We start from the raw sequence: 72089 nt of genomic DNA on the forward strand, positions 1-72089 counted from the left end.
AGACAGCACTCCAGTTGTGCAGAGGGCCCAGGTCACTCCTTTGTGTAGAGTTAGCGGCAAGCTAACTCCATTTCGTGGCTCCTGTACTTGTTAAACTGGCCAGCAGACTTGTGTGTTAGCTGCTGGCATAAGGAAACTTAGTTTCTGAGTCTTAGGCAGGCTCTCGCGTCTTCTGCCGTAAAGAAGACTGTGTGTGTCTGCTGTGAGCAGGCCACACAAGAGAGCAGAGAGCTGCTCCAGCAGCTGCTGGAGGTGTGAAAGAGCAAGCAGCTGCTCCTGCAGCTGAAGGAGAAAGAGAGCAAGGAGCTGCTCCTGCTGCAGCTTGTGGAGAAAAGAGCGAGATAAGAGGGGAATATCTAGTTTTGAAACCCTGGATCTGTGGGTGGAGCTTCACACTTTGGGTGTGAACCCCCAGGGCTCAGGTTTCTTAGAGTCTTGAAACATGTGGTAAACTGTGGTCCACATGTAGTCCCAACACTGTGGCCTACTAGCTACCTTGCTAGTTCAAGTATTGCACTTTGCTACATTTCAAGTCACATCAATTACAGTGTAAGAAAAAAAGTCACATGAAAAATTAATTTGAACAAAAGAAAGGTACCAAAACAGCAGCTGCACTAAACAGGAAGCTGCTGGTGAGACTGAGACCACAGGAGGGCCGAGCTCCATTGGGTGCCATTCTGCACTCATATTCTGAAAAAGATACATATTCTAAATTCACTGATGGAGTGTCAGAAGATGTGACAGGTGCGATTGCACCTCAGATGGACCTAGCAGGGTACAATAAATGAATAACAGTATAATAAAATTAAGGATAAATTCATTATGGGTTATGCTTAAGGTTAGCATTATTGTACCTTGATAAAAAGGTAGCATGACCAACAGGTGCATGCTGGTGCTGGCAAAAATGCTCATGGTGGACCCTCGAGCAGCAACTTCTACATTCACCCAGGAACTTCTACCTTCAGTGGGGTGTGCATGGCCCCTGTGCTGATTTTGACTATCCCTCCCACAGTTGTGACTTCTGAGCCCTGAAACAGCTAAAGTCAGACTAAAATCATACAAGCACCTTTATTCATGATTTGCTTGTCTTTCTACTTTTATTCTATGTGTTTTAACTAGCTGATAAGTGATCACACAGGAAAAAAGTTTTATTCTGATTAATGTTATTAATGTCAGAGAGACAGGATAAACTAAACTAAACCAAATAATTTTTACCAGCTTTGTAATCCACAATCACTAGTATAATTTACTGATCATCTGTTCACCAATCCTTTTTTTTTTAGAAATGTGTTATGGCATTTTTGCCTTTATTGAAAAGTAGATAGTTAAGAGGCAGACAGGAAACAAAGTGAGAGAGAGATGGGTATGACATGCAACATAGGTCCCTGGCTGAAATCAAACTAGAGACAGTGTAGTTATCTGGCATGTGAAGTAACAATTCGGCTACCAGGGCGCTCCATCTGACTTCATTTTAAGAGTCTGGCCAAAATGCACCTGGAGCTCCAAATCTTTAATTACTATAGAGGTAGACATGAGTTCAGGGTAAATTTCATAGTACTGTTCCCACAAGCCAAAGTGTGTTATTTTAAAAATCCTAATTTCTTTGCAGATTTCATTACCAGGATCATGTTTATATTGGGGTGTACCCAAATACAAATATGTTCAGTAAAACACAAATAGTGTTTTTTTTTAAACAAATATTTGTTTCATACAAATATTTTAAAAATTATTTGTTTTCAGGAAGAAAAAAACCCATATCAAATACCAGCATGCACGTTAGGCTGAAAGAAATAGGCAACAAATGAAAAGTGCAAAGCAATAATCTTTGAATTTCCTCCCTACACATTACACGCTGTGCTGTCTCTGTGTTATGGGTGTATAAATAGGTAGAGGTCTGTCCGCAATGAGACGATGAGTTAAGTTTTAGCTCAGTAGTCAGTGCAGTCGTAACAAAAACAGGATTTTTAAGCCTCTTTCCACTTTATTTGAACACAAATACAAACACAAATACAGATACAATTACAAATACTAGGCTCTCTGCACATCCCTAGTTTATATTGCAGTATGAAGATTCAACAGGGAACTATTTTGTTTCTAGTTTGTAAAACAGTCAAATCTAACAGATTTGAAATTAATAAATGATTTCAAAACTAAAAATATGACATGAAAAATACTAGACCACATTTAAAATTCTACTTTCATTTTATATATGCACCTGATGGTATTTCACTGCAGATTGTTTATCTTGCAAAACAGCTGATCCACGAGATCACAAGATCACGCGAGAATCCATCTCGTCAAGCTTCAAGTTATGCGCTTGTGTCCGAACCACTGGTGGTTTGGACCAATCAGCATTGTGACTCCAGCTGCCTGACGAGGTAAGACGGTTCATCCAATCACCAGCCAAGTATTTTTTGAAAGTGCCTGTCCTTTTCCAAACAGTTTCCATTGACAACCCTCAGATTATTCTATGTAACAAACCATCTGGCGCATCAGGTTAGACTATTGTATGGATCATTGTGATACCAAATAATATCAAGCATATATTGGAAAACATGGTGACTGATGCATCATCAATGTGTCCAGAAAACTGGATTTAACTTAAAAAGAGTCACCATCTGCTCTTGAAAGTAAATTTGAGTTGATTTATTTGTATTTGAAACTGTTTGTATCCTAGACAATAAATTTCCTCTGAACTCTCAGTGTGCCATGGTGGGGAAAGCCCTGTGTTTAGAGGTGATGAAAGTAGTGAACGTGATTGGCCATGATTGTGACAGACTCTGACCTGGCCACCTATAATGTATAATAATTTGTTCTTTCTGATCACACCCTGTATCCAAGTGCACAAAAATAGAGCCCAAGATGTTCAAATCAGAGCAAACAAAGGAGCTGCAAACAAAAATATCTTGAAAACTGGAGGAAAACTGTTTGGTCTTCTGTCGACTGCTGAACTTTTCTGACATCATGCCATTGCATTTCATCAGAGCTCTGACCCTGTGTCCTCATCGTGACCCCACCACTGAAGAATGGCCTGCATCACAGCTCCCTTCCAAACAATTAGGCACAGTTGTTGTTACCTTAGCCTTAAAGGGCACTGCAGGATTTGGGATAGACAGACAAGCAGAGGCTTTCTCACTGACGGTCCCAGTAGGTGGATAAAGTGGGCAGAGATGCCTGGAAAACATCTGACCTACATGAAGGTCTCCTCCTGTCATATGCATTACAGAGCTCTCAGTAGACCTGTGGAAACCTCCAGAGACCCACAGGACCCACAGCTTCTCTTTCTTAGAAAAATGGACATCTTCCTGAAAAAATATTGAGTTGCTCATAGAAAAGATAGTCAAATATTTATGGAAGGTTTAATGTCAAATTAATAGATATTGATTACAAAATATTACCTTACAATTAAATTAATTACATAATGTAGTATAATTTAAGGGAACTTCACATTACATATTATATAAATAAATATATACAGTTAGCCCTGACATTCTTCTCTTCAGCCACATCATCCCAGTCTTACTGTAAAGTATTCCTGGAACAGATGGGATATGTAATCCCTCCAGCATGTTCTTAGTCTGTCCCTGGGTCTGCTACCGGTTGGATGTGCCTGAAAAGTGCAGGACTGATTAAGAGCCTGCACCACCTCAACTGGCTCCTTTTAATTTGAAGATACTGTTCTCCTCTGGATGTCTGAGTTTATTACCATCCCCTGAAGGATGACGAGATTGGACCACCTATGAGGGAAACTCATTACACTCAGTGCTCATGGCCATCGGGGAGACCTGGGACTTCAAACCAAGATGTGTGCAGGTCACAGTCTGATGAAGCCAACAGAACCACATTATCAATAAGAAGCAGACATGCAATCCTGAAGTCACCAAACTGTGCCCCCTGCACTCTTCAGCTGATCTCAGAGATTCCCTCCATTAAAACCACAAACAGAAGCATGACATGACACAACCTTGTCAGCAGTGTAGCATGCAAACAGGGTGCAAACAGTAATTCCACATAAGCTTTATTGTTAGTGCTGTTGCTGTTGTGTGGAAACTAAACAGTTCCACAGTGTATAATGTATTTATCAAAGCAAATTATTTGTAAATAAATATATTTTGCAGGAGACCGGGTTCAAAATGGAGAAGTCAGACTGCAAACTCAATGAGATGAAACTTGACTGAGTGTGAGACATCTAGGTGTGCACAGGTTACAGCAGACATGCTGTATTGTTTGGTGGTCTTAGTTGATGCATTCACTTAGAAAAAATCTGCTGACTGGCAGTGTGACAACAACAGAGAAGGCTGCCAGCCCAGAGAGCTGCAGTATTGGATACCAAAATTAATGCCAAGAATTTTTCACTGCACACCAACAAGCCCCCTTGGTGTGTGTCTGGCTTCTATAATTGGACACTAGCTTGTTTCAGAGAGAGAAGTTGCAAAGGGAAGCAGACACAGATCTGGCACAGGATAAAGCCAGTAAAGCAGATAAATAGGACTGTTCTTTCTTGGGTACAAACATTAAATCACATACTCTGTAGGCTGCATGTCATTTCATGCAAGGCTTCTGAAACAAGCAAACACCTGGAGGTTCTTTATAACAACGTATTTAATTATTTGTATTTAAATTTAATTCCAGTCATCACCACTGTATTAGGATTGAGACACAAATCTCAGAGACAGATATCTTAAAACCTGGACAATAGAGACTTCTCAGAGCAGACATTTTGACTTGACAAAGCAGGAAAAGCACAGGTGTAACTGATAACATTGATAAGATCATGATTATTGATCTTGAAGAAGGCTTGAGGGCCGAAACGTCATCCAAGTAAAAGAGAAATACATATGGAGCCAGAGTGTACAACACTTTTCCTGCTTTTGTAACTGACAACATTAAGAAACAACGCCATCGCATTAGTTGTTCTAGTAAGCCATGTCAGTGAATGAGCATGGACAATATCAGAGCCTGGAACTGGCTCACCTGAATGGAATGCAGCCAACATTTATGCTAGTAATTCCACATGTGCTTTTCCAGCTTTGATAACTCAAAATGTCCGCTCTGAAAAGGGTCTATTAAAACCAAACAATCTGCAGGGTTGGATACCATTAGCGGTGCAGTACATGAGAAAGTATGATTTTTAAAATCTGGGGAAACTGTCCCCATTAAGGACAGGAAGTGTGTAATTTTGTTTCCTTCTTGGGATACCTGTTTATTAGGTACGCCTGTGCAATGCAATCTAATCTAATGCAATCTAAAACAGCGCTGCAATAAATTTGACACTGTACGCAAGAGGTGTTGATTCAGCGCTAGAGGCTGTTGTTAGAGGTACTGTTGGATTTAACTGTATTACATTAAAACATATTTCTATTATTTGCCCTAATGACAAATAGGTGAACAGTATTTACCAGTTATTTATCACAGCAAATATTTTTCCTAAATATTTTGACTCATCTCTTGTGTAGACAACAAAATATAAGTAGTCAGCATAATGCTGTTTTGGAAGTAATTTAATCTCAATTTTTTTTTCTTTCAGGGGTTGTCAGATAAAAGAGACAGACTGTGAAGTTGGCTGAAAAGACAGGAAGTGAAGCCTCCAACTCCGCCCAGTCTAATTCTGTTTGCTGTCAGACCAAGCTGCACTGCAATTATCAGAATGAATGGTGCCTGTAGAACATAATTGCTTTGTTTTTCAATTATTTCATGAGGCTCTGGTAATTTACTTCATTCTATTAAAATATGCCAATTAGACATTATAATTACAGTTTTCACTGTATCACTTTCCGTTGTCACTGAAAAGATGTAATACTGCTATTAGAGGAGAGCACAGGGACAGTTTAATATTGCCCATGCAGATTCATTGCTGTCTTGTTTGGAATTAATATAGATGTGGAAAAAACCCACATGGTTTCTTTTATCTGCTTGAATTTTACTTGTAACCAAGCACAGAAAAAGATGAAGATTGTAATAATGTTTGAAATCTTGATTTGCTAGCTTAATAGATAAGATACATTGGGCCCTGGCACTGAAAGTGCAAAGAAACTATTGTTTTTGTAAAGATTATTATTATTATTATTAGAGCTTGAGCATGAAAGTGCAAGGAACCTATTGTTTTTGTAAAGATTATTAGGGCCTGAGTAGGAAATTGCCAGGGCACAACAGTCCCAGGCACTGAGGGTGCGAGGAACCTATTGTTTTTGTAAGGATTATTAGGGCCCGAGCACCGAGTGGTGTGAAGGTCCTATTGTAATTCAAAGAATTATTATTATTGATTGAGAGCTGCAAAGCAGCTCGCACACTAGTTATCTTTGCTCTTTATTGTGTGATTGCTGAAAGTAATCACACATTTTTCCTCTCACTCTTTCTCTCTTTGAGACTCAACTACTCGGACATCCCTTGTCCTACAGACCTCATTCCAACTTTAACACGTTCACAAAACTTTGAATTTTAAAAGTTTTCAGATTGTTTTATGATATCTTTTGTACTTATGGAACAGTGTATGGCCAAAGTGAGGACTTTCACAGGTTTTACAGATCTCACTAGTGTGTCATGTGATCAGGCACAGATATTTTAAGACCAGAAAAAAAAATCTAAACAGTTCTAACTTGCACAGTTGTAACTCTTCAAGCTCATATCTGACCTAAATATGTTGCTACAAGCCTCATCTCTCTCACAATGAAAATGCATTTTCCATAAGACTTATAGTTGTTTGAGATATGAACCTTAATTGATAGGGAGTCCCTGTCATGCTCTCATTGACTGCAATGCAGTCTGCAGGCTGTGTATCTCTTCTCACTCTAGTTTCTTAAACTTAAAGGTACTCTCCTCCCTCAAACACTTTGTACACATCTCATACATTCTCATGGTAAGCCAGTCCTGCTTTCACTAATGATATACAAATTTCTGTGCTACAAAATCTAGTTTTAGGCAAATACATTTCTCAACAAAATAGGAACTTTTTTCTCCCAATAGGGAATGTCTGTTGGCTTAATGGTTTGGAACACTGTTCTCATGGTCAGCTTTCCCTGTTAGATGAGAAGCTTCTGAGTTTGATACCCACTCTTTGCATTGTTCCTCATAATACTGCTTTTATGAACAAAGTTATCTTAGACATTTATCGTGTGCTATCATTCAATGTGACATGAGTGCTCCTAAATATTATATTTTTTAAAATGTAGATTTAAATGGATGTTACAGACATCCTTTGGTGTCATGAAGTGTGTGTCTGAGTAGTCTAGTGGTTTAACATCATGCCAATTCTGATACTACTTTAGATCCAAAAGTTATGAGTTCAAACCCCACTTAGGGCAGAACTCAGTAGAGTTGAAGGTGAAAAAAAATGCAGAAGAACACAGGTGCTGGCAGTCTGCTGATTGAGACTGCAAAACGCAGTCCTTCCTTCCCTCTCACTTTTCTGTTTTTAACTGTTAGAGCCAAACATTCAGCTTTCATTTACAATTCAGTCTTTAACTCACAAACAAAAAAAAAACAATACACACAAAAACAATCAGATACTGGCATGCACAAACACATGCAAATAATAGTCAAGAAAACTTTCTTTCTGGAAAACTGACAACCCATATATTTCACACAAGTAAAAGTCTAAACACAAAAATCTGACCTTGTATTGCTGTGTGGCATGTTAGCTTGGTGCATAGCATGTCTGACTTACTCACATTAGGGTGTAGGTTCAATTCTACCCGTGGCTGACTTTTACTCCTGGTAGAGATTTTTGTATTTTTTTATAGATGCATTTTTTTCTTCTTTTGGCACATTTTTCATCCAATCTTAACCAAACTTGGTGGATAGCATATATAGATGACCCCAAACAAAGCTTTTATGTTCATTTTGTGGTATCACTTATTATTTTTCTGTAATTGGTTACCAAACTTTTGAAGGCGTGGCCTGATGCACTTCATGGGCCATAATTCTTCAATACTGAATTTGATTGCAACAAAGTTTGGGAATGTTGTACATAAAGCCACACTGTATGAGTGTGTAACATTTGATACAATTCTACCCCCAGGGGGCACTATTGTAATGTTATAAATTGATATATCTACAATTCTGGTGTCTTCAATGAAATGAAATATAGTACACAAGTTCTTCATGTCAATGTGCACGACATATTGATACATCACACCTTGTGGCCAATAATGAAACACTGCCATAGAACATAAGTTCCATATCTCTTATATATAATATTCCATGATGACCAAATTCAGCAAATTTGTACAGATGGGAATGCTGAACAAGTCATTAGCTCGTTAGCATTTCATACAATTTCACCTGTAGGTGGTGCTACAAAATTTAAAAAAATTGTTGCCAGAGCAGAAACTTGCAATGGCAGCATCAGCTCCAGCAACTGGTAGCAGCTGTCAGCAGCAGCAGCTGCAGCTTGCAGTTTGCAGCTCTAACACGCAATTTCTTTAGAAATTGCAGAATTTTCTAGTTATATCCCAGATAGCATAGCATACGGAATTGGGCCACTTCAGGCAATGATGCGGCCCTGCTGGCCTTCTTCTGGCCCAGACAAAATGGATGTGAGCCTGAAGTGGCCTACGTGTAAAATAACAAATATGGCCCAAATATTCCATTTTGGGCAAAGATGCAGTTCTCTTGGCGATGTGTAAACTGGATGTGACCCTAAAGTCGCCCATGTGATATATAGTGAATATGGCCCAAATATCCCAAAACAAATGTGGGCCACCTTTGGCAAAGATCTGGCACAGTCGACAATAGTTAATGTGGGTATAAACCAAAAGTGGCCCACATATGGTGCAGCAAATGTGGCCCAGTTTTCTTAAAACATACCTAGGCCAGTTCTGACAAAGATACGGCACAGTATGCACTGGCTTGACTTGATGTGAACCTAAAGTGGCCAACATATGATACGGCAAATATGGCCTAAATACTATACAACAAATTTGGCCCACCTTTGGCAATGGTATGTCACAGTCAGCACTGGCTGTAATAGTGTGAGCCTAATGTGGCCCACATTTGAAATAGTAAATATGGCCTATATGTTGCTGAACATTATTGGGCCAATTGATACTGGCTTATCTGAATGTGAGCCTGAAGTGGCACACATATGATGCAGCAAATGTTGCCCGTTTATCTTAAACATATCTGGGCCAGTTCTGGCAAATATACATCACAGTAAGCACTGGGTAATCAGGGTGTGAGCCTAGAATGGCCCATTTTTGAAATGGTGAATATGGCCCAAATATGGTTGAACAGTATTGGGCCACTATAGGTAAAGATGCGGCACAATTAGTACTGGTTAATCTGGAAATGAGCCTGAGGTAGTCAACATATGATGCAGCAAATGTAGCCCGGTCATCTTAAAACATATTTGAGCCAGTTTTGGCCAAGATACGGCACACTCAGAACTGGCTAATCTGGATGTGACATGATATGATATGATATGAGATATGATTTACTGTGGTTCTAAATTAATCATAGAATTTTAGAGGTGAAGCTCAGTGTAGGTGCATACACACTGATAATGTTTACAACTGGGAAGGTAAGATTCTCTGGAAATGCTCCCAGAAGATTATTTTTCTACAGCAAAGTTTACCTTGGCCTCCTCCTCTTATAAACATAGAATTTACTGTTCTATGTCAGTCCAGGGATCATTGTCCTAACAGTCCAGCCACAGTCCCCACCCCTAGTCTAAGAACTGGTTTCCACTGTCTTGTTTGGTGCATTTAGGGTTGAACCTCACATGTACCCAATTGAACTGATTAACTGATAGCACCTTGTTGGGGGCTGCACAGCTTAAGGCAGCTGTCTTTCCGCAGACAAACAATTGTTTTATCCACAGGTCCTGGAACTGGCAAACCATGTTGACTGTGGTGACTGCAAAAACGATGTTGCTAGGCCTGTTGCTGGCAAACAGGAGTGCATTGCCAAAATGCCACCATTCCATGCAGGATGTGGGCCATATGAACATTAGGAATGCCACTTCTTGTTTATTTGGTTCGTTCTTGGTTGATATGCGGTATTGCTATGGCTTTCTTGTTGCCCGGATCTGGCAAACAGGTGTAGAACGCCCCAGTGCCATCATTCCATGCAGTATTTGGGCCAAATGAGGATATGGAATACGGGCTGGATTAGGGCCAGAATAAAAATGAACCGTGGTCCAGATTTGGGCCAGATATTGTTTATTTGGTTCGTTTTTGGTTGACATGCAGTAATGCTATGGTTTGCTTGTGGCCTGGATCTGGCAAACAGGAGCAGACCGCCCACGTGCCATCATTCCACGCGGTATGTGGGCCACATGAAAGTGTCGGGTATGGGCCGGATATGTGCCACAGCAATTTTGCTATCTGGGATATTTATTATTTTGCCGTTTTTTGGCGTCTAACTACTCCTATACGATTTGTTGTATCAACTTTGTTTCAGTGTCAACTGTAATAGCATACATCTCCATAAGGAGAACTATGCTATTACTTTTTATTTTTGTTACATGTTTCAATGATGTGATATCATTTTTTTAATTATCAAAATTTATAATGGAAAGTGTACGGGAGCAATGTTTGAAAGTTCATATCTCAAAAAGTAAAAGCGCTTAAGTATTCATGCTTCATGCACGGGTGACCCATGAGTAAATGTTTAACATATTAAAACTTGGAATCAACAGCACCACTATGTGGTCAATTATCATGTGTTATACGTTTTGGCTAGTAACTCATGAACCGTGAGGCCAATGTAAACAATATTTGCGCAGTATATTCCTTAGATAATGGCAAGTAGACTGATATAGGTCATGCCCATTTGCGCCTAGAATACATTTTCGCCATTTTGGATTTTTTTTTTTTGTAAACATATTTTTTGCTTCTGTTGGCACATATTTCATCCAATCTAACCACATTTGGTACATGCTATATTTAGATGACCCCAAACAAATCTTATGTGTTCATTTTTTGGTGTCACTTACTGTTTCTCTATAATTGGTTACCAAACTTTTGAAGGAGGGGCCTGATGCACTAGACAGGACATAACTATTTAATACTGAAATGAATTTCAACCAAATTTGGGAATATTGTACAAAACACCTCACTACACAAGTGTATAACATCTCATACAATTCTGTCCACAGGAGCACTAAAGTAGCATTATAACATGATATTTCTGCAATTCTTTTGTCTTTAATGAAATTAAACTTAGGTTCTCTCTGAGAATCTGTATGATATACTGAACCATGGCACAAATAGTATCGCCTTGTGGTCATTAAGAAAAAAAACACCGTACTACTTAATAACATACAATTCCACCTGTAGGTGGCAGTACAAAAAAATCCTACTGGAGCAGCAGCTGGCTGTTACTGCCATTTTATTGGGATCTAACTACCAACTAAAATTTTGTCACCTAAGTTGTAAGACGGTGTTGGTGCTGAATTGTGAATCTTTTGAATTTTCATCAAAAGCTGTTGCCATGGTGACACATTATCCGCCATTAAACAGGAAGACATTTTTCAGGGACTAGGGATGCTTGAAAACTCACAAACTTGGCACACATCAGAAAGAGTGTATTTAGTTGTCTGATATGGGTCTTGGCCTCGGTGGGGCAACATGACTCGAGGGCGCCCCCTACAAAATTTCAGCATCAAAGCCCCCACCTTTAAATTTTTGTCTAGATGAACAAAATTTGGTAGGCACATGTATCATGTCCAATTGCAAAAAAAGCCTCCAGGAGCCATACCCCAGGTCCAACAGGAAGTCAGCCATTTTGAATTTACTTTGTGATTTTTGTGCAGTTTTTTACATTTCCAGGCATTAAATGAACTTCTCCAAGAGATTCAACCTGACCAACTCCAAATTTGTTCAGTGTCATTTAAAGACTTTTGCGATGTAAAATGATCAAAAACTTGAGTTGCCATTGAATGCCCTTGCCATTGCGATGCAGCAAACTGTGATGTTTTGCAATGAAACAAGAAGTTGGTGTACCTTCAAAGTACATTGTCCAACCTGCACCAAATGCCTTGTGCTTGATTAGAGTCCCAGCCTGAACATGTCACCTACTGACAACAGGAAGTCAGCCTTATATGACAAACATCATCTGATTCATGTGAAAGTTGTGGTCTACAACTGATATACAGCAACATCATGTATAGGAGGTGATATTTAACATCCGATAAGAACCTGGTTGTGAACACATCTGCATGCCTGCAATAATAGCCCTTTGACTGCGGCACATCCCGACTTGTGTGAAGGTATGAGGGCCTGATAGTCGCTGCTTGCAGCTTTAATTAGCATCGAATGGTGTGAAGGCCCTCTTGTAACTGACGGAATTATTATTAGGGCCTGAACCCGACAGGCGAAGGCCCTTTTGTATTTGTGTGTTTGTTTGTTTGTTTGTTTGTTTGTTTCTTTCTTTCTTTCTTTCTTTCTTTATTATTACGGGACATCAGACCTAAATTTGACCCCCTAAACATGCTCAAAAAATTACCAAATTTGGCATGCACATCAGGTGTGGTGAAAAATGTGATAAAATGTAAAGATTAACCCCCAAAGTGCCAAAATGTGCTCTCTAGTGCCACCTGTGTAACTAAAATTGCCGCCACAGCCCGTAGGAATGTCATAGAGAGATCAAACCAAAACCAACTTATTTGTCTCATCAAGACCTACAGACACCCCTGATCTAAATCCAACAGGAAGTCCACAATTAGCCTTTCAAAATAAGACTTTGCCCCAATTTTGACCCCTAAACAAATGCTATCTCCTCTGAGGGTGTTAATGGTATTGGCTTCATGAGTTTTCACTGAACGCCCTTGCCGTTGCAATGCGGTGAATTTCAATGTTTCGCCATAAAACTGGAAGTCCTTATAACTCCAACGTTCATTGTCCAATCTGCCCCAAATTTCTCATGCTTCATGAGGGTCCCATCTTAAATACTTCTATGTGTCAATATTGAGACATACTCATAGAGTGTCTTTGTTGATTCCATATTGTGAAAATGGTGAGTTTTCACTTGATACCTTTGCTGTGGTGGTGCGGCGAATTTCGATGTTTCGCCATGAACAAAGTGTTATCTCTGCATGATCAAATCTTTTACAAATTTCCCATGCTTGATATGGGTCCTAGTCTGAAGGCAAGTATAGGCTCATATTGAGTCATAGTCATAGCGCCACCTACTGGCAACAGGAAGTCGTAAGCGCCACTCTTTTGCAAACTACTCCTAACAGGCTGGCCAGAAACACATAAAATTTGGTCAGCCAAGATGTAAGACCTTGATGACAATAACTCCTGAAGATTTTGACTTTTCATCAAAAGCCGTTGCCATGGCAACACCTTGTTCGCCACAAAACAGGAAGCTGTTTTTAAGGGGCTAGACATCACAAACTCACAAAACTCTGTACACACATGACAGGTCTTAAGTTCTGTAATATTGTATAGGTGATGGATATGGGTGTGGCAGAACAGCTCGACAGTGTCCCCTACAATATTTCAACGAAGCAGCCCCCGCACCACGTTAAACCTACATGTACTACGCATGAAAAAGACTCTTAGACTCATAGCTTAAACCCAACAGGATGTCAGCCATTTTGAATTTAGTGGTCAACTTTGGCAATGCCTTGTATTTTAACGAACTCCTCCTACAGAATTCATCATAACAACTTCAAAATCAGTGTGTGTCATGTCATCTACACTAGTTTGTGATCAAAAGGTATTAAAAGATGTAGCTATTGTTGAAGCGCTTGGCTGTGGCGTCGCGTTGAGTTTTGATGTTTCGCCATGACAGAGGAAATTGCGATAACTTTAGTGTAAATGCTCCAATTTGCACCAAACTTTACACATTTGACAACAGTCCTGACCTGAACACGTCTACATGACAGTATTCCATCAGTGATGCAGTTTGGCTTCATAGCGCTCCCTACGAAATTTCAATGAAGCAGCCCCAGCAGCAAGCAAAATAGTGGACAAAGGAAGTGATGTTTATCTCCGTCTTGCACTGTCTGGAAACAGCCCGGGTCTGAAGACATTTACATGCCTATGACAGAAGCCCTTGGATTGCACTACAACCCGACGTGTGCAGAGGTGCGAGGGCCCGATCATCGCTGCTTGCCACTTTAATTTAAAACACCCTTGGCGTGGCATGCCAGTCAGTTTTGCCCAAAGGACGTTTAGGGCATTAAACAAGAATTTGTTGCAACTCCACTTTACATTGTCCAATCTGCCCCACTTTTCTCATGTTTGCTAAGAGTCTAGGCTTGAACATATTTACATGTCAATATTGAGTCATAGTCAGCACCATTTACTGACAACAGGAAATCAGCCTTATGTGGCAAATTTCATCTGATTTACATAGTGTTCTCTAGAAGTGATTGTTATCTCCTACATGCAATGTCCAATATTCACAAAAATGTATATCCATGTTAGTTGCCCTCTGGTATTGCTGCATTATTATTTCACTTATATATTATTGCCTATGTGCAACAGGAAGTGAGGCCTAAATGACACATATTTCATCAAATGTATACACAATTTCTAATGAGTCATCTCCAGTGCCACATACTGCACACAGGAAATAATATTTTACCCATTAATACAGTGTCTGATAATCCTAATAATCCAGAGCCATGTCAACAGACCTCCAATAGCGATACCATGGCTGCCACTCCCTGTGTCACGCATGAGGTGCAAGAGCCCGTTTATTGCTGCTTGCAGCTTTATTTATCAGATGTATTTGTTCATTGGTGCAAAGGTGACATATAAGTCAGGGTACTTAGATACCAGAAAAATAATCAATCCATTTTTTACAAGTTGTGGTTTTTGCTGTTGCCATGACAATGCTAAATGGCAAAGTGAAAACTATCACCTGGTGTGGCAATAGCAGTCACCTTCTCTCTCCTTGCTGCCACCTGCCTCTGTGGAAGAAAAGTAGATATTAACACAACAACTACAGACTGCTGCCCTTACATACTGTACGATTATGTGTGTTTACCCATGCTAATGACTGTTTGCCTGGAATGTGCATTGTCCAATTTAAGAAACAGTTCTAATTCACAAATGATTCACAAATAAAATGAGTGAAAAGAAAGAGAATCGGTCTGTGGATTTTCTATCAATCAGAATCAGGGTTTTTTTCTTTTTCTGAAAACATCCAGAAAACATTAATGAATGAGGACCATTGTGTCTGGTGAGAAATAATCCTTATCGCTGGGGTGAGTTATATGTAATGTGCTCTTAGTTATGTCTATTAATCAGAGCTGACAGGAGTACTTAACTGTTCTGATTTATTTTCTAAAGCAATCTTTTTTTCTTTTTTTACTGAGCTTTCTCATTTTGTATCTTTCCCCAAATGAAGATGTCAGAGTTGTGAAATCATTGGCTTGACCATGGTGTGAGTGTCACATCAGAATGGGGATACCAAACTTTGACACCAAATTTCCAAATAGAAACATTTTCATTTTCATTTATACTGCTGCTCTTCCTGGGAGGTGTGCGCTCTGTTATTGTAAGTAATGCATTAGGGGAAATTCTGGATTAATGAAGCCATAAATATTTGGATCATTTTGGAGTGAGGTGGCAGTTGGAATAAACCATATCCTTGTGTTAAAACCTTTTAGTGGAAGAGAGAGAGAGATCTCACTGCTGGGTATGGGAATGCAAACTTTAATGGATAGCTGACAGACTCTCCATTTCACTCTTTACATATCACTGTGTTGAACTGCATGACTGTGACGTAACTCTGATCTGGCCAGAGGTAGAGGGGGTTGATAATGAAAGCTTTATTTCAGGTGGGAAGTAACAGCACATTTAATCAAATTGAAGTGTTACAGTAAGTTTTGCTTTGTTTTCATGTGCATTGCTGCCAGGGTGCATCCCCCAGAATGTGACTTCACTGAATGTTACTGAATGTGTTTTTTATTTTGCTGTTATTTGCTTCCACAGCTGTTGGATAAACAGACAGACTGGCCAATATTGCCTATGCTTTACCTCATGAAGCATCAAAAATGCAATGCAATGCAATGCAATAAAATAAAATAAAATAAAATTAAAAAAATACCGCAGTGGCATATCAGGTTATAGCACATCATGGATGTCTTTAAAACAGGCTCAGTTATCTCCTTTTTGGAGGGGTTTGGTTGTCAGCTACCCAAAGTGTAGGGATCCCTGCAGGTATCTATACATCACTTAATAATGTGTCCATACATCAACACAGAACATCACCCATTGGTTTGCATTGGAGCTTAGAGATGCTGCTTACGGTCAGCGCTGTCTTTTCCGTTTTGAGCCAGGACCTTCCAAATGAGGAGCACACGGTGCAGGGAGATGCTTTCATGTTCTGGAAACACACCCTGCTACCTCAGACCAAAGCTAACGCTAGCTTACTGGGAATACCAAGCACTGCACTTGGGCTAACATTAGCTATTTTAGCTAAATTGTGCTAACAGGGCAGGTATCATAATCAAGTAACATTAAACTTAGTGAAATATTGTGACAATAGTCCAACCCAGTGTGAGTCCCGGAGCTGTGGAGAGCAGCAGGTGAGCCAACTGTCAATCATAGCTGTTAATCAATGCAAATATTATAAATGGAGCAATAGTTTCAAAAATGACCACCAGCACACTCATTAGAGGACCCAAATGTAGTGATTGAGACCATAATGACTTGTTGAAAAAAATGATTGACTTTGTATTTGTAGAAAGAAGTTGAGGCTTTTTGAATGGGAGTCAATCTAGCCGCCATCAGTGGCATTGCACCTTAAGGTACTTCCATATCACCTTCAGCCTCAGCTTGTTGGCAACATGATGCAGTAACAAGCTCATAGTGTGTTCAGCCTTTGAGAAGCAACAGGACTGTAATGGCCTTCACAGGTTGTCAGCACCTCTGCATGATCCATGGCCTCTTCTCTCCTAAACATAAAATGTAAATAATCTGTGTTAATAACATTTTGTCCAGCTTCCTCTGGACACCACTGAGTCCTCTCCTGCAACATGAGGAATTTATTAGCTTATGTACTGCTGCCGTAGCATTCATGCATTCATGAGTCCACAGTCAGGGAACCACAGAGGCGCCTAGACTGTCAGACTGAACCAAAGGGCCTCTGAGGAGCTATCTTCACTTTTGGGCTCTCTGCCACCGAGGTATCCTCATTTATTATAATACCTCCATGGTAGGCTAGCACCAATCCACTTAGTGAATGGGAAGGCATGGTTTGAATCCCATCTATGCGTGTGTTGTGAAGTGGTACAGGCCAGCTGACGCCAGGAAGGTAAACACAGGTACAGATTGGGTGGGGGTAGGGGGGTGGGGGGTTGTGAAAGGGTGCCTTTTGGAACAGTGCCAAAGAACTCTTCTGTTATTGGGAGTTTTAGACAACATTGTGTCTGCTGACTCACTGGTCTAAAATTTAGTAACATGCCAATGTAAATTAGTTGTTTGGCTCCTGTTTTGGTGCAGTTTGGATATTTGACACTCCCATCAGCATACTGCATGACTACCCAGTTTGCATGTCTAAAGAGATCTTGCTATTCTTAAAGACACTGTAACTGAACAAAACCTGGGGCATTAAACTCCGCGAAACTCATTAACATTTGTATTTGCTCATGACTTTTTAACAATGGAGTTGGCAATGTGCATCTTGTTTCAGGTAAGGGTTCTGGTATAGCTGCAAGGCTTAGGGCCAGGTTATGCTTGGAAACAAATTGTTTTTATGACTATTGTCCAACCTTTTCAGAGGGAAAAAAATTTTGTAGTTGTTCAGAACAGCCGCAGTCGAAGGAGGAATACATCATGCATTTTGAATGTTGGATTGTCAGTTTTGAAAAGTTGCAGAAATTGACGGTCACAGAAACTACTGTATCTTCAGTAAAGGTCTGGTGCCCTAAAATATTCCCATGCAACAATTTCAATCAGGAGAGACAAGTGAATAAAGCAAAAAGAATTGTTTATTATACAGATGATAATGATGTCTCATCAAAAGTTTTGTCAAAAGTCCTTGGCGCTTAGACTAGGCTTGAAGTGACGCACTGATGAATCTGTGAAGACTGGGCAGTGATGGGGAGGTGGTGGGGTGTGCATAACAGCAGCATGAAATCATTATGGCAGGGAGGGAGAAAACATATTTAAAAAGACAGCCACAAGATGATAGGCTGACACTGAAAGTGTGTCACCATGCTATTGGTTAGATGTGACCAGCTGATGTGAATAGCAGACAATGACAGCAAAGAAATTATGAGTGCATATGCGTGAGTGATAGGAATGACAGATGGTTTGAGAAATAAAACTACAAACTTGAGCATGCAAAAGATAGTCTTCCTGACTGAAATTTTGCTAAAGCTCCATTTGATTTTGCTGTGGCATTTAATGTGGACATGTCTGGTGCTTGTTAAAAATTGACTAACATTCTACTGATTTGACCATCAGAAACCTGCAAGCTCATACATGTAATGTAGGAATTGGTTGAATTCATGTTGGGCTTAGTCAAAATCGCACTTTTAGCAGTCTGATCACCTTTTCAGGAGGGACCATCCATGAGGCTCAGACAGACATCTGAACAGAGAAAGGCTTTGAGAGGACAGAGAACAAACACACAGCTCCCCACCCCCAAGAGCATCCAACACACTCTCTGTATCCATCCATCCATTTACTGGCTGAGTAAATCTCCTTTAATTTGATGAAAACAAAACAGATTAGAGGACTAAGAAGTGAGCATCTCAGTAAACAATAGAATTCTTCTTGGCCTCTCCTCCATGGAGAATATCATAGTGTGTTTACTCCTCAGTTTAGCAGCTGTATGTAATTATCAGACCTGCCATGCCTATGACTGTTTGGTGGTTTCAGTGATAAAATATTGATTCACAGAGATCTGTCCAATATAGGCAATGTCTAGACATGTAAACACAACAATGAGCATTGACAGACTGAGGTTAATGTTCCTATTGTGATGCATCAGTTCATGTTGTTTTTGATCCAGGGGAGAAAGACTGTTTGGAAACATTACTTTTACATGAACACACAAAGACAGACACATTAAGACAAATCTGAAAAGTCCTGTTGTAAGATAGTTATTATCGTATTTGTATCTGTTTAACCTCTTTGTTTTGTTTTACATTATTCACTGTTATTTCTGTTCTTTCCCACTGCAGCTGCTTGTTAATTGATCAAATTAATTGATAGTGCATTGTGCTGCTGCTGGTGTTTGTGTTCTCTCTTTGTTAGAATCTCTTTGGGTCAACCACATTTTGGATCGGGTCTATTTGGGTCTTTCTCTTTTGAAAATTAATTTATGCTTGGGTTAGACTAAGTTTTCCATGGGTCTGTTTTGGATTGGTCCACAATTTTTGACCCATGAAGACCTCTACCTCAGAGCACTCCTTTTATCATTGTCAGTGTGCCACCCCCCACACACTACAGATGAATGGACTATTACACCACACAATTGTTTGCTTAGGGCAAAACATTGCGGTAACATGCTATCTCACACAGCATCAAACTGTGAAACCAAGTTATTCCAGTGGGTATTTCAAAGAGAACAACAAAAGGGAACATAAAGCTCCCCCTGAAACTGCTAGCAGTGCCAGAGTTTCAAACTTTTTACCTGCTAAATATCAGTGGTGTAAAGTAGCCAAGTAAATTACTTAAGTATTGTAGCCTATTTCAGTGCAATTTCATTTATCTGTCAGCTTGTAACTGGTTACTTAGCAGATTTAGATTTTACACAAAACATAAGATAGACACACAAACATAAGAATAAAATGCATGGTTAAAATAAATTGTTATATTAAATTATCAAGCAGTATGTAAAGCAGTTTAATACGGGGGTGCCTGAATACAAATATGTTGTTTGGCAAAGCACAAATAGTGGGTTTTTTACGAATATTTGTTTCATACAAATATTTTAAAAATTATTTTTGCAGTGCAGGTTGGTTACATCATGATCTCAGTCTCTATCTACTGTTATGTCTATCAGCAGGTCTCGTCGAGGGGAGTCACATCCACCTGCTGCATGACGCTGGTTTCCTTATCACTCCCGCAGTTGGGGGTGTTCCTCAAAGATAAAGCTGAGCCACTGACATATGCAAAGTGCTCCCAAGGGACTCTCCATAACCTTTTGTTCCCCTTCTCCTTTTCACAAAGTTAGGTTGTAAAAAATAAGCAATAAATGAAAAGTACAAAGCAAGAATTGCCTTTGAAGTTCTTCCCCACACATTACACGGTGTGCTGTCTCTGTGTTATGGATGTATAAATAGGTAGAGGTCTGTTTGCAATGAGACAACAAGTAAAGTTTTAGCTCAGTAGTTAGCACAGTCGTCTATGGGAGACTCCAGTTCGAGACCTGGTGTGGGGACCTCCTTCGTAAGGTAATTTATCCATGAACACTTATTGTAACACTTTCATTTTCTAAAATTAAAAGAGTAATAAAAACAAAAACAAGGTTTTTAAGCCTCTTTTCACTTTTATTCAAATACAAATACAAATACAAATAATTTTGCTGCCTCAACAAATACAGATACAAATACTGGGTCCTCTCCACATCCCTATAGTTTAGAATAGCTCCACCTTGAACAGACTAAGTAAATTTACATTGTCCTACAGAGTATTTCCACATTGTGGTTAATATAAATAGTTAATATAAATTAATAGTTACTTAAAGATCTAGAACTTCTTCCACCATTATCAATTAGAGAAGGGGCAAGTTTCACCAATCACTAAATCCACCACTGGGTAAAACCATACATGCTTTTTTTAAGCATTTCCTTTTATTTGTTTATTTATTTGAGGATGCATTTTTTTACAGTAATCCCTTGGGATAAAGCACACACAAGAATGAAAGCACACACTTTAAGAAAAATGTGCTCCAACTCAAGGAATGCTACAAATACCAAAACACAAACAACAAGACTAGGTCAAAACCTAGTATATGGCTGGACCGTGTATGGTCAATATGTGAAATTGTGGCCAATTTGTTACAGAGATATTCAGTAGTAGTGTCACTGCACACACCTTTCAGAATTACCATCCACAGGCATATGTGCATTTTGAACAACAGCACAATGATAATCTGGGCCCCATTTCCCAAAAGTATCTTAAGGCTAAAATGATCTTAGACCCATTATAATCCTAGTCTTAAAATATAATCTTAAGTGTTTTTGGGAAACAGTCCTGGTCAGTTAGCAGCAGACCCATTTTTTTAAAGGCAAGTGACTGAATGAAACTTCGATCATCCCCCTGCCTGTTACAATGAAAATCACCCATCCAGCTGTAAACAACAGGAGCAGGAACATACTGGTATATATTTAAACTATATAGCTGTTGTGTTCACTGGGTGACATGTACACCCAATCCTGTCTTCTAGCAATTGCATTTATATATTACTAAATTGTTCCCCAATTACATTGCATTGACAAACGTAATTGCTGCCTGTTTACATGTTAACTTTTTTAGATGACTGAAGTGCTACAGTTATACAGTATACCACACTAACTTGTAGGGAGGTGATCATGGTGGATGGTGGGTTTACAGACCACAGGACCTTCATTCTGGAGACCAAGGTTTGATCATGAGTCTTGTGTCTGGTTAGGTTTAGGCAACAAAAGCACTTGGATTAATGTTAGTGAAAGATTGTGATTTGGTTAAAAGGCAATACACTTCTTGTGTCTTGGGCTTCAAGTCAGTGCACATGCTTTCTGTAATCTCTTTCTGTAAAATGCTAAAAAAAAAAAAAAAAAGCTGAATAATGCTTTAATCAGTATTATTATTATTATCATTTATTACACTTTTGCCCAGAAAAAAAGATATGTTGCTGGTGAACATTTGAGTCATATGCCTTTTGAAATTGTTACAAATGACCATTACAAAATTACAAAATTATCCATATCATTGTTTTCTGATCTGCCACCTCTATGAAAAAGGTTTGGTTAGCTGTCACATGCTTTCTGTGTCTAATGACCCACATCGACCAGCCCCTCTTTACACATCAACCTATATACGTGCACCTTTACACGTGGACTCAGCTTGACCACTCGTTAGAGCCAATGCTGTGAAAAGTTTTTACAGTGTTGAAGCAATGTCACAGTACATCCTGCTTTGATTCTTCTCAATAACAAGGTCACAAAAACATATTTTTCTCACATGGCTAAAGCTGTACCATTTCCAATTCAGACTGGCACTGAAATGATGTTATTACAATGAACATGTTGTTATTCCAATTTGTTACATTAGTGTATTAACCCACCGCTAACAGTGTCTTATCTGACGTTCCAGTTAGAAGTTCAGATCTTCCACTGCCTTGTTTTTTTTTTTTTTGTTTGTTTGTTTTTTTTGAAGTTCCTAATGTTTACCAAATGATTCCTGAAGAGGCTGCTTTTTATTTTTATTCCACTGTGGAACATCCTTCCTCTTGATCTTTTAAACCTGGCTTTTAATTCGAGGTGACCCTACTTTCTCAGCTTTTAAGGTGCTCTTCTCTGCTTATGTCTTGAATGAAATAGGATAGTTTTTAGTAATTATTATTATTTGTATTCTAGTTTTTTGCTTACTTTGTTTTTTTTTTGTTTGTGAGCACTTTGGGCTGCACCAACGCATGAATAATGCTGTAAATTATTATTGGTATTATTATTGTATTTAGTGGATTTATTGGTGGTCAGCACCTTGTTTAATAGTACATGTAATTATATTTTTCATATCATAAAGCTTTTTTTTCGAATAGGTCAAAGGGGGTGTCGGATTGTGTGGGTGTCAATCATTAGTCTTTTGCAGGGTTAACTGTTACAGTTAGAGGCAACTGACACTCTCTAATTTACCTAAGCTGCACATCTTCGAATTGTTGAGTAATATACATTTCAGATATAGTGAAAGCACCACACAACTCCATTTTCACCTGGTACCAACCTGTGAGCTTTATTTGGGTGTGCTATTTTACCTTTGCAGAAGAAGGTCTCATCGCTGTTTTTGATGGACAGGTTGAGATAGCAGGAAGAGATGGAGTTAGATGACATTCCAACTTGTTATTTTTAAGTGTGTGTCCGAACTGTACAGGTGTCATTTTACCTGACTGAAATGTGATCCCTCAGCATTCTGATTTCATGGTGTTTGGCAAGCATTTGCATGAAGGTTTTTCCTGATCCAGATAAGGTGTCCAGATCCAAATCACTGTTAATACCAGGTGGAGATGGGGTCCCAAACTCTGCAGCTTTTAGTTAAAGGTCCAGTGTGTAGTATTCAGTAACAGCTAAAAGAACAGACTTGGTAAAAATTGAATAGATTATTTATAAGTATATTTTAATTAGCGTCTAATCAGCTGAAAATAATAATTGTTGTGTTTTCGTTATCTTAGAAATAAGCCCTTTATATCTACATGGGAGCGGGTCCCCCTCCAAGGTGGCCGCCATGTTGCATTGCCATGTTTCTACAGTAACGCAGAACGGACAAACCTAACACTGGCTCCAGTGAGGGCCTTACGCGTTTTAGATTCAGTGGGCGACTACCGGAAATGCACTGGTTTTAAAACGAGGAACAGACTAAACATTTTGTATTGTGAGAAGTTTTTGAAACCATAATCTGATAAATGGAGGATCATACTTATTTAGTAAATCACAGGAGCGTGAATTGTCGTCATCAAAGAAACGAAAACACAAAGAAGCTAAACGAAATCAGGACGAGCAACAGCATTAAACGAGGATAAACCCAGATGGAAATCCCTGATGAGAGAAATGTTTGCAGACTAACGCCGAAGTTTCCTGTTTACTGCTGGACAGATAGGAGTCTAATGTATATTTATTTTGCCCTGCTGGTAATGGTTCAAAACCTAGATGATGTACAATGTTTATTAGCAGTACATTAGTTTCCCTGAAAAGAAACGTCGCCATGTAACATTAAAGATTAGCACACTTGAGCTTCAGTTTGTGCCTCTCACGGAGCTGGTGGTCTGATAAGAGACAACAGGGAGGTGACGTCGTGCTAATAACCCAACAATTTATTCATTTTCTGTAGCAGTAAGACAACACATTGACTGATAACTAAGGTTTAGTGCTGGTGATGTGCTAAAACAGTGAGTAAGAATAATGAGTTAGTGTGAAAGATAAACTGAGGAGAAGTCTGCTCATCACCGAGTTAATATATCCTGTGAATTTATATTTATATTTTTCACAGTGCTCCATGATTTCAATGTTTGCTCCTAATTTGTCATTTAGGAGCACATGTACACATTGGGGGGCAAAGTTAGCTTATAGTCCAACACAAGTAACATTTTCCCCGTGTTCAAAAACATGTAATTGCGACCAGAATTTTAATTTTACATTCATCAGTCAGAAATAGAATTTTTCTGTTATTTATCTTGGTGTGTTTATCCAGGCCAGCCAAGGCTCCCAGCATCTTAGGACATAACATAATGTATTACAAGGGTTTGTGACTGTGTCATAAAGCACTTATTTTCTTGATGTTGCTGTTGTTTCTCCAGCTATGAGAGAGGTCCTGCAGCATCGATGCATGGTATAGCCTTTATCTTCATCCTAAAGTGACTGTGTAATAGGTCAGGTGTATTTCACCATGTGCCCTTGATGGCTGGGAGAACGTTGGTTTTTATTACAACCAAAGACAACAAAAGTTGATTTCACTGAATAGCTACTTGTCTCTGACTGAAAGTGTGTTAATCAAATAAATAATCTGATCTAGTCTGTTGTTGGGATGAAAATCTGCATGAAATAAGGTTGAACAGTTGGTGTGTCTGGTGAGCACATTAGATAGATAGATAGATAGATAGATAGATAGATAGATAGATAGATAGATAGATATAGATTTATAATAGTAAATTCATTAATTTGTGCTGTTTTATTTTTCTCAGGCACTATTGGTTGGCATTATTCACCATGTCTGTGACATTCACACCTGCCATATCAGAAGTATTGCAGACCAAGTCAGGAGAGGTCTAGGTAAGTGATACACATTTGTTTGCCTATGTAGCATATTAACTTACCCTGTAAGTCATACTCTTGGTTAAATAGAACTATTTTCACATGTACAACTGTATAAAATGTATGAAATAGTAAATTAACTCTATGTGTAATGGTACTGTCTTTCACAGAAGCAGTTTTCCATGCAGCTGCTGCTCTACACACAGCTCCTGGAGCAGATGAGGAACAGCAGTGCCAGTGAATCATGGGTGTTGTTCCTGCCACGAGAGCATCTTCATCCAGAGCAGTAAACTGAATACCTTTGGTGTGGTTTTGGTCTGACCCTTGTCAGCTATTATATGTGCAGCAATTTGACTGCTGGGAGGTGATCAGATAAGTTTAATCACACTGCTTTTAGTGTTCAAACAGACTAATGATTTGATAGATTATTCTGTCTTTATCAGAATCAACTCTGAAGAACACAGAATAAGCTGTCAAAATGTTTGTTTGAACAGTAAAAGCTGCATGTTTATGTTATCCTTTTATTGTCCAGATTGAAGTGGATGTCCAAAAGTGTTATATATATTTTTATTACAAATGTCATTATTCTTAGTGTTGTTTTTCATATTTTTATTTTGTGTTTCAAACAAGTGAATTACAGTTTACATAACCTGAAGTGGCAATGAAAATTAATCCATAACATGTACTACAGTGCCCTGTTCTGAGGATCAGTGGTATTTAACTTCACTACTGTTTTATGTTGCTTTATAAATATAAATAATGACAATATAAATTAATGGTGGAAGTGGTAATGACAATATACTGACTGCAGGGAAATACTGTCATTGTATAAGTATATATTAATATGTTTATCATTGCAATTATCACAGCACATCTGATGAATATTTTTTATTTGGTAAACTTGCACATTTAAGTTGAACAAATGTGAATATATAAACAAAACATTTCATAATTATCCAGAAAATATATAAATATAGAAAATGTATAAAATAAATAAAATATGAGAAATGTAACAAATAAATATGAGATGATTTGATGCCTTGATGATGAATAGGCAGGTGTTTGAGTACCTGAGGTACTGTGTGGACATTCCAGAGGGCCTGGAGGGAAACTCAGAGGCCAGGTGTGAAATCATTGTGATGTCTTTGGGGGACCAGGGAACTTGTCCCTGATCCTCCAAACACAGCAACTGGGGATGACAAGTCGGTTTCCCTGGCCTAAAGAGCCATGCTGTTAATAGATGAAATGTCTATAGGCAGCATAACGATACTCCCGGTTGTTATAATATAATGTCCTCCCAGTGCGGTATTATTATTACACAATCTGTGGGGTCCTGGCCACAGCATTTCCTCTCCTGGTCCATAGGGATGTCTGTACAGTTACTACAAGTACACCATGGTACCCCTGGCACTCCAGCAAACGGTGGGACACCATGCCTGCACTGATGCATCATCAAGGCATCAAAAATGAACCCTGGCTGCCTCTGAAGCAGTTCACTGGTTAGCTGCCTGTGCTCCTCCAAGGTCATCTCTTCAAGTCTTCAAGTTTCTGAAAAAATAAAACACAGGAAAAACACAGATAAGGCTTTATAGGTTATAAGTTTCATGATATGTTGGAAATATGGTAATGGTAGTGCAGAATGTGGATTGTAGGCTGTCCAGTGTTCTCAAACATGTCTACAACAATAACATGATTTTTTTAAAAAGTCAAAATATTGCTGCTCGATACTGTTCCTATATAGTATTTATATAATCATTCAGTAGTGTTGCTGATGTTTTCAGTAGCCTCTTTTATACAGAGAACCTGCATTAAAGCCGTAAAGAGGATCCAAGGGGAGGATATTTCTCTACGTTTGATAACGGTAAAAGTAAAGTTAGACTTTTCTGTCGGCCTCCCGACTCATTTTAAAAAGATGAGAGAAAGAGAGAGAGAGCAGCTGTGGTCGAGTGAGCTAGAGGGTGAATGAAGAGAGGGAGCGCAAGTAAAGTTAGTGAGTAAGCCGGTGAATCATATCAATAAACGTTATTTTCTGATTGTTTTACAGTGGTTAGCTTCTAAAGCACAAACACACCTACACACCTCTTCAACCCTGCAGCTGTTCACTGCGCCGCCTGATTTGGTCTGAATACGAGCTAAACAGAGCAGCAAGGCGGATTACAGGCGCAGTATTCCCGCCTTGAACGGGCTGTGTAAAAGGGGCTACTGACTCACGTTACACTGACAACACATCAAACTATACAGACTACAGTAATGTAAAGCACAGAGCTGCTATGTAAATACAACTTTGTGTTGTTCTGGCATTTTTAATATCGTGCAGAACGGGTAGGAATATAATAAAGTAATTGTATAAATAACATCACAAACCTCAGTCGCTTCAGCCCCTTTGGGGAGTTTCCAGCCTCTTCCCCTGCTTCCGCAGTGCTGGTGTTTGCTCTCCTCCCTCGCCTGGCCCTGCTTGCAAAAGCATCGCTAACTCGCCCTCTTCCTCTCCCTAGAAATGCTCAGAGCTGTCGTGGACGATGACATCTTCAGCAAATAGCTTCTTGTCCTTGAGGGCCACCGTAGCTTCTGGAACCTCTCCAAAGTCTTAGTGAGGGGAGGGGTGAGCGGCGGAGTGCTTCAATCTAGAACCTCACCGTTAGAGGCCGCTAAATACCACACATATTACACACTGGACCTTTAAATGGGCATTGCTCTAACCACTGAGTCACTGTACCACTCCCACAGTATGTTAAAGAGTTTATTTTACACATGAAGGTCAGTTCGTGAGGAACCTATCAAAATGGTTGTATTATGTCATCTGTGGTTCTGGAGAGAACTGTCTAAAGTCTGTGAAAGATATGCTGGGTTTAAAATAACTCCTTGAGTGCTAACGTTGACCGAAAATGGTCCCATTCACCAGTAACGGTGGATTATCCAAAGTGAATCCCAGTTGTCTCTGATGAAAGTTTTTAAAACTACCTGATTTAAAAATAGTAACTATGAGTAGCACTCTAATGTTTATATAGGGGGGTAGGGGTCATGCTAGTAACCCCTCTATGTCACTGAGCCACCATTTCAGGCCTGCTCAAAAAATCCTGAACACAGAAATGATGAAAAACAGTTTAACACTAACTCCACAATTCAGTACTACATAGATCAAAGTCTTTTCATGTTTTCAGCAATTATTTTCTAAAATGTATAATGTGTTTAAAAAGAGATCACTGATTTTTGTTTACACAGACTTCAATGACATGAAGTGTCATACAGTACAGTATACATTATAAAGCAGCTGTGGGCAACAGATACTGTAAGACTCACCCACATTCATTTATATATCAATGCACACTGATTTACTGACGTTTAATCACATTAAAATATTTTAAAGCATTAATCCGTTATTGCAGCACATTTGCTGCAAGCATTTAGTTTGCTGTTGTTGATAAAATCACCAAAGTGTCAGTTGAGTGATGTTGCTCCAAAAACAGACATGGTTCTGACGTCTATTCTCAGCGCAAAGTCTAGGACCCAATTTCCACCAAAATACCAACAACTTCCCACCTGTTTGCACCTCTCTTCCCAGGTGGGCACCAGAATACCACACAGGCAAGCAAAGCAAATTAACCCATAATCAAATACAGCATACAGTGCAGGATACTGTAGGGTTGCACAACACCCAGGGGAAATACCTACATGATAAAAATGAAGCAAAATCTACTGAAGATGAACAGATTTATAACTGAAGAATAACACTTGGAAAATGCTAATTAGTCCTGCTAACATTAATGGAAAGTTTGTAGTAAGGTGTGCCAAGAACTCTAAAATATACAGTATAGTTTACTAATCTACTGGTACAGTAAGTCAATGTGAACATTTGTACAGTTTGTACCACATCCAAAGTTACTGTGTATATGTTAGCTCAAAGAAGGCAAAGTAAATCTTTGAAATTGACATTTAAAAGATTCCTGAGGAGTGGCTGCACTGGGAGTGAGCTCCTGATTAAATCTCAAACTTGGACCCAAAAAAGTAGAACATTTTGCAAAATAACATTCAAAAATCTTCAGAAAGGACTCTATAGAAGAAGTGATAGCACTGACCAGCAAGAACAGAAGAGAATACATCATCTTTGGATATATTTTTCAAATCAAAACAACTAGTTAGCTGTCAACTGCTAACTGCTACCTGCTGTTACCAATATTCCAAAGGGGATACAGCACTAAAGAATCAATCAATCAATTTTTATTTATATAGCGCCAAATCACAAAAGTCATCTCAAGGCACTTTTCACATAGAGCAGGTCAAGACCATACTCTTTGATTTACAGAGACCCAACAATTCCCCATTAGCAAGCACTAGGCGACAGCGGTAAGGAAAAACTCCCCTTTAACGGGTGGAAACCTCAAGCAGAACCCGGCTCTTGGTGGGTGGCCATCTGCTTTGACCGGTTGGGTTGAGAGAGAGAAAGAGAGAGGGAAGGGGGGGGGGGATAACGACAACAGCATCAGCAACAGCAACAGCCAGGGAAGGAGGCCAACAGGACTGCGAAGGACCGCAAAGCCTCGGCCCGGAACCCAGGGTTTCCTGTGAGATGAAAAAGCACAAAAAAAACTCTGGGGAAGAAGCAAAGTTAGTGACATGCATTGATGTTACATGAATGCATACAGATGGAGATGAGGAGGAGGAGGGAGGAGCTCAGTGCATCATGGGAAGTCCCCCAGCAGTCTCGGCCTATGGCAGCATAACTAAGGGCTGACCCAAGGTGAGACTGGTTGGCCCTAACTATAAGCTTTATCAAAAACAAAAGTTTTAAGCCTACTCTTAAACATAAAGAGGGTGAAGATGGATCCACAGGAGAGGAGCCTGATAGCTGAAGGCTCTGCCTCCAATTCTACTTTTAAAGACTAAAGAAGCTGACAGAAGAGTATATTTTTAAAACAAGAAGAAAACTTAAAGGATCCTTGCTGGTAATGTAATCTTCACATGCTGGAGCCTCTCTGTGCACCCTGGATTGAAGAAGTGATGGCATATGACTGGGGGTCACTCATCAGGATGGGGACATGGTCAGCTCAACCCCCTGCCAAATCTGCCACCAGGCCAGTCCAGGTCTTCAAATGTACACATCAGATTAAACATCAAGTAAGACCATCTGTACTAGGGGTGTGCCTGAATACAAATATATTATTCAGCAAAGCACAAATACTGGGTTTTTAACAAATATTTGTTTCATACAAATATTTTAAATGATTGATTTGATTTTTTTTTTTCGGGGAGAAAAGAAAAACATGACAAATACCAGAGTGCAGGTCAGTTATATCGCTATCTCAGTCTGTCTCTTCTGTTCTCAGAGTTGGGGGTGTTCCCCAGAGATACAGCTGAGCTACTGACACACACGAAGTGGGAGCCCAAGGGACTCTACATAACCTGTTGTTCCTCTTATCCTTTCCACAAAGTTAGGTTGTAAAAAAATAGGCAATAAATGAAAAGTGCAAAGCAAGAATCACCTTTTAATTTCTTCCCTACAAATTACATGCTGTGCTGTCTCTGTGCTGTGGTTGTATAAATTGGTAGAGGTCTGTGTGCAATGAGGCGATGAGTAAAGTTTTAGCTCAGCAGTCAGCGCAGTCATCTACGATCTAGGAGACTCGAGTTCGAGACCCGGTGCGGGGACCTCCTTCATAAGGTAGTTTCCTCTTCATTAGGTAGTTTCCTCTTAAGAGGAGCTTCTACCCTCTGGACACCAGGATCCTGGATGGGATTGTTACATAGGACTGTCATCCGAGGCCGTTTAATGTACCACAGAGCATGCATGTCAAAAACCGCGTCAAGTTCAAAGCAGCGTTTCATCAGCAAAAACACCTGGGCTGTGTTTCATGGAGTGCTTTTTGGACTACTGTTGGTACTCACTGCTGTACACTGTCTGTACGTGTCTGTCTGGCCAGAGAAATCAACATTGATGGAAAACAACTGCAACACCAAGTGATTGAGCTTGGGACAAATGTTGGCTCATGGCCAGTTGATGCTCCTACAGTGAGTTTTCATCATGACTTACTGGGATATTTTGCAATCTATTCCTCTGTCCTGCGGCACGGACGAGCCCAAGTACCAGAGCAAATCGCAGATCCAGTGGACCGGTCATCTGCCACCCATTTCAGAGAATAGCAGGTCTCATCTTCATGCTTATCCTGCTCTCAGGAGATGTTCAGTTAACCCCTGGAGTGCTGCAGAACTTCGATGCTGATTTGTGCTTGAGTGTGTCTGGGACTCCTCTGGTGCCAGTGATGAATGAGCAGCAACTTTCTGAGCCGGGCTCCTCCCTTAACAGACTAAACTTTGTTAACACCAGGCATGATGGCTCCATGAATAACTTTTCACTATTGGGCTGTGGAAACCTTGATAGGTCCAGTGTCTCTCACAAAACCTGCTGCTGACACCACTGCATGTCGAAACCCTGCAGTGAGGAGGCAGAGGTTATTCAAAACTTTCCAAACTGTCAATCATGCAAAAGTCTTATGGGACCCAAAGCTGAAACGAAAGGGGCTATTCTGTGGATATTTTAACATCAGAAGAATTACTGCAAAGAACAATCAGTTAACTCATCTTGTGTCTGACTCAAATTTGGACTTTCTCTGTCTGACTGAAACATGGTTGAAACAAACAACTCCTGTGAGTGTGTTCACGGTACCTGGATACCAATGTTTCAGAAGAGACAGACCTGATGGAAAAGGAGGAGGGGTGCTTTTTTATTTGAGAGACATCATCAAATGTGAAGGTGTAGTTTACAATGCGGGTAACACGTTAGAATATGTTGGGATAAAAATAATGTTATCCCAACAAATGTCTTTTAACATCATAGGTGTCTATAGGCCCCCTTCTGCAGATGACACTTTCTATGATCAACTCACAGAAGTCTTGAAAGAGTGCGATCTCAACAAAGAATTTTTACTTATGGGTGATTTTAATGTGAACTGGGGGGATAAAACTAAGAAGAAAAAACTAAAAATGATCACAGAGAAATTCCAACTACAAGTAGTAAAAGACCCAACTAGGACTGCAAAATGCTCCAGTACACAAATTGATCTGATATTTACAAACAAACCAGAAAGAAACTAAAAGTTATAATTTAATCACTGGCTTATCAGATCATACCTAACCTAATGAGAAAACTGGCTAAAAGTAGATATAAGACCACGGCAACTAAGACAATGATCCTTCAATACATACCCAGAGCTAAGCAAGAAGAATTTATCAATGAAATTAACAGCTTGAACTGGGATGATGTACTGTCCTCAGATGATCTGGACTATGGCTGTCATACTTTTACTCACAGAATCAACTCTGAAGGAAAATAAATTAAATTAAATGTGAGGATACAGATAAAAATCTAAAAATAAAAACAATTTACTGTGGTTTAATGAAAATTTTTGGAAACTAATGAAATCTAGAGATGCTGCACTAAGGAAGGCAATTAAAACTAGAAGAGACACCGACATGCTGATTTATAAAGGTTTAAGGAACAAAGTTATCCAAGAGCTAAAAGAAGCTCAATCTTGTTTTTATCTCAATATTTTGAATGAGGCAAAAGGCAACAGTAAATTGATTTGGAAAAACATTGATAATCTCACAAGGAGGGACCCAAAATTTTTTAGGAGATTTTAAACTCAAAGTACAGGGAAAGTACAGTTCTTGAGTCTGTATATGAGTTAGGAAAAAAAATTACGAAAAGGAAACTGTATATTGTTCCTATAGATGCTACAGGCCAGGTTTTCGATTTCTAACAATTGCATTGGAAAGGATCACACATTGGCTTGACCAATCATGTCTGAGTCTAAATGTAAACAAGACAAAAAGTATGTTTTTCTCTAAAACTATGGTACAACCTTTTAACGCTGATATTTTCATCAGTTGAAAAAATTGACATAGTGTTTGACACTGGATCCAAATTTGAACTTTAAGAAATATGTTTAAAAAATGATTAAAACCATAAAGTACAACTTAGCAAATTTTAGACATATTAGAAACTGTCTCACTTTGCGCACAGACGAGATATTTATGCATGCTATGATTCTTTCCCATATGTCTTGTTGCATCACATGTTGGGGCCGGCTGGAGAAACAGCCATAAGACCTCTTGAGTCCTTATATAAACAAACTCTTAAAACTCTGGACAAAAAGCCAATGCATTTCCATCACTGTAGGGTAGTGGAGAAATACAATTTACTGAGCTTTGAGAAATTTAGATTATTCTCAAATTTGTGCCTAGTTTATAAAATAAATGGTTTGGCCCCTCCTCCACTATGTGACTTTGTGTACACTGGCTCAGTAAGTTCTATTAGATCCTCCAGAATATCCTCTATACAAGATTGTACCATACCATTTCATCGCACTGCATTTGGGCAGTCAGCTTTCTCTGTGAAAGCCACAACTCAGTGGAATGCCCTGCCTGATGATATGAAGAACTGTAGTTCAATCAATACATTCAAGGCCAAATTAAAAAAATGACTAAAGACCAATCAGCTGTGTGACCACTGAGTCAAAGCTTTATCTATGGTCTTCTCATTAGCACAGGTAGTCTTGCTTTTAATTTGATGAGTTTACATTATTAATTATAATAAAATAATAAATATTGTGGGTGTGTGTGATGTGCTGTTGCATTTAGCTTTGTATTTTATATTTTGTGTGGTGTGGTCTGTGTGTTTTTTGCTTTGTACTGTTTTTGTTGTGCTGTTGTATGTTTTGATTGTGGGGGACTGCAAATGTAAATTAGCTTTGAGCTAACTCCAGTGTAGTGCATCATTTATGTTTAAAACTGCACACTGTCCCAATCAATAAATAAATACAATTCTCCTGGAAAAGTTACAGCAGAGCTGACCACTGCCGCAGACTAGGGATGTGCAGAGCACAGTACTTGTATTTGTATCTGTATTAGTTGAGGCAGCAAAATTATTTGTATTTGTAATCGAATAAAAGTGGAAAGAGGCTAAAAAATCTTATTTTTGTTTCTGTTATGCTTTTAATTTTGGAAAATTAAAATGTTACAATAAGTGTTCATGAATAAACTACCTTACAAAGGAGGCCCCTTCACCAGGTCTTGAACTGGAGTCCCCCAGGTCATAGATGCAGACAGACCTCTACCTATTTATACACCCATAACACAGAGACAGCACAACATGTAATGTGTAGGGAAGAACTTCAAAGGCCATTATTGCTTTGCACTTTTCATTTATTCCCTATTTTTTGTAACCTAACTTTGTGGAAAGGAGAAGGAGAACAACAGGTTATGGAGAGTCCCTTGGGAGCACTTTGCATGTGTCAGCTTTATCTCTCGGGAACACCCCCAACTCAGAGGGTTATGTCCAAATTAGGAAATGTGTGTCATGTAGCAGGTGGATGTGACTCCCCTTGTTGAGACCTGATAGACGTAACAATGGAGAAGAGGAGAGAGACTGAGATAGCTTTGTAACCTGCATGCTGGTATTTGACATGTTTTTCTTTTCTTCCCGAAAACAAATAATTCTTAAATATTTGTATGAAACAAATATCCAGAAAAAACCTACCATTTGTGCTTTGCCGAATAATGTATTTGTATTCAGCCCCCTACCGCAGACCATGGCTCTTTTTTCTCTCTTGCTATTGGATAGCTATTGTGCATTTCAAAACCTCAAGCCAATAGGACATGTCCATTGTCAATGGTTAATTTTTTTGATCACTGATTTAGACTGATAGCCAACTGTCTGCCAAGAACATGTTGAGTGAAATGTAGCCAAGCATATGTGGCAAACAGTTAGCACCACACAATTTCACTGCCTATGTCGAGTTCCAAATTCAGGAAGTAGTGTGTCCTTTATGTAGCATGGTGAAAAGTATGAAGTGATGTGGGTGATAGGTGTCTAGCATGTTGACCTTTTCATTAACCTTAAATCTGTCCCTTACCTTTACAATGTGAAGATATTGTCGAAGGTAATAATTTTAAAGAACATCATTTAGACGTAATCATGGGTTTCACACAATCGTCCAATACTGATGTTTTGTCATTCAAAAATTAGAAGAGAAAATATATTTATGAACGAGTTTGCTTTGACTTTGAATGAACAATTTTGATCTAAATAACACCTTCAAAACTGGCAACTGTCAATGCTGAGTTTTTGACAGTATACTTAGGTGGGACTCAGCAGTGTTGTGCTCATTTGTTGTTTAGCCTCTGCTCCTTACATGTGATGAAATTTGCCTGCAGTCATGGCCCAGGGCTACAGCTGCCCTCGAGACAAAGGAAGAAGCGCTGCTACCATCACGTTTAACCGCCCCTGACACATCATCGCCCTTATTGTGCCTCAATCTGAACACACACACACACACTCTCTCTATTCCTCTCACACGTACATGCATGCACACACACACACACACACACACACACACACACACACTCTCTCTCTCTCTCTCTCTCTCTCTCTCTCTCTCTGTGTCACATGCACGCACACACAGACGCACACACACACACACACATACACAAAGAGCAGTAGCAGTCCGGGGCAGCAGCAGTGCTGGAGCACCATCTGTCAGCCTGGTGTCAAGTGGCTCTTGTCTCCAGTGATTATGAGAGCTCCTGCTGCCTCAGGTGGTCCATGGACCAGCTCGCCCATCTAGAGGGGCCAGGCCAGGCCATATGGTCTGTGGGGCACAGGGGGCACCCAGGGGAGGCAGCTCTCCTCCCCTGCCACTGGACAGGACAGACATCAGCCACAGCCTACGCCTGTGACTGTGGCTGTCTGCTGAAATGTCCTAATCAGTCCTGAGTGGACAGTGAAGGGCTTGACAGATGAGGAGGACTGGGAGGGAGGAGCACAAAGTGTGAGGTCACTCAGGTCAAGGCCAGCTTGTTAGTGCTTTTATATTCTAAACATAAGACAGAATTGTGGAAATGTAAGATCGCAGAATTGCAGCACTGCTTATGTGTGCTTTATAAATGAGAAGACAATTAAGTTTGCATGTAGACAATATGGTCATGAATATGTGATTGCAGCTGAAATAATCCAATTATTACCTTTGTTCAAAATAGCATTTTTTAAAAAAGCTAACCATAAGCTACCATACTAGTGTGTGTATCCAAATTAAACGCCCAAATATGTTGTTTGACCATGTGACTTCAGAACAACACATAGAAACATTTTCTAATCTGGCGCCCCTATCGGCAGTAATCAGCAGGACAGCATCATGTGTCTGTGCTTTCCAAAACTGTTCAAAATCACAATAATGATGTTTTATGATGTGACAATGCTGTGGTCAAGGTCTGGTTATGTTTAAGCACAAAAACCACTTGGTTAGGTTTAGGGGAAGATCATGGCTTGGGTTAAAATGATCACTTTGTTAAGGTTAGAGAAAAAGGTTAGGCCACCTTCATTGTCATGGCTACAATAATAACCACAGGGTTAAGCTAAGGGGACGATCGTAGTTAATGCCTCCATCCACCCCTCCTCCTCTGAATGAGGAAATCAAAATCTGCATTTGCTGTTGACCAAATGCAAACTGTGTGAACCAAAGCTGGATTCACCAAGCCCCTGGGAACAGCGCCGGGCAGTGAAGCCAATTTGACACAGCAGCAAAACCGTGTAATTACAGCATCACATGATGCTATTGGGCCCAAAAAGACTTTTTCCCATAGACTTACATTGTGAAAGAGACGTCTCTAAATCAGTGGATAATTTTTTTTGAGCATCACAGCCCCTGCAAAATGACTTGTCTCACTATCAGAATTTGATCCATTCGGTCCGATCACAAGTCTAGAGGAGCTACATGATTGAATTGTTTTATCCCCATTCAAGTTAGCTGGAGGGCTAAACAGGAAGTAGCTGGCTTTGCCGGCAAAAGTCATTAGTGCGCTTGCTTGCAAATGCGGAGGCAATGCAGAAGAAGTTGAACTTTTTTGACTTCATGCGCCACTGAGCAGCTTTCATCGGAATGAACGTTGGCCTGCCTCCGATGCTGTATCCAGTTCTCTTTATACATCCATGGGATTCACCTACTAGAGGGCCCTTGGGCAAAAATGAGGGCCCCTACTGACCCCCAGTACCCCCTCCTCTCTTTGTATTGTGCGGTTTTGCACCAAGTTTGCTGTGCTTTGCACAGTTGGTAATCCATCGTTGGTCTGGCCAGTGGTGACTTTTGAGGGAACAAAGACCCAGCAAGTCAAATACGGAGGAAGCAACCAGATTAGCTGTGTCACACCATCCAGTTTTCTATAACCTTGCTGTGCTGGAGTATAAACTACTCCACTAAAGAGATGCAGCATCTGCAGTCATCAGACAGGAGTTGATGGTACAAACTCTAGATCACCAAGCTTCCAGCACCACCTATTTCACAAGGATTCATGAATTAATTTTGCTGTGTCATTTTCATGCATTAATATGTTAACAACAACACAGACAATACAATAGCTCATTATCTAATGAGAGCCTGCAAAAACTCCCACATATCTTGAATAGTAACATCCAGACATGAATGATTTTTCTTGTTAGCAGTCTATATAGGTCAGCCGCGTATCCCAAGGAATCATATCGGACTACCCTGCAACAGAAGATTTATGTCCAGTGTTGACGTTCAGTGCCAGTGAAGAAAGTAGCATGGAGGACGGGTGGTGGATTAAGTGCATCTGACTTTCATGCAGGAGACTGGATTTTGTGTCCCATCACAGACCTGCATTTCATGGCCTGAACAACCACTCATAGCAGCATTAACTGGCTATACAATAACAATAATTATTATAATAATTATTGTTATTACTATTCTTATTATTATTATGGGCAGGGGTGGCCTAAAGGTTGGAGAAGGGAGCTTCTCACCGCAAGGTCATCAGTTCAATCCCCGGACTGGCAAGATAAATCTGGGTGGGGAAAGTGAAAAAGCAGCGCTTACCCCTCCCTCATTACCACTGAAGTTCCCTTATGCAAGGCCCTTAATCCCAACTGCTCCAGTGGAGCAGGAGAATAAAAATTACAGCACAGTTATAGTGCCGTGCACGATATTAATGAATCATTCCAAATTTAAATTAATCTTTTCACTGAATGACGTGAATTGTCTGAAAACCTTGTGTGCCTGGTGCAAAATGTTCACACATTAAATAGTTGTCATATGATGAACTCACATTCATTTACTCTTTTGTAAGAGTTAAGTTGCCTGTTTCTCATGTGTGAAATACTATTTCATATTTGACATTACAGGTGAATATATGTGTCTTACATTTCACTTGTGACATATCTGAAAATCACATGAGCAAATATCAAATATGATGGTTTTGGCACATGATAAATATTTGATAAATTTATTTCTGCTCATTTCTATTCTATTCTATTTTATTCGATTAGGATATAGCAGTATGCCATATGAGTTGGATGATACTGACAAATAGGTATGAATATTTGGATTATAATGAGAACGACACTCGACTTCCATGATGATGAAAATGTTGTGTTACTTTTACCTTTATTATTGAGAGCAGATAGGCATTATTCCAAAGTTTTTGCCAGATAAAACATTTCTATTGCACAATTTTGCAAAACCCTACATTATGTTTTGTATTTCTTTTTTACAATATGGAAACAATGGCATTGTTAAGATTAGGAAACAATCATGATTACAGTTAAAAAAAAAACAAACAAACATTAAGTTGTAACAGGACATAAACTTCAGTTTCCCATATGTCAATCCCGATCATCTCAACCTCCACACTCTGTCTTTCTGCCTAAAAACATGCTACTTCCTGCATTGGCACTGAAAGTTTGCACTGGACGTAAATTGTGCTCTTGTGTGCTTCAGAAAACAATAATTCCTGAGACAACTGAACTACAGAAAAACCTAAACACATAACCTTTAAGGTGTTTGAACAAAAAAATTAAATGTTGTGCTTCTTCTGGTAAGGACAGTTTCGACGATAAGATAGTCTACTGATGTATCACCCAGCTCTGGTATGGTGAAATCAATCTGTGCAGCCTCAATTAGCAACAGCAAAGCAATTTGCATGTTTCTTCTGTTTTGTTTTGTTTGTTTGTGTCTGGTTTGTTTTATGCATTGGTCATATGTCCTTAATGTGTTTTTTTCACTCCAGGGTCTGTGAAAGCTTTCTAGTTTAATTGTGATACATGAGGCCCTGATGCACCACTCAGTGAAGCTTCACTGGTCTGTTACCCAAAAATCTCTATGAGGACCAGTCAAAGTGGTTGTTCAGGAGCAGAACTGAATTTAGGGGAAAGACCCTCTTACCAATGAAAACAACGTTTTATTACAACAGTTAGAATATTTCTTGAGTCATCAGTTAGTTTGATGGATTCTGACATTTGGCTGAGCAGTAAGATCATTACAGTTCATCATCATCACAGAACTAACTAATAATCTAACAAGCTAACTACAAACACTACTGTAGCCTGAGCACTAAAAACACGCCTAATGGAGAAAAGGGACATGGCGTCCAGTCGTGAGAGTGAGGCTGTATTTATGCAGAATTTACACTGTCTCGTGGTATTTTGTCCTGTAAATCCAGCGTTTTCTCATATTGTAGAAACGGAATCTCTGTACCCTTGTGTGCACAGAGAAACAACTAACCCACACGCTGTGCGCAGAGAAAGTACTGAGGAGGTGCTGATTCATGAGGAATAATAACATACCACATATTATTATTATTATTATTATTATTATTATTATTGTTGTTGTTGTTGTTGTTGTTGTTGTTGTTATTGTTATTATTATCATCATCATCATCATCATCATTATTATAATATATGTTTAAGATCTTTTGTTTTTAAATTTTGCAGTTTTAAACCAAATCAATAGCAGCTGCGCTTGTTACAGGTTTTATATTTCATCCATCATATGGATAATATCTATATTATTTATCTATAATATTATTCTCACACAAATGTCAGATTTGACTATAGAAAATAAAATATATATCAGCTGTTTTTTTCTAAACATTAATACGCGCAGGTCACTGTCGTGCGCATGCACGGCTCTTGGGCAGCCCCTCCTGACAACATATTCCGACGCGTAACATGGCGTTGCTACAAGGGAATCTTACAACAGATTATAACTTTATCAGTTTTAAGTTCATTTTTTCTATCTACAGTCCGTCGAATAATCAATCAGAGAGACATATCAAATAGCTATTGGAGCCCATCTAGACTCCATATTTTTATGGCTGCACCATAATGGAAATATTCCAGAAGCTTTCTGCATCGTTTTATACATATCTCTTTCAGTATCTTTGGAAATGTTTTGGATTTGGATTAGTCTTTCACATTAAATTCATTTGGTTGCATAGCATCAGTTTGTAAGGATGGCAGTAATAAAATTTGATAAAAATAATTTAGTAGGTTTGTCAACTTTTCACCATAGAAAATAGACTATAAAAGTATGGCAAGAAAGTCTGACACATCACTTAATTCTGGTTTAAGTGTGTTTTTAACACATAACCTATAAAGACTGACATTTGTGTTTAGACTACAAGAAAAAAACAACAGTTATTGCTGTCTGCCGGTGGCGGCAAAGTTTAATTTCATTGTTTCATCATCACTGCTCAGACTCTACATATTCCTTTTACTTTCAACCATAAGTCTGTTTGAAAAGACATGCTGTGGGTGTTCTCTGTCTGCTGCTGTTGTTGCTCCTGCTGTGTGTTTCTGGCGTTAGTAGATTACTAACACAAGAGGGCGTATTGGTGTGTGTCAGAGCTGCTGCTGCGGGGCCTGGCCTGTCACCGCTCTGATTCAGGGCTTACACCATCTCTGCTGACAAACCGTTGCAACTTTGCCGTTTTGGTGATATTTTTCGTTAGGTTGAAGGATTAGATGTTCCTCTAGGTGTTTAGAAAATTCTCCAAAACGTTTCAGGCTCGCTTTTAAAGCATTCCCTCAAAAACGCCTTGTCATTGAGCTTAAAACAAGGCTGTTTTCTGAGTTTATGAAAAGTTCACATTGTGGCGATAAAAGGTTTCCATCTGTCAGCAGCACAAAGAAACCTTTAATCGGTACTAGTCCATATACTCCTATATGTCCATGTTCAGGAGTGCATGTCCAGGAATTTTCCTCTATGGCCTGCTCCATGTCCAGTAAAAGGGACAGATGAAGTGTATGTTTTCCTTTATGTGACCATGTAAAAAAACAACCCAGTCAGCACCAGCAGACCGAGGAATAAGACAGACAGAAAATGGCAAGAAAAACTGAAAAACAAATGATTTGCAGCACTAAGTGTTCCAGTTTGTGCGCGCGCGTGTGTGTGTGTGTGTGTGTGTGGTGGTGGTGGGGGGGGGGGGGCAGAGCCAATCAGCTGCTCATGCAGATGACGTGCTGCTGTCCTACGTCAACCCCACCGCTTGTCAGGATCAGAGCTCTATACACACCGGGAAGAAACACACATACACACATACACACACACACACTCCCTCTCCGAGCTGGACAGCGCAGCCCCTGGCCCGGCAGCCCGGCAGCGGAGGACACATCCAGGCTTCCATGCGCTGCAGCCCGCTGTGACAGTGGACCTCATATCGCCTTACTTTGTGGACATGGGAGACATGGGGGATCCGCCGAAAAGTAAGACACTCGTTCGGTGTTGGGATGCGATTCTGGAACTAAATTCTTCCCAACTTGAGTTGACTTAGTTGTATTGTGATGAATGTATACAGAACATATTTTCATGGCCTATACTGCATTTTATAGAAGTGTCAGAAAAGCTTTAAGTCAACGGATGTTTGCTATAGACTTTTTTCAGGCAATGTAACAACAACAATAATAATAATAACCTATTAATAATCATCATCATATTATTTTAAAGCCATTTGGTACATTATTGGATGAGTCTACTTTAATCAGCGAACAGCTGTGGACAGTGTGTGTAATGTGTCCTGCTCGTGCTGTTCTTCTAGAGAAGCGGCTGGTGTCTCTGTGCGTTGGCTGCGGGAACCAGATCCACGACCAGTACATCCTGCGGGTCTCCCCGGACCTGGAGTGGCACGCCGCCTGTCTCAAATGTGCCGAGTGCAGTCAGTACCTGGACGAGTCCTGCACGTGCTTCGTCAGGGACGGAAAGACTTACTGTAAACGGGACTACATCAGGTAGGATGGCCGGGACGGGACGAACGGGACGACCCCCTTCAGATATACACGACCGGAGCTGGAGCTGCATGGCGATTGGAATTATTATTGTAAAATATTTACATGAGAATATTCGGACAGATTCAAGTCACAAGGAGTTCTGATTTCAGTGGGCTAACATGATTTTAAATATTGTGATTAACCATCTTTATTGCTACAACAACTTGATGTAGTGCATCCTCATAAGATATGTCAGTATGCCATTGTAGGCTATTATGTTTCCATCACATGCATTTTAAAAACCTGTAACAATGCACATCAGGCCTTTAATCAATGATTCCGATCAGCGTAGCATCCTATAAGTCCTGCTTTGTGACAGATGGACATGTACAAAATCATTAAAAAAAACATCCTGACTTGAGTTTTTTTTTTTTTTTTTTTTTTTTTTTTTTTAAATCATACAGCCTATACATTACTCACTGATTTGGGGTTGTTATTACAACACGAGAATAATTATTAGATTACAACTTATGACAAAATAATGCACAATGTCGATACAAATATATAACATCGTTCAGAAAAACAACCACTAGAATTTTCACAAGGTAGGCCTGTGTCATATGGGCCTATGCAGAATGCCACCGCTGTTGCTAATATGACAATAATAGTAGTAGTAATAATAATAATAATAATAATAATAATAATAATAATAATAATAATAATAATAATAAGCTTCATCATCATCATTGCTCGCTTTTTCAAAATGGAAATATCGTTTCACAGAAACAAATAATGTTTATTTATCTATATAGAAATGTCAGTAACTTAGCTTACTGGAAACCAACATTTATTATCATTATTATTCATATTAATATTAAGATTGCAATTATAATTACAATTATTATTATATATATTGGTTATTATCACGCCAAATTATCGATCGTGTCATTTCTATGGTTACTACAGCCTATAGATGTTATCATTAGGCTAGATTTGTGCCTGAGCTGCCTGCAGTCAAACTGATCGGACCCCTTGTGTGTGTGTGTGTGTGTGTGTGTGTGTGTCTGTCTGTCTGTCTGTCTGTCTGTCTGTCTGTCTGTCCCACAGGTTGTATGGGATTAAATGCGCTAAATGCAACATCGGTTTCAGTAAGAACGACTTCGTGATGAGGGCCCGTTCCAAGGTGTACCACATCGAGTGTTTCCGCTGCGTGGCCTGCAGCCGGCAGCTAATCCCAGGGGACGAGTTCGCTCTGCGGGAAGACGGGCTCTTCTGCCGGGCCGATCACGATGTGGTGGAGCGGGCCAGCCTGGGCCCCGGAGACCCGCTCAGTCCGCTGCACCCCGCCAGACCACTGCAGATGGCAGGTAAAGTCCCGGGGAGTGGGAGACAGGACAGGTTACTGCAGGTAAAGGCTAGCTGAAACCGACTTTTTCTTTTTTCAAAGCCTTTTTCCGTAGTTGGATTTTGTCCAGCTGCTCCTTAAACATAAACTGTCTCTCCGAGTTAGACTCAGATGTTTCATGATAACTTTTTAAAACTGCATCTCTTGTATTCCACATTGCAACTGATTTCTGTCGAGGCGCACTGAGACACAGAATGTAATATAAGGGTGATTTACTGGCCATGTTTCATCTACGTTTTGATGTTGGCTAAACGCCGTTCCGTCGCGGAGAAGCTGCTCTTGGTGCTATAACTCACAAGAGGAGCTTTTCTGTGTACATATTTGTGTGTGTTCATAACGTTGGTGTTTTCTGTTGGACTGGTACTGGTTTCTGCTTCTGTAGCCTAGATATTTGTTGTCTTTTGGATTTCCTTTTCTACATACCAGTCAGGCTAGTCTCGGTAGATTAGATTTAGTTGGCGCTGCTGTTAGAAATAGCCTATACAGGTTATCACTGCTGGAGGATAAATGCAGACCATTGCTGTGGATACGGGACACGTATGGTCAAACTAGAAATGCTGCACAATGCTCTGATTGTCTGTGACGGGTTAGATGTTTTCTCTAGTAAAGAGTAGGCTAGCCTGCCCTGCCGTATCTCCATCTGGTCTGGTGGTTTTATGACCTTGGATCAGATGAGTCAGTAGGTCGACCAGAGCTGCGCTGTTCTTCTACATTCAAATCCTTCTCCTGAAATCATGACATGTGGTCATATTTAGAAGACATTTAACTCAGGACTGTTTTAAGTAGAATGGACAAACGCCATGTGGTTGTGGCTATTTTACAAAAATGCTTGGATCTGATCTTTAATAGGATCAAGCCTATAATGTTAGCAACATTGTGTTTGGAAAGTAGTCTATTACTACGCCAGTAAAGTTTTCAGAACAATTAAAACAGACTCATAATTGGCAAAAGTTGTGCATCGTGAGTTGTGGGCTATGGCTATTCTTCTATAAATCTTGTAACTTGTCCGTCCAGATACAGCAGTCTGTCCTCATCTTTATCTGGGCTTGTGACAGATAAATTGATGTTGCCTTCTCTGGGCTGTTTTCCCGTCCTTTCTCAACAGCAGAACCTATCTCGGCCCGACAGCCCGCGCTGCGGCCTCACGTCCACAAACAACCGGAGAAGACCACCCGGGTCCGGACTGTACTAAACGAGAAGCAGCTGCACACGCTGCGAACTTGCTACAACGCCAACCCGAGGCCCGATGCCCTGATGAAGGAGCAGTTGGTGGAGATGACTGGCCTCAGCCCGCGGGTGATCCGTGTCTGGTTCCAGAACAAGCGGTGCAAAGACAAGAAGAGGAGCCTGCTGATGAAGCAGCTGCAGCAGCAGCAGCCCAATGACAAGACGGTAAGAGGACGAAGCAGGCTGCAGCAGCCTGACTGAACTTGAACATTTCATATTCACATTATGCTGATTATGAACAGGCTACAGTAGGACAAAATGTATGTATTTTGTTCTTAGACAATAGACAAGCCCTAAATGTTGCAACTCTCTCCCTTTCTTACACCGTTAATCAAGATGTTTAACCCCTGAGTAAATTTAAGGTATCCTTTATTTACGCTTGCAAAGTAGTCTATTATTTATAAAGCCCCAGCACTAACTTTTCCCAGAGTATCTGACAGGGGCGATGTAAGGTTCCAAATGTTTATATAAAGGGATGCGCGCATACACTGAAACATGATGAAGGCCTGGAGCTTTTTTATCACGCTCACACAGAGCTGTGATGTCAAGCACACCTGCGCAAAAGCGCCAGTAAGTTATTTTCATGTTTCTGTGTATTTACGTCTTTGTTTATTTACTTATTTATTGAGTGTTCTGCTGATTGACTGGTGGAATCATTTCAGACGACCCCCTCCCCCCAACACACACGCGCGTGCACACACAGACACACACAGACACACACAACCACACCCAGCCACCCACACTGCATCATCTTTGATCACCCACAGTGAAAGATGTGTAGGAATATTCTGGGTGCTGACCACGAAGGGTGTTCTTGCAGAATATCCAGGGAATGACAGGCACCCCGATGGTGGCGGCCAGTCCAGAGAGGCACGATGGCGGCATCCAGGCAAATCCGGTGGAGGTGCAGAGCTACCAGCCGCCCTGGAAGGTCCTCAGCGACTTCGCGCTGCAGAGCGACATCGACCAACCGGCCTTCCAGCAACTGGTGCGTTGTTTTTGTTCACTAAGTAATTAAGCAACGCATTCTTAAAGTGTATTTATTTGCTTATAATATACAACAACGAGCTTATTAGACAGTGCATTGTTAACATTCGATGTTCAGTGCTTCCTTCCTGCAGACAAATATATTTTTATCCGTATGGAAAGGTATTTTAAGGAATTTGATCTGCATTCAAACCACAATTTACACTTTTCATGAAACTGGCCCTCCATAGAGGAGCTTTTTCTCCATTCCTTTGTTATTCAGTCATAATTTCTCCGTTGGTATGAAGATGCGCATTATCACATCTAAAATGACAGAATGGGTTCATGTCGGGACAGATGCCCCCCCCCCCCCCCCCCCCCCCCAATATGGTCTAAAGCAAATAGTTGTTTTTTCCCCAAGAGAATACGAACAGGTTTTATTTGTTTGTTTGTTTTTTTGACAGAGCAGAATAGGAAGATCTGTGCTCATTTTAATGAAGCCGTTACAATTGGTTTATATTGTGGATTTTGAGCATCCTAGACTACTGATGTCAGTCATCTAACCGTCAAATCTTGTTCACTAGTTTTCGATTAAATGTATATTCTTACAGATAGGCCTGTTTGTATTTTGGCTAGAACACTCTCGGAAAAGGGGACTGTTCACTCAGTGATGCTCCAAGTGAGAAAACAGGCCACAGGCCCACTGATGGCTTTTAAAATTTTAGAGATAAATGTATTCTATCCCATTGTATTTATTTCCTCCGGAGTGACCCATCAAATACATCATGACACAGACTCCTGAAATCTCCTGAAATTAGCTCCAATGTAGAGGCGCGGACGCTGCAGGCGTTCCTCTGCCATAGAAGTGGATTATTAGCATGTTTGACACGGACAGGGATATGACAACTAATTCATGTGATCTTGGGTGGCGGGGAAAGCTGAACTTTGTTTGGAAAACAGTGTTAGTTAAGGACCAAGATAACGATGGAGAACTATTTCATTTAGTTGAAAACCAGGGTTAAGATCTCTGCTATGGCTAAATAAAACATGTCCATAATTAAGGCATTATCCCCAGCAGAATATTCCTACTACCCGATTAGCTGAGCTCACTTCGTGGTCAGAATCTATGGTGTTTATTTTTTCTTTTTTACCCCACAAGTTTCGATGTTATTTTCCAACCTTCTAGGTTGCCACTGTTTTTTAATTTACGAAACAATTAGACGCATAGACTTGAATCTTCAATAAGACAGATAATCCATCAGAGCAAACATCAGGTCTGCTTTTATTATAGTGATTAGTGATTAGTGTTCCTTTGCATTGCAGTACAAATCAATGTGCAATTAATGTACAATTAATAACATTAATCATTGTTAATCAAACTTTGACAGATGTGACAATTAAACTCAAACAATTAAAGTTACATATCTTTTCAACTTCAATTTCATGGGTAATTATACCTAGTGAAATAATTGGCTGCAGTGGCCTTCGGCATGCTTTGGAAGTACTGGGCAATGATGTTGTAAATGAATTAAAGCATGTAGAAGAAGCGGTATGATCCTTGAAATGCGTGTATCCATATAGCGCTATTATCTGCCCAGCTTCTCGGTGCAGCCTCCATCCCTCCTGGAGAGAAAAATAATTTGCGTTTCAAGCCATGGCACACACTCCTCTGTGGTGTTTCCAGATGTTTCTGACCGTTGTTTGTTGTGCTCTGCAGGTCAGTTTCTCGGAAGGGGGGCCGGGTTCGAACTCGACGGGCAGCGAGGTAGCGTCCATGTCGTCTCAGCTTCCAGACACGCCGAACAGCATGGTATCCAGCCCCATCGAGGCATGAGTAGAGGTCGCATGGACGGACTGAACAAACCGCCCCTGTTCATCCCATCCCTCCCGACTGCACCAAACAACTCCTGGTTGTATTTTGACACTGTGAAGACAATCATGGGATTTTACCGCAGCGACCCACTCCTGTGTCCATCCAGACATATGCGTCATCATGACCGGTGCCGCTTGTTCACACGCCTGGTTATAGTTTTGCCAAAAGAGAAGACATGAACCTGACTCCATCGATAAATGGGACCTCTGAGTAGGAGAAAAATCTAAACCCTGCACTCTCGAAATGCTGTGCGCTACTTTGAATAAAAAATGACCGGTGATTTTTTTTAATTCGGTAAAGGCACCTCATCATTACAATAGACCTTTGGAGGGGGACGGCACTGCTTTTCTTCATCTAATTACACGATTCCATCATGACCCAAGTACTAAAGCATTTGCAACAAGGTATACCTCTATTTTGCCACAAGCTTCGTGGGACATTTGTGTGAGTTAGTGTCCGTCCGAGAATATTTTTTTTCTTTCCCAAAGATGTGTATAATTAAGTTAAAGTTAGCCCTGGAAGAAAATGTTTGTTTGTTCCCGTGCAACAAAAATTATTTATTATTTATTGTCGACAAATTTGCCACCTTTTGTGTAACTTTCTTAACTGAAGTAAAAAGAAACAAAAAAGATTGTAGTTTGGTTTGTGGATTTTCTATTGCAAATTTAATGTCTCATGTTTTCTTTAATGATTTACAAAATAGGACAATGAGGAGAGTTTTATTGTATCTAAAGGGATTTTGTTTGTGAATATTCCCACGAGGTGGAACATCAGATCTATTAAATGGCTGGGTGGATTGTTGGCTGTGGTTAATTAGTTTTCAAGTTGGTGCAGGTGCTGTCTCAGTTTTTGCTGCCTACCTGCTTTAGAACAAATACTGCAAAACAGCTTAATCTTAACAAGGCTGCTGACCTCTTATTTTCTTGAAAAAAGTGATAAAGTCTGATTCTGAAATTAGATTATTTTTAAACAGATGAATTTGATTCAAGAGATGTTAACAACCACGTCATCATCTTGATTGTAATGCTGTGATCTGACCTCATTTTTACATGACAGAGTTTGAAAATTCCAACACAATGGAGACTGGCAACCCAGTTATCAGAAGAAAACGTTGGCATTGAGCGTCTATGCAAACCACAGAAACGTTGAATATATATGTTTCAACACGTGAAATATGTATCATATCAACACTTCTACAAACGTTGCACATTAACATTTCTACCCTTTGAATAATGATGTTTTATGGTGTAACAACGCTGTGGTTAAGGTCTGGTTAGGTTTAGGCACTTGGTTAGGGTTAGGGAAAGGTCTTGGTTTGAGTTAAAATAAAAAATCAAAATCAAAATAAAAACGGCCGATGTCTCACGAAAAACACACGGTTTTCTCGCCAGAAAAACGGCTGCACATGTTCTGACGTCTCGCCACCCACCCGCTTTTGTCGGTTGAAACGGGAAGCGGACATTTGTTTCGAGATGGTCTCGAACCGTGCTCTCTGCTGACTTCCAACTTGCCTCCAAGAAACTTCCTTACCATCCATTTGCCCCTCCTCCCCCCGGGGGAAAGATCAGCTCATACAGATCGCATGTGAACTACGTCACTACAAATGTTGAGATGATACGTATTTTGGAAATGTTGATATGATACGTTTTGTTGACAATTTGATATGATACGTTTTGTAGAAATACTGAGATGATACGTTTTGCTGACATTTTGATATGATACGTATTGTTGAAATGTTAATATGCTACGTTTTGTAGAAATGTTGATGTGATACGTTTTGTTGAAATGTTAATATGCTACGTATTTCACGTGTTGAAACGTAGATATTCAACGTGTCTGTGGTTTGCAGAAACGTAAACTGCCAACGTTTTATTCTGGCGACTAGGCTGTGACTGCAAGCACAATTATATGATCACAACATTTTTTTGTGTTTTAAGATAAATCTAAAATGAAATAACTTCCGACAGATATTCCTGGCTCTGTGGCTTTTGGCCATCAAACATCTGAGATAGACATAGACAGAAATATTAAACAAATGTTTAGTTTAGAATGGAAGTGTCTGACGTTTTGATCCCATTTGTTACAAGAATAATGCATTTGTTGGGATTTAAATTTTTTTGCATCAAAACTTTGTCAGAAATTGCTTTTCTTACTCTTCAGCTATAACAAACATTTATTGCTATAAGAATATTTGAAGTCACAATTTCATGATGAGGGTGTTAAGATTTGAGAGGCTGCACAGACCTTGCTTGCCATTTTAACCATTCCTACTGATGTAAAAAATATCCCGCAAGTGCCACAACCATTTAATTTTTACTTTTTATAAAGCTGGTTATTGTGTGAGGATCTGTAAGAGCTGTGTCAACCTCATAAGCAGGAAATATTATATCTCTAAAAAAACACTCAAATCTGACCAGGTAATGTTTTGATGTGTCAAAAACCAAGCTTTACTGTTAAAACTGTAGTTTCTGCGTGTGTGTGTGTGTGTGTGTGTGTGTAAATGTCTATGCTGATAGGTTTATAGAACTGAAGGTTCACCGTCCTCCTCTGAAACCTTAAAACTAAGACTTCTCACTGAAAATCTGTAATTTGGTTAATGCAGACACGTCATTTCCACAAGTTTGAGATTGTTCACTGAGATCCAGAAAAGACAGCGAGAGGACTGTTACTTTGCTCAGTGACGTCAGTTCAGATTTGCAGAAACCACACTTCACAGCATCTTACCTGGAACTGAATTTACAGCCAAAGTTGACTAAGAGTTGTAAGATTTTTTTGACTTACTGAGTTGCTGATTTAATAGAAAAAAAAACAAAAACTGCCAAATTGTGTCTCCAGGAACATTGTCCCTCTGAAGGTAAATACACTCAAGGGGGCTCTCTTTAAATCGAGCATGTATTGTGAATATGTAAAGACTACATTCTATTTGTGAATACTTATGGCTATCATTTTCCAGCTATAACTATTGACAAATGGCTCATTTGCCATAAAGACAATACACAACAATAGAAATTGACTACAAATGTTTAAGTTGACTAAGACCCAAACAACTGCTTAATTAGCTAAGACAGGGCATTGAACACACCATAAATGTTTTCAAAGCATTTCTTCCTCTCCAAGAATTGAGCATAAACCATGAACTGTTCAAAGAGGGAACACCAGGAAATAAAATGCTTTTGTCATGTTATCTTTATTGAAGCTGATACAATGAAATACAAATGATGTTGAAAGGCCGCTAATAACTAGATTAAAGACATTTTTCATTCATTTTATCATTTTAATTCCCTTAATTTAGAGGGTTTTTTGATTTTTCATTTTTTCCAGAACTGATGTATGCCTTGTGAAAGAGTGCTTGAAATTACTGAACAAAAGAAAGCCAACTGCTGCTGGCCTTCATCTGGGATTATAAGCAAAGCATATTCTACGAAGTCAAAAATGAGGACACAGCAGTCAATCACTGAAGTCTATTCAGTAATACTGCAAAGTATTGGAAACAATGACAAACTGAAAATATGTTTGAATTCAGCTTGAGTTCAAGTGTAACAACTGTCTGAGGCTGTCTCCCAGTGCTTCACTACCTCTGTGATAGTGTGCCATCCTTTTTAAATCTCATACTTTCATGAGGATAGCATGCATATTTGTTAATAGCGTGTCCAATTGTTACTGAAAATGAGTTGGCAAATTTCCACTGGTCTGCCTTTATCCAGAGAGCTATACATTGTAGATGTTTTTAGTAGAAAATAGAAAGAGAAAACATTTGAATACAATACTGTTGACTAGTGTTTGCTCTGCAACAACAGCGACACTTGTCTTTATCGTAGATAGCATGACTACTCTACATCCTATGTGAAATTGATTTCTGTATAAAAATACAAGTACATTCAGATGGAGATTATCATTTCTTGAAAAAAGGAATTAAAGCAAATGTCCTTTATAGCAGGTACTTTAATGTACAATATATGGATAAAGGATGACATCTGTACTGGATTTGTTTCCGAAAAAGAGGGCAAACACAATGTCCTGTTGAAATTCAGGTGGTGACCATGAAGGGAGGTTACCACCAATAGTACCACCTGTATCAGTTTGCAATGGGGAAACTCACACCAGACGCTAAATTCAATGATCAATACAAAAGATCTTTCATTAGTTGATGGAATTGCTCAAAATCTTCAGTTTTCTTCTTTTTAGGTTTTATGAATCCATTTCAATAAAGACACTGTCAGTGTTTTCATTTGACAATGCTGTTGAGTGAGCACAAAACAAATTTGTATGATCAAAAGACAAGATTTGACAGCATGCTGGAACAGACTGGAAAGCTCTGAACAAGTTTTCAAAATGAGCAAGGACAGGGGGCTATATCTTGGTACGAGTGTGTTGCTGGTGGCCACAGTGAGGAAAATGCCACACACACTTTGCCTATCTGTCTGGTATTACCATGTCTCGCCTTGTGGAGAGGTGCAGTAGGGGGAATGTTACTGGCAATCCAGCAATACACTGTAATTTTGGTGTCAAGATTCAGTGCATTTTGCACCTTTTGCCTCCTACCCAGAACAGGGTAACAACATACTGCACAGTGCACCTATGCACCCATATGGCACCCTTTCTATGTATGTTTTTCTTGTCTGTTTTGCTTTCATCCTACACTTAACAACTATTAAAACATGTACAGGCACCCGAAAGATATGTTTTTATCCAAATGTGGCATTATGGCAACAATTTCACACAGCAGAGTAGAGATTAATGTCTGATTATCAGCAGCAGCTGTCATTCACAACAGCTTTTACGCTATATGAAGGCTTTCTCTTTCAGTTTATTGACTCCCCACACATCCATTTGAAGATGGGCAAAATGTTTTTCATTTGCAGTAATTTGAGTGATGCATATTGGGGTTACATAGTGCAGCTGATATCCACTGGTTATCTTGATTAGATCTGGCACAACAGGCACATAACAGATGGAAAACATCCCCCTGTTAGTGACTGTATTCAACAGCTTTCTAGTTCAGATGTAAAAAATATCAGTAGTGTTGCAGATGGTGACTTAACAGAATAGAATTAAGGCAAATGAAACTTCTCTCTCCTCTTTACATCACTGATTTCCCTGAGGATTGTCCATCCTCATCACTCAAATCAAAACCAAAGGCACTGACTTACTGCAGCATCCTCTTCTTTCCATTTTAATTGTGATGTCGTAAGGCTTGTAGGCTGTAAATGTGGTTATAACATGATGATTGTGATTTCATATTAACCTGTTCATCATTAGGCATGTGAAACAAGATGGCCTTGAAACATGAATTCAGCATCAAAAGGGAAATCATCTGCCCTTGGCAGCATAAATGTATTATTTTTCTTCCAAATCTGCACATTTTGGATGACAATATAAGGTTCCTCTCAAGACAAACTGGTCTTGACTCTGCACCTCATAACCAGACCAATGAGGAACCCATGCGATTAGCCATAATCAGAGCAGTCTTTAACATATTGAGACCATGTTGCAAATAAGTTTCCCACTTTTACATGTTATCAGTTGGATTTTTTATATTGGCAATCCTTAAATATATCATATATCATTGCAACCAGCCTTGCTGATCCCTTTCTTTGTAATTAGGCACTATTTCAAAAGGTCCTCCATGTATGTTTTTATTTCCGTTTAAAAAATGACCCAGATAAGCATTTTCTGATGCCCTTATCAGTAGGAACAGTGCTTTCCAAAACTGTTCAAAAACAAATCTCTCTTACAAGAATGTTTGTTAAAGTTTGTATGACAGTTTTCTCATCTGCCACCAATATGGTTGATGTTTAGTTGCATTGAGACACCAAAATTACTTGGTTAGGGTTTGGCAATTGTAATGTTTTGGATTAAAAGGTTTGGGAATCTTCATTAGCATGGCTAAAAGAATACTTACTTTGTTGACATTAGGGAATCACTGTGAGGAACCAATGTTGGCCTTGGGTAGAAAATTGTTTCCTTTCAAAGTCGCACAGTTGATCCATCCTCCAACGCCTCCTTCCTATGCAGTTTTGAGTCTCTTCTGCCTTTGATCTGGACAGGCAAGAATCATAATTCATAATTCAATAGAGCAGTGGAAACTCCAGAATTTACCTAGAGGTGAAAAGTGTAATGCTGTTAGACTCTGTCCTCTAAGTCCTCTAATGTCTGGCTACGTCCTATTGCAGTACATCTGCTTTTACATTACTAGAGGCATAAAGTAACTGGGAAATTACTGACCCTAAAGTCATGTCCAGACTGACAATAGCTCCAGCAAGAAAACACAGAATAGTCCAGGAAAATTGTTGATCCCGGCTGAACATTTACCAGAGCGCACCGCAACTGAGACCACCTCCTTTAAAGGATCTTGGTATGGTTATTTTGGTCTGCACTCAAATGAATCCTCCAAAGGGGGGAAACTGAACCAGAGTCTGATTCAAATGGACTAAAAAGTGCAGGTGTGAAAACACCTTTAGATATAAGACAACTTGCTTGAAAACAAGAATGTAACTTTTGTAGAAGGCTATAGCTTAAATAGGTAATTCAATGCAGTCACAAATGGCAGCTAGTGGCAGTCATAATACTGAGTAATATAAACACAAATAAACTGGTTGTTTAAAGTGTTCAGAAATTACCTGTTTCCATTGTTCCAATGGGCAGCACAGATAAGAGGCCCCCTCACTCTCAATACCGGGAGCATGTATGAAGTTTTGCCAGTAAAATATACCAGACATAATCCATGCCAGTTGTCTAGGGCAAATTTCTCGAAAGTTATGGTCATGGTAGTGGAGCGTGTTGGCCTTCCTTTGCCTCATCCATCCTGCCCAAGACAGTCAGCCAGTTCCGTGAAGGATTTTACAACCCGGCTCATCCTGCTCAACCAGTCTTCATTTCGTCTCCTCTACCAGACATCTGGCAATGCGTCGAAGCGCTGGAGTCACCAGTGGCGGGGCTGGTATCCTTCCTGAGTGTGCAGGGCCACACAGAGACAGGCTGTCCTGGTGTGCCCCCCACAGAAGAGGCCCTCACAGTCCTCCTGATTCCCCACTCGGCTGGGTGGGCAGTGGCGAGAAAGCTGCAGCTTCTGTTGGTGCAGGACAGAGACACGCTGGAATATTTAGAAAAAAAATTCTGGCTGGGCGTGCAGCTGGCAGCAGCAGCGAACAATCTTGGTGTGTTGGGCGTTGCAGCAACAAATACACCACTACACACCTCCTTCATGACAGAACAGGTTGAATATCTGGGTCGAACCATCATTCAGATTAACAACTTCATTCTAGGTGTTGTGTCTGCTGCAAGACGGGTGATATCGTTTGCTGCAATAGGCTCACGTCAAGTGTGGTTGGAATTCACCGCCCTACAGAGGGAGGACAGAGAGGACCTCCTGGGAGCTCCCATAACGCCGAACAGTCTCTTCGGATCCCTCTCCTCTGTCACTCAGCACTTCAAGAGGCTCGAAGAATAGAAGGCGTACTGACGTGCTACAGTAAGCGTATTGTGTCATTTCCGGTTGCTGACTGTGGTTACTGATAGTGTTTTTGCTGCTCCCAGCTCAGTTAACTTTGCTATACGTCTCACTACTACTAGTACTAGTAGTACTACTACTACCTGCCATATATTTAAACGTACGCTAGCTCTGCTTAAGTACTCTTGGTTCTCTCCTTCTTTTACCAACTTTTCTCGCTGATTCCACAATGGTTAGTTATCTTTAGCTCAGCAGTTAGCTTAGCAGCTAAACCTAGTAAAACAGTTAGCAATGGCTTCTCTCTCTCCCTCTCACTCTCCTGCTTTCTCTTGCTCAGTGTGTCAAATGTTTAGTTATTCCTCTGCCTCCTTTGGTGAAAACGGTATGTGTAATAAATGTAGTTTATTTGCAGTGTTGGAGGCAAGGCTCAGTGAATTCGAAGAGTGGCTCCTCATCATGGAAAACGAATCAGTAGCTAATGTAATTAGCCAGCCCCCAGTATCCGGTGCGGGCCAATGTAGCGTAGCTACTACTCCCCGGGTAGTTCCCGAGCAGCCAGGAAGCCAGGGTGGCTGGGTGACTGTCCAAAGGAAGTATAGTCCTAAGCAGAAGCCCACGGTCCACCACCAAACAGTTCATGTTTCTAACAGGTTCTCCCCACTCAGCAACACACCTGCTGAGAAACCAACTCTGATTATTGGCAGCTCCATAGTCAGAAACATGAAGTTAGCGACACCAGCAGCCATAGTTAAATGTATTCCTGGTGACATAGAATCAAATTTAAAACTGCTAGCTAAGGATAAACGTAAATATGGGACAAGTGTTATTCGCGTTGGTGGGAACGACTCTCAATTATGCCAGTTGGAGGTAACTACAATTAATGTTGAGTTGGTGTGTAAATATGCAAAAACAATGTCGGACTCTGTAGTTTTCTCTGGGCCCCTGCCAAACCTGACCAGTGATAACATGTATAGCCGCATGTTACAATTCAACCGCTGGCTGTCAAGATGGATGGTGTCTAGCATACAATGTGGGCTTCATAGATAATTGGCAGACTTTCTGGGAAATACCGGTTTGATTAGGAGAGACGGCATATATCCCACTTTGGATGGAACTGCTCTCATATCTAGAAATATGGCTGAGTTTATTAGTAGACCAAAACCATGACAACCCAGAGTTGAGAGATTAAAGCAAACATCACGAAAATTTGAAAGGATTTGGTGTTCCACCAAAGTGGAAGAATCTCGCTTAGTCTGGCAAGATAGTCATAGGAAGGCCCTCTGTAATGCCAGAGCTGCCTGTTACTCAGCATTAATAGAGGAGGAAAAAAACAGCCCTAGGTTCCTTTTCAGCACTTCGGGCAGGCTAACAAAGAGTCATAACTCTATTGATCCATGTATTCCTATAGCTCTCAGTAGTAACGGCGGCTGTGGCTCAGGAGGTAGAGCGGGTCGTCCACTAATCGGAAGAGCGGCGGTTTGATTCCCGGCTCCTCCAGTCCACATGCTGATGTGTCCTTGGGCAAGACACTTAACCCCAAATTGCTCCTGATGGCTGTGCCATCAGTGTATGAATGTGTGTGAATGCTTAGCTTCCTCTGATGGGCAGGTTGGGACCTTGCATGGTAGCCCCTGTACCCATTCAGCGTATGAATGTGTGTGAATGGGTGAATGTGATTCGTAGTGTAAAAAGCGCTTTGAGTGGTCGGAAGACTAGAAAGGCGCTATACAAGTACAGTCTATTTACCATTTAACGACTTTTTGAGCCTCTTCAATGATAAAAATCTAACTATTAGAGACAAAATTCACCACCTCCTGCCCTCAACAGGTACCGACTTATCCCTAAACACAGGAACCTTAGAAACAGCTGTAAATCCTGACATATATTTGGACTGTTTTTCTCCAGTCGACTTTCCTGAACTAACTTCAATGATTTGTTCAGCTAAACCATCAACCTGTCTCTTAGACCCCATCCCAACTAGGTTGCTTAAGGAAGCCTCACCCTTAGTTAGTGCTTCTTTACTAGATATGATCAATCTGTCTTTAGTAACAGGCTATGTACCACAGTCCTTTAAAGTAGCTGTAATTAAACCTCTTCTTAAGAAGCCTTCTCTTGATTCAGGCATTTTAGCCAACTGTAGACTTATATCTAATCTTCCTTTTCTCTCCAAGATCTTTGAGAAGGCAGTCTCTAATCAGTTATGTGACTTTCTACATAACAATAGTTTATTTGAGGATTTTCAATCAGGATTTAGAGCGCATCATAGTACAGAGACAGCACTGGTGAAAGTCACAAACAACCTCCTAACTGCATTGGACAAAGGATTTCTCTCCATACTTGTCTTGTCAGATCTTAGTGCCGCATTTGACACAATTGACCGTCACATCCTATTACAGAGACTGGAACATTTAATTGGCATTAAAGGAACTGCATTAAGCTGGTTTAAGTCCTATTTATCAGACCGATTTCAGTTTGTACACGTTAATGATGAATCCTCCGTGAAGGCAAAAGTTAGACATGGAGTTCCACAAGGTTCTGTACTTGGACCAATACTATTCACCTTGTATATGCCTCCTTTAGGTTATATTATTCGGAAACACTCCATAAATTTTCATTGTTAAGCAGATGATACCCAAATATATTTATCTATGAAGGCTGATGAAACCAATCAGTTAAACAAACTCCAAGCATGCCTTAAGGACATAAAGACCTGGATGACCTGCTATTTTCTACTACTAAACTCAGATAAAACTGAAGTTATTGTGCTTGGCCCTAAACACCTTAGAAACACATTATCCAATGATATAACTACTCTGGATAGCATTATCCTGGCCTCCAGCACCACCGTAAGGAATCTGGGAGTTATCTTTTATCAGGATGTGTCCTTTAACTCCCACATAAAACAAATTTCAAGGACTACCTTTTTCACTTATGTAATATTGCAAAAAATCAGGCACATCCTGTCCCAAAAAGATGCAGAAAAACTAGTCCACACATTTGTTACTTCTAGGTTGGATTATTGCAATTCCTTATTATCAGGCTGCCTTAACAAGTCTCTAAAGACTTCAGCTGGTCCAGAATGCAGCTGCATGTGTACTAACAAAAACTAAAAAAAGAGATCATATTTCTCACATTTTAGCTTTGCTACACTGGCTTCCTGTAAAATCTAGAATAGAATTTAAAATCCTTCTCCTAACTTACAAAGCTCTTAATGGTCAGGCACCATCATATCTTGAAGAGCTCATAGTACCGCATTACCCCACTAGAACACTGCACTCCCAGAATGCAGGCTCACTAGTGGTTCCTACAGTCTTTAAAAGTAGAACGGGAGGCAGAGTCTTCAGCTATCAGGCTCTTCTCCTGTGGAACCATCTTCCAGATTCGGTCCGGGGGGCAGACACCCTAGGCCTAGACTGCCGGGGAACTTCCCATGATGCACTGAGCTCCTCTCTCCTCCTCCTCCTCTCCATCTGTATGCATTCATGTTCCATCAATGTATGTTACTAACTTGGCTTCCTCCCCAGAGTTTTTTGTGCTTTCTCATCTCGCGGGAAACCTTGGGTTGCAGGCCAAGCCTTTGTGGTCCTTCGCAGTCCTGTTGGTGTCCTTCATCAGCTATTGCTGCTGTTATTGTTATTGTTATGATTGTTGTTATTCTGTCCCCGAGGAGATCAGAGAGGAGATGAGGTGCGACGCTGCAATGCCACAGCAAGGAGGAGAGCACACAGACAGGGTAGAGCACTGACAGCCTCCATTGTTTCAGCCACCTCACCGGCAAGGAGTGCAGACAAACCTCCGCTGAAACTGAATTACATTCGAGGAAGTCAGCGGCACTGAAATGACTGTCAGTGGGAGGGAGTGCCACATCTGTGCGGGCCGCATTCAACAGCCCCCCTGGATGTGCCAGCGGAGTTCACCGCCCCCTCCCACCCCATTCAAGTTCATGTTCTGTGTGTGTCTGTGCACATCATGCTAAAAACGTTGATCACACCGAGATGGTTGAAAACGTTGAAAATGTTTTAATATAAAGTTACATTTTCCAAAGAGCACTATCCTCCACCCTCCCCTCTCCATCCTCTTCAGCTGTCTGTGATGCTGGGATGATAATGGCTCAGTCTGTTTCATCCAGACGATCACAGAGTCTGTGTAATACAGAAAACACTTGCTCTGCCGATACCCCTGCTTCTTTTCTCTCTGTCAGAGAAACAGACAGTGGGAGGCTTTGTTCAGCTGCAGACGGTGTGAGCCAAAAACAGCCCAGTGTATTCATAAGCACTATGTTAGGTGCGATGTGGTGAGAAAGAACACAGATCCGGCCCAGGATAGCAACGTTCAAAAGTGGGTTTGTGTCTTTCTGTGCTTGCTGGTACCATTATTTTTTGGACCAGCCAGCACAGTGCGTCTCCCCAGGAAAGTGACATAGCGAGCAATGTTATATCCACACACAGGAATACCCCATGCCCACACACTGACCAGATTGAGGACACTTCATGTCTGCTTAGTGTCAGCTCTGTCTCCTGCAGTTCATGCCACCCTGCTCAGGACTGGCGTACACAGCACTCCACTTGGGGTTACGTTAGTGTGGCCGACGGCATTACTTCCTCATTAGAGAGTAATGCTGTGGGCCCACTTATCCACTGTGGAGAAGAGACACCTAGCCTGCTCCGCTCCTCTCCAGTTATTTCTGTGAGAAATGCGGAGTGCTGGACATACTGACACAAACACTGAAGCTGTGTTGGGACAGCTGACAGTGATTTGTTCATGGAATATCAGCTCTGTGGTCAGCCCAGCCCTTTCGATGCTGGTCCCCCTTGGGCCAATCTTCCATTTATGTAAAGTTTGGTGGTGGAGAGGGCAGAAGCGGAGTATCACACTTCCTGGCTAATGTCCCCCGGCTGACCGCCTGTCCTCTGATGCAGTTTTATGAGGAATGGCATCACAGCTGCATGTTATCGGAGTGGATGGACAAAACACTGAGTTATTCTCTCCAGCTCTGCCGTGTTACTCCTCCGTTCTCAGGCATCAAGGAGATAAATCTATCCTCCCGAGAGGAAATAGATTTTCTTTGACTGCTGGAACTGCGAGCTTTGGCTGTCATGCAGACGTTGGAGCTCCTGGCAGCAGGCCATCCAGTTATTCCACTGGGGCTCCTGCACATGTACTGCCTGCAACAGTGGTTTGCCAGTCTGCACTTGGATCCACAGAGGCACAAGCATCGCTTGGTGAATACTCTACTGCACTACTGGGGACCCCCACAGCATCTGTTGGTAGGGACACCGCTAGGCCGAATGACCTCCTACATGTTCACAGATGTGTCCCTGACGGGGTTGTGGGGCACCTGTCTGGGGAGAGTGATAAGTATTGTGTGGCCTTCAGGGGAAAACCGACACATCTACTTCCTCAAACTTCAGGCAGTGCTCCTGGTTCTCCAACACTTCCTGACTCTGGTTCAGGGGAGACGTGTTGGTGAGAACGGACAGCCACACCACAGTTGCCTACATCAACAGGTGGGGCAGAGTCCACTTCGCAGTCCTGTTGAAGATAGCGGAGAACCTGTTGGTGTGGGCCTCAGAACACCTTCTGTCTCTGAGAGCCCTCCACGTTCCAGGTCTGTTGAACAGGGGTGCTGACCTTATGTCAGGGGACGGTCCTCTGCCAGACAAGTGGGTGCTGTACCCTGAGGTGGTGCGGCAGATTTGGAACCAGTTCAGGAGAGTGGAAGTGGATCTGTTTGCCAACCGAAAGAACACCCACTGCCCACTCTGGTTCTACCACACGACCTTCCACCCTTGGGGATGGATGCATTTGCACATGCACCATGGCCAAGAAGGCTGCTTTATGCCTCTCCCCCTCTTTGCTTTATTCCCCTGCTGCTGGAAAGCATGAGACAAAAATGGTTGTTGGTCATCCTGACCAACGTTTGGTGCCGTGGTATGCAGAGATGACTCAGATGTTGGCGGCCCAGCCCTGGTCCATTCCCTAGGTGTGAGGGGCTTTGTCCCAGGAGGTGGGCTCAATAGGCACTCTGCCCACGTTAGGCCAACCTCTCTGGGCTTGTCTTCGCCCACTCCCTTGTGAAGCATTTCCTGTAAGGGGTCAGGAGACAATGGCTGGTGAGATGGTTGAGACTGGGTTGGGCCCTCTACTGCTCCACTAAGCAGCTGGGATTATAAAGTAGTAGGTGGGCCGCGGTGACTAACCTGTGGCTGGCCGGACTCAGTGAGGCAGTCTGAGGATATGGTGCGGCAGGGTATACATTCATCGGGCTCCGCCTACTGTACCCAGAGTCCAGTAGAGGGCAGAGCCTGTGTGAGACAGAACAAAAGTTACAATATTGTAACCATAGTTCTATAAGCACAGACGAAGCCCTCTACAAATGGACCCTGCTGCTCTCACGCCATCCACTGAAGTGGTTTTGGATGGTGAGCAGCAGCAAGACAATGCCTATATAGGGTGTGGGATGCACGTAATCAGTAGGTGCATCCTGATTGGCAAATTTCAGTGAGTGACTGCGTGTGTGTGATTGGAGGGGAGTATTACCCGTAGAGTCCAGTGGACTTCTCCACCTGTGCTTATAGAACAAGGGTTACAATATTGTAACCTTCTATTTGCTCCATGAAGATGCAACCACATAAAAATCTAATTTTACCTCTATTTTTCCATCAAGACACCATTTATTTATCATTACTTATGAGTCAGATTTTCTTAACTGCTCTAATTTCTACCTTGCATAGTCATCTGTATCATGAATTCACCTTTCTTCAGCAAATGAAGGGAGAGTAGGCATTGACACACAGGGTAATTGGTAATAAGTCCTTCCTTTCAGACAGCCATTTGTTTCCATTCATTTCACTTCAGGATGACTAAACTTACAGTGACTTGATGATCAAAGTTAAGGCCGCTATAATTGTCATCAAACTTATGTTACTGTTGATGATAATGTCGTGCAGATTTTCCAAATCCATCTGCACTTTTAATTGCATCACCACGCAACAGTAAAATGACTGTAAACAGCATAATCTAATATTTTGTTAGCATTAATAATTTAGTCATAGTCTAGTCATTTTACCTAATAGTTTTAACAGAAGTATACCATAACCAAATGAATAGAAAGTAATGGCTGCCTGGATGGAATATCACATTGAGAAATATTAACCACTATAGTGAGCTTCGGAAAGGGTCAGCATTAATCTAAAATACACAGCTTGTAAACTGGCTAAAATATGGAGAAACAGCACTGTGGTCCTCTGTGGGCAGGTTTATGATTTTATCAGTTTCTCATTGCTTAAATGTAGAAAAAAAATCCCTGATCAAGTTCACACATTTCAGTATGAATTTCCTGTAAAATTAGGTAGAGCATCATTATCATCATGTATTAAAATTGTGAATCAGGAGTCATGTTAGCTGAGTTTGTTGAGCCTCTATACAGTGACTAAGGGAAACACTGAGAAAGACTCTTTGCCCACAATCGTGCCTCTTTACTGTTGTACGGATGGGGATCTGGGCAGGGGAAGCTTAAAAACAGGACAAAGAGTCCTGATAACATACCCTACAGGTTTGTCTGGCTCTGGGACTTTATTCAGAGTTGATGGCGAGATGGAACAAAAGCAGCACTGTACTTTGAGCAGGCTGAACAAAACGATTGCAGGCCTCTTGATGAGACCACATTGAATTGGGATGGGAAATGAGCAAGGGAGCTAACCCTTCCAGAAAACTGGCGCCTGACTCCCAAAAGCCCAATATAGGTTAGTAGTGGAAAGTCTGAGACAATGTCTTGTATCAGTTATATTTACATTCTCATGGCCATAAAATCATTTGATTGCTTATGCTTGCACTAGAAAGCAGTGTAAGTGTTCTTAAAGATGCACTGTTCTACTGTACAACTGTTCTAATGTTTTTTTCCCTACACAATAGCCAGAGTGACTATGTAGTCAAACAACTCACATGGATATGGTTATATAAACATGTGAAAACAGACATGAACATTTATGCCAATGATGCTATTAGCTTGTCACTCCCTGCAACATAATCCTACAATCAGAGCCTGCAGGTGGATGATGCAGTGATAATAGGACTGAGTTAGTGCTCTATGTGAGCAGCAGGTAAAATATACCACCTTTTTGTAAATGGTGTAAAACTGATGTGATATCTATTTCAGAGAAAAGAGTACTGTATGCCATGTGTAAATGTGACTATATCAATGAGCCCTGCTAGTGAGGTTGCAATGTCCATTATACTGCAAAGTTTGGAAGTGTCGAATGGAACAAACAACATACTGACTGCTCTTAGAACCTTAGCAGTTGTAGAGCTTAAAAAAAAACTCCCCAGATGATGGTACGTTAAAATCTAAAGATGCCTTTTTGCCTCAAAAGTACATGCTAAACTTCCTAAAGTACAACACACACTGGCTGCATCATGTAGTGTGGCTTAATTTAAAGTTTGTGTACTGACACATATAACACTGACACCCACGCTGTACAGATAGAAGATTTAGTCAGGGTGCAGTAGCTAGTGTGTCGATGTGCCGATTGTGGAAGTGAATGTGGTAAAGTGCTGATTTTCTGGAGAGTTTATGCATGTCAGTGCTGGGAAATGGGAGAGTGCAGCATCCTAATGTATCTACCCAGCACCAGTATGTGGGCTTTCACAGAAAATGATAGTTGTAAAGGTGTATGTATTCAACAAGTAATGTGGTATTCCTATTTTCAGATTTTAAAATACAGTATGTAAAGTGCAGTTTGAAATTTTAGCTTTGCTGTGGCACTATAAAGGTCACACAGATGTTACTTGTTTCATTTGTCTGCTTTACCACTGTGCTACCATGGTGCTGCTGCAGCGGTAAAAGAGGGGGCTGCACTAGATAACGCTTGAATGCTTGCTTGAATCCTGCTGATAGGATTTTAGGATAATACCCCCTCCGACCACAATGTAATTGCAATGGCAGAGTGGCGCTGTTTATATTTCCGCTCAATACCTAAATATAAAGAAATATAAAAAATAAATAACTCAATAACTTAGTAAAGCAACTGCAGAAGAAACTGACTGACGGCAGTGAGCTATCTGTCTTTGAGTTTAGCACCGCAGATTATGTTAGTCATGTCTTAATTCAAGGCTCCCTTGTCATGTTGTTTGTTTGTTTGTTTGGAAATGCTCCTGTTACATCTTAAAAATTATTATGGGTTCATAAAGACCATTTTGTGTATACATCTAGTAATTGTTTTAAGTTAAATGGTGTAACACTAACTCTGCTAGCTTTGCCATTTTTCTATAGGACTTCCCATTTTATTAATATGTTGTTAGCATCATACTAAGCGAGGATTGGTATCCTTAAAGCTAGTTCAGATTGTGACATTAAGTGTCATGTTGTGAAACAACTTTATTTAAGTCCTGCAATCAAAATGGATGTAACAGTATTATTTTATCGGTTATATGTGGTTTAAACATCATTAGATAAAATCTTCAGCCATTTCTTACTATAGAAGGAAAACCGTTAACATATTGTTCAATTTAATGGAGCCGTGTTTACCAGTATCTACTCCCTCTAAAAGATAATTTATTATTTCTCATGAACAGACACTAACTCATTCTGAGAACATTTAACATAATTCAGTATTAATTTTAGCTCTGTGTGAAGTGGAATCTGGAATCTGTGTGTAACAGCTGAACTCTGCAGAGCAGAACACAGAACATGAATTACCATCAGATCCTGAACAATCTGGGGCCAGATGCATAAACAATGCAAGCAGATGTGGCCAAAATTATTGGTACCCTTGCATTTTATTAAAATAATGCACCATTCGCCCTAAATAGTGTTGAAATGAAAAGATATTTTATTATCAATGCATGTCTGTGTTTGATTTGCAGTGGAACAAAACAAAAAAGTTGTGAAAAATTAATAAATAAATAATAAATTCATGCTTATTCTACAAACATAATGCTTCTCATTCACGCCGAAAAGTTTGATTTTGGTCTCATCCATCCACAGAACATTTTTCCAATAGCCTTCTGGCTTATTCATGTGGTCTGGAGCAAACCGTAAACGGCAGCAGTGTTCTTTTTGGAAAGCAGTGGCTTTCTCCTTGCAACTCTGCCATGCATACCATTGATGTTCAATGTTCTCCTGATGGTGGACTCATGAGCATTGATTGTAATCACTGCAAGAGAGGCCTTTAGTTTCCTAGACATTACCCTGGGGTCCCTTGTGGCCCATTGTGACTATTACACGTCTGCTCTTGATGTTATTTTTGTTGTTTGACCACTCCTGGGGAGGTAACAATGGTGGTGGATGTCTTCCATTTGTACACAATCTGCCTGAAAATTGACTGGTGGAGTCCAAACTCTTTAGAAATGTTTTTTTTAACCCTTTCCAGCCTGGTGAGCATCAACAACTCTTCTTCTAAGCTCCTCAGAAATCTCCTTTGTTCGAGCCATGACACGTTTCCACAAACCTGTGTTGTGAAGCTCAGAATTTGATAGTGAAGACCCAGATTTCTCTTCTTTAAATAAAGCAGGGTCTCGCAGACTCACACTTGATTGTCACCCCATTGATTCAAACACCTGACTCTTATTTCCCCTTCTAATGAATTGATAGTCCTAGAGGTTCACATACTTTTGCCACACACAAATATGTAACATTGGATCAATTTCCTCAATAAATAAACAAACAAGTGTAATGCTTTGTCTCATTTGTTTAACTGATGTCTCTTTATCTAGTTTTAGGACTTGCATGGAAATCTGATCATATTTTAGGTCATATTTATGCAGAAACAGACCAAGTTCTAAAGGGTTCACAAACTTTCAAGCAGCACTGTATGTGCATAGATATATTCTTACTAGGGGTGTGCCTGAATACAAATAGGTTACTCTGCAAATTATTTGTTTGTGGGAAGAAAAAAACAAACATGTTAAATACCAGCACGCATTTCGGTTTCATCACTATCTCAGTCTCTCTCCTGTGTTCCGTTGTTAAGTCTAACAGCAGATCTCAAGGGGAGTCACATCCATCTGCTGCATGACACACATTTCCTTATTTGGACATCATTCCTTGGTGTTGTTGGGGCTGTTCCCCAGAGATAAAGCTGAGCTACTGACACAAGTGAAGTGCTCTCAAGGGACTCTCCATAACCTGTTGTTCCCCTTCTCTTTTCCACAAAGCTAGGTTGTAAAAAAAATAGGCAATTAATGAAAAGTGCAAAGCAGGAATCGCCTTTGAAGTTCTTCTCTACACATTACAGGCTGTGCTGTCTCTGTGTTATGTGTGTAAAAATAAGTAAAGGTCTGTCTGCGCATTTGCGATGCACTTGGCTGTAGCTCCGTAGTCAGCGCAGTCATCTATGATCTGAGTAGTTCGATCTGAAGAGTTGGAGACTCGGTGTGGGGCATGTAGATGTCCCCAGACCTGGGCTGTTTTCAGACAGTGCAAGGAGAGATTAACGTCACTTCCTCAATCACCTATTTTGCCTGCTGCTGGATCTGCTGCATTGAAATGTCGTAGGGGGCGCTATGGAGCCAATTTGCATCACTGACTGAATATTATCTTGTAGACGTGTTCAGGCCTGGACTATTCTGAAATGTCAAGTTTCTAGGAGATCCGACCATGTACACTAAAGTTATAGCAATTTCCTCTGTCATGGCGACACATCAAAACTCAACGCCACGCCACAGCCACACGCTTCAATGATAACTAAATCTTTTGATAACTTTTGATCACACACTACTGTAGATGACACACACTGATTTTGAAGTCGTTATGATGAATTCTATAGGAGGAGTTCGTTAAAATACAAAGTATGCGAAATGTCCAAAAAAACACGAAAAATGACCACTTTTATCAAGATGGCCGACTTCCTGTAGGACTTACAATATGGCCCAAACTGACCGACTTCCTGTTGGATTTAGGGTATGGCTCCAAGAGAGTCCTCAGGACGCTCCGCTGTGCAGGAGCGTCTCCGCCAATGAGGGACCGATGTTGACTGCTCCCTGCTGAGGTGTGAAAATCGCAAAGCATCCTTGGAAATGGAGTTTGCTCCACCCTCATGGCAGGTCCATTACAGTTTTAATACGGAACTCCTTCCTGAGTTTTTCCCTCATATAAGCTATAGTTTTTCTTAATCATTACTACAATATATGATTACATGTGTAATAGTCTCCTCAGCCAAGTTAGAAAAAATATGTGCATGTATGAACAACAGCAATTGGAGAAGATGACAGTCAAAAAGTAATCATGTTAAATAATCATGATCTCAATATTGAACAAAAATGATTGTGATTATAATTTTTGCCATAATCAAGCACCCCTAAAAACAGCAAATTGTGATTTACATACACACACACACACACACACAGTTTAAATATGTATGTGATCAATTGTAAATATGTTTTAATGAATTGTTTTCTTTAAGAAACTCTTACTTGAACATTTTTCAGTGTACTCCTAAAGTTATATGTATGCTCCTAATTTCTTTCATTTATTGAACACTGCTGTCAGATGTGTAGAAGCACTAAGTGGAGTGTGGCCAGTCCAGTGGCTTCTGTCACAGGCAGTAGATGTTTACTTTACCCATCCCCCCCCCTCCCGTTCTCTCTCTCTCCCTCACAGCTGCAGAGAAGGTTATAGTGTACTCTTCTTGTGAAATATCCTCATAAATCCCATAACTTTGGCCAAATCCTACATAAAAACACATTTTTTGTAGGAATTTTCATCGTGAATCCATTGATACAGGTTTGAAAGTGGTGGGACTTATAGTTTAGATGCCAGATGCCCCAGTTTGGCACAAAGTCCATGCCCAGAGATTGCCTCCCCATTGGTTTACATTGTAAGGTGTAATGTCGCACTCCAACTTACAGGGCTTACTAAATCTAAACCGTTCGAGTTATTACAAAGTTTTTAATAACTTTTGCTCAACACAGTGTGATAAGTCATGTATTTAAGTTTGAAGCCGATACCATTAACGCCCTAGGAGGAGATAGCGTTTATTCAAGGTCCAAAATTGGCAAAAATTCATATTTTGAAATTGACATTGCGGACTTCCTGTTGGATTTAGGTCAGGGGTGTCAGCGTATGATTTGTAGGTCTTGATGAGACGAATAAATGAGTTTTGGTTCGATCTCTCTAGGACATTCCTACGTGCCGTGGCGGCCGTTTTAGATACATAGGTGTCGCTCTTGAGCACATTTTGGCACTTTGGGGGTTAATTTTTACATTTTATCAAATTTTTCACCAGACCTGATGTGCGTGCCGAATTTGGTGAGTTTTTCAGCATGTTTAGGGGGTCAAATTTAGAGTTAAAGTGGCGTATTAATAAAGAAAGTAATACACGAAAAACAATAGGATCTCAGGCCCTAATAATTAAAGCTGCAAGCAGCGATGATCGGGCCCTTGCGTCCTTGCGTATGTCGGGGCTCGGCGCTGGTGAAGGGCTTCTGTCACGGGCATATAGATGTCCCCAGACCTGGGCTGTTTTCAGACAGTGCAAGGGGAGATTAACGTCACTTCCTCAATCACCTACTCTGCCTGCTGCAGGGGCTGCTGCATTGAAATGTCGTAGGGGGCGCTATGGAGCCAGTTTTCATCACTGACTGAATATTGCTATTTAGACGTGTTCAGGCTGGGAGTCTTATCAAACATGTAAAGTTTGGTGTAGACTCGAGCATTTACACTAAAGTTATAGCAATTTCGCCTGTCATGGCGAAACATCAAAAGTCAACGCCACGCCACGGCCACACGCTTCAATGATAACTAAATGTTTTGATAACTTTTGATCACACACTAGTGTAGATGACACACACTGATTTTGAAGTCGTTACCATGAATTCTGTAGGAGGAGTTCGTTAAAATACAAGGTATGCGAAATGGTCAAAAAAACGCGAAAAATGACCACTTTTATCAAGATGGCCGACTTCCTGTAGGACTTACAATATGGCCCAAACTGACCGACTTCCTGTTGGATTTAGGGTATGGCTCCAAGAGAGTTTTTGGTGCGTCTGGTCATGATATATAAGCACACCAAATTTCATTGTTTTACGATGATCTGTATCGTGGGGCTCGCTTTTCGTAATTTTCTAGGTGGCGCTGTCGAGCCATTTTTCCCCGCATTTTTTGCGAGACCCATAAAATCTACGAATTTCACCAGAACTGACTCGCACGCCAATTTTGGTGAGTTTTGGTACATGTTTGTAGAAGTTATTTGAGGTCAAAGAGTTGTAATAATAATAAGAAGAAGAACACTAATAATTAAAGCCGCAAGCAGCGATGATCGGGCCCTCGCGTCCTTGCGTATGTCGGGGCTCGGTGCTGGTGAAGGGCTTCTGTCACGGGCATATAGATGTCCCCAGACCTGGGGTCCGTTTCACAAAGCAGGTTTAGTGAAAACTCAGAGTCTGTTAACCCTGAAATGAGGGAAACTCTGAGTTTTCCGTTTCAAAAAGGGAGGTAACTCAAACCAGAGAAAGAGGGATAACTCTAGCCTGTTTCAGAGAGAGGGGTAACTTAAGCTCTCGGTCAGTTACCGTAGCAACAGACTCTATGAATCTAACCTGGTCGGAACCAGGTTTTTCTCAATGAACCTCGAGTTTCTCTCAGTCTCCGCCCTCTTTCAGAGCCACACACTCCATTTGATTTCCTCATTCATTCAGGCAGCAGGTGAGTTTTGGCGTAGCCTAGTTCTGCCGTCTGTCATTTAAAGAAATCATTAAAAAAAATAAAAAAATAAATAAAAAAAATCAGAGTCAGTATATTAGAAGTCCATTAGGCACAGTAAGTGGCGACTTTTTTTCACTAACATGGCATGTCCTTTTGATAACGATCCCGTGGATGAAGGTGCAGAATTACTGCGCAGAGAATTAAATATTCGTCGAGAGATGGTTATCAGACCGCGCATAGATGTTCTAGCATTTCCAGCCATTATCTTTTTGAGCGGTACCGTTTCACGTCACAGTCCATCATCTACATACACAACCTAAGCCGTCATTACATTTCCAACATTACCAATCGTAGTCATGCTCTCACATCCCAGCAGATATTATGTGTTGCGCTGCGTTTCTTTGCAAACGGAAGTTTTTTGTACAATGTCGGAGCCAGCCACTGGCCTTCCTAAATTCTGGCTTAGGGCCAGCTCCTCTGCCTCCGTTAGAGGTGGCGGTGCTGGACCACCACCCGTTTTACGGGCATCTGCCTTCTTTCTGTTGGCTGAGTAGAAGTCTGTGTTAGTTTAAATAGTATTAATTATTTAACAGAACATGATGTAGATGTTTTCCTAGGTTAATCTGGAAGGCAGGGCTACAATTTTGAAATTTTCAAGGGGGCGCTGTTGAGCCATATTGTCACGTCTATGCAAATGACCTATCCAGGATTTTAACTGGTGTCGCTCCAGACATGTGTGCCAAGTTTTGTGACTGTACACCCATCCCTACAGCATCGTATTTCATGGCGAAGGATGTGTCGCCATGGCAACGGCGTTAGGTCATGGGTCATGACCTGCTAAATGTGGCATCACCAAGGTCTTCCATCTTAGCTGAGTCAATTTCAGGTGCATCGGCCAAATTTCCTAGAAGCAATACAACAAAGAACGACGCATGATACTTCCTGTTGCCAGCAGGTGGCGCTATGACTCTCACTAAATATGGGCCTGACAATGTGTTCAGACCGGGACTCTTAACAAGCATATGAAATTTGGAAAAGATCAGACCATGTGGAGTCAAGTTATAAAGCTTTGAAATTTCATGGCGAGACATCGAAATTCGCCGCATCGTCATGGCAACACCTTTCCACGAAAAGTCACCAACTTCATAATATACCATCTCCAAGGTCTTGAGGCTATTCTGAGTAAATTTGAGGTGGATCCCATCACTGTGCCACCCACAGAGCATCAAAGTGTAAAACATGTAACTTCCTGTTGCCAGTAGGTGGCGCTATGACTTACATCCAATATTGACACATGGATGTGTTCAGGACTGGACTCTTTCCAAGCACAAAAGGTTTGGGTCTCTTAGGATCGTGCATGCCGGAGTTATGGCCGTTTGAATTTTCACGGCGAAGGAACGAAATTCGCCGCCCAACCACACCCCCTCAGCAATGTCGAAAACTCACCGTTTTGATAACTTTTCATTTCCCAGGTCTATAGATGATACTGACCGAATTTCAAGTTGCTGAGGTCAAATCCCTAGGAGGAGTTTGTTAAAGTACGCGGGCTGAAAACAGCAAAATTGGCCTGAAAATCGCAACTTTGAACCAAAATGGCCGACTTCCTGTTAGATTTAGGGTATGGCTCCAAGAGAGTTTTTGGTGCGTCTGGTCATGATATATAAGCACACCAAATTTCATTGTTTTACGATGATCTGTATCGTGGGGCTCGCTTTTCGTAATTTTCTAGGTGGCGCTGTCGAGCCATTTTTCCCCGCATTTTTTGCGAGACCCATAAAATCTACGAATTTCACCAGAACTGACTCGCACGCCAATTTTGGTGAGTTTTGGTACATGTTTGTAGAAGTTATTTGAGGTCAAAGAGTTGTAATAATAATAAGAAGAAGAACACTAATTAAAGCTGCAAGCAGCGATGATCGGGCCCTCGCGTCCTTGCGTATGTCGGGGCTCGGCGCTGGTGAAGGGCTTCTGTCACGGGCATATAGATGTCCCCAGACCTGGGGTCCGTTTTACAAAGCAGGTTTAGTGAAAACTCAGAGTCTGTTAACCCTGAAATGAGGGAAACTCTGAGTTTTCCGTTTCAAAAAGGGAGGTAACTCAAACCAGAGAAAGAGGGATAACTCTAGCCTGTTTCAGAGAGAGGGGTAACTTAAGCTCTCGGTCAGTTACCGTAGCAACAGACTCTATGAATCTAACCTGGTCGGGACCAGGTTTTTCTCAATGAACCTCGACTTTCTCTCAGTCTCCGCCCTCTTTCAGAGCCACACACTCCATTTGATTTCCTCATTCATTCAGGCAGCAGGTGAGTTTTGGCGTAGCCTAGTTCTGCCGTCTGTCATTTAAAGAAATCATTAAAAAAAATAAAAAAATAAATAAAAAAAATCAGAGTCAGTATATTAGAAGTCCATTAGGCACAGTAAGTGGCGACTTTTTTTCACTAACATGGCATGTCCTTTTGATAACGATCCCGTGGATGAAGGTGCAGAATTACTGCGCAGAGAATTAAATATTCGTCGAGAGATGGTTATCAGACCGCGCATAGATGTTCTAGCATTTCCAGCCATTATCTTTTTGAGCGGTACCGTTTCACGTCACAGTCCATCATCTACATACACAACCTA

At 40.6% G+C, this 72089-nt stretch overlaps 1 protein-coding gene and 1 long non-coding RNA gene across 3 annotated transcripts; both read left to right on the forward strand.

Annotated features, from left to right (window-relative positions):
* The first annotated feature begins 8846 nt into the window (after positions 1–8846).
* LOC122971205 lies at positions 8847–27528 on the forward strand. Its single transcript, XR_006399426.1, has 3 exons — positions 8847–8857; positions 15709–15711; positions 27352–27528. It is a non-coding gene; the product is annotated as an uncharacterized LOC122971205 (long non-coding RNA).
* A 13690-nt stretch (positions 27529–41218) lies between these two features.
* isl1a (ISL LIM homeobox 1a) lies at positions 41219–48521 on the forward strand. 2 transcript variants are annotated; one of them, XM_044364074.1, is made up of 6 exons: positions 41219–41405; positions 41738–41927; positions 43014–43273; positions 44417–44703; positions 45359–45526; positions 47222–48521. In XM_044364074.1, exons 1-6 carry the CDS (start codon positions 41378–41380, stop codon positions 47336–47338), a joined length of 1050 nt encoding a protein of 349 aa, XP_044220009.1. In that variant the 5' UTR covers positions 41219–41377; the 3' UTR covers positions 47339–48521. The 2 variants fall into 2 exon arrangements, with proteins under 2 accessions (XP_044220009.1, XP_044220018.1); XM_044364083.1 differs by having other exon boundaries at positions 44420–44703.
* The last annotated feature ends 23568 nt before the right edge of the window (positions 48522–72089 follow it).

The sequence above is a fragment of the Thunnus albacares genome, chromosome 2 (genome assembly GCF_914725855.1).
Source record: "Thunnus albacares chromosome 2, fThuAlb1.1, whole genome shotgun sequence".
NCBI classification, from domain to species: domain Eukaryota; kingdom Metazoa; phylum Chordata; class Actinopteri; order Scombriformes; family Scombridae; genus Thunnus; species Thunnus albacares.

What these genes read in the sequence shown, in the direction of transcription:
- isl1a (XM_044364074.1), top strand. Translation starts at nt 41,378, where the DNA reads ATGGGAGACATGGGGGATCCGCCGAAAA. An exon ending in CATGGGGGATCCGCCGAAAA is followed by an intron (nt 41,406 to 41,737) that starts GTAAGACACTCG and finishes CTGTTCTTCTAG; the next exon opens with AGAAGCGGCTGGTGTCTCTG. An exon ending in AACCGGCCTTCCAGCAACTG is followed by an intron (nt 45,527 to 47,221) that starts GTGCGTTGTTTT and finishes TGTGCTCTGCAG; the next exon opens with GTCAGTTTCTCGGAAGGGGG.